Here is a 63,926-nt window from a genome sequence, read left to right on the forward strand (position 1 = left end):
GAAAACTAACATAGTCAGTGCTTTAGAAAGTTTGTTTTGTCAAGTTTCCAGCATGGAGCTGAAGCTCCCTCCTCACCTGGCTCCAGTGCCTCTGGATATGGAGCTGGGTGTGGGCTGGGGAAGGGTCAGGATGTCCTCATCACCCCCGTCCTCATAGAAACTGGCGAGTGCAATCTGGAAAGGAAAACCACCAAAGCTCCTCAGGAAAAACACACACAAACAACCCAACTGAAGCATCTGTCACGCTGGACCTCCTAAGGCACCTCACACTAAAGACACTTCATGTCATTCCCCCTGCTGCAGGTCCTGGCAAAGACAAGGCCTCAGGAGGTTGTGCTATTTGGCTGTGTCATGGCAGGACACTCACTGCTGCAGGGATGTCACCCTCCCTGTCAGGGAATGTCAGGGCCCTTCTTCTGCAGCACTTACGCAGGGGTTATGCCAAAATTACTGTTCTGAAACAGCAGCTTTTGTGCCATCCATGAGCAGACTCGGAGTTTAACACAGCCAGTTTGAGGAGAAGCAGGGACAGGAGCAGGTCAGAATGGCGGCTGACTCCCCCTCAGCTTGTTTGCTGACAGCGCCAACAGCAGAGCACTGACAACCTGACCAGCATTCCAGGAAAACCTACACAACCCCGGCAAACCCCAGACCCACCGTCCCTCAGCTCGCGCTAGAAAGTGAACGAGACAACCAGGAGGGGCCTCAGTCCCAACCAGCCCACGGCCCCGCCGCAAGGGCTGAGCCCGGCGACGGACGGGGGCGAGGCCTGAGCCTGCGGACACCGACCTCCGGCCCAGAGCTGCCCCCGCCAGCGCCACGGCCTCCTAAGCCGCGGCCCCGCCGATCCCCGCGCCGGGCCGCGGAAGGCGGAAGGCAGAAGGCAGCGGCGGAGGTACCTGGAGGTCCCAGCCGGCTGACTCGAGGAAGAATCGCGCTCGCTCCTCCTCGGCGCCGGTCACGGCCACGAACTCCCTCAGCGCCTCCTCCCTGTCCGCCATCTTGCCGCGGTGCAGCACCCAAACCCCGCCGGGCCGCCCCGCACCGCCCCGCGTGCGCCGCCAAACCCGCCCGGCCGGAAACACCCGGGGCGGCGCGCGGCGCCCGGCCCGCGCACAGCGGCCCCTGTCAGCCGGGAGGTGCCACTGCACCGGAGTGAGGGCCGGACACCGGGCACCGGGCACCGGGCACCGGACACCGGGCACCGGGCACCACCGGGCACCACCGGGCACCACCGGGCACCGGACACCGGGCACCGGACACCACCGGCAACCACCGGACACCGGGCACCGGACACCACCGGGCACCACCGGGCACCACCGGGCACCACCGGGCACCGGACACCGGGCACCACCGGCAACCACCGGACACCGGGCACCACCGGGCACCACCGGCACCGGGCATTGGGCACCGGACACCGGGCACCGGACACCGGGCACCGGACACCACCGGGCACCACCGGGCACCACCGGGCACCGGGCACCGGACACCACCGGACACCACCGGCAACCACCGGACACCGGGCACCGGACACCACCGGGCACCACCGGGCACCGGGCACTGGACACCGGGCACCGGACACCGGGCACCGGGATGGGCAGCACCGAGCCCCAGTGTGCGGCACTGAGTCCCGGGGATGGGCAGCGCCAAGCCCAGAGCAGGGCGGGTGTAAGGCCACAGGCAGGGGCTGTGTGACACGGAGCAGCGCACAGCAGCCTCTGCATTCGTTTATTTCCACGTTCACATGACAGTGCTGGCGGTGGCCAAGCCCTGGGACCCGGCTCGAGGAGGCAGGGACTGAGACGGAGCAGGATAGGGCAACAGCTCCTGTGCTCTTCTCTTCATGCGTTTGAAGAGGAAGAAGAGGAGACCACCGAGGAGCCCCTTCTCCAGGAGGATACAAACCCACAGGAGGCCAAGGCTGGACAGAAGGCTCGCACCTGCAATGGGACAGAGGACGTGAACGACCAGGGCTCAGGGACAGGCATCCCAACCCACAGCAGGGAGCCTTTCCTGGGACTTTGAGCTTCCTCAGAGGGTGACACCACACAGCTGCCCTGGCACCCCATCCCAGCAGCTCTGACGCACCCGTATCCATCTGGGACCCCTTGCTCAGTCCCCCCTGGGCCGGGTTGGAGATCCACAGGACGGCTGAGTAGTTGACAGGGGCCTGGGCATTGTGCACCACCATACAGGTGATCGTGGACCCGTTTTTCTCCTCTGTCGCTTGCACCTCCACCTGGCGTCTCAGCTCGAACAAGCCCCGGGGCAGCTCCGATGGCCGGGAGACCTTCTCCACCTTTATCTCAATCCCGTTCTCCAGCCAGGAAACAGACATGTTTGCTGGGTAAAACTCCTTCATGTGGCAGGTGAAGGTCACGGTCTTGTTCACCTCGACGGGGCTCGGCTCAGCACGCACTTCGACACTGGGGGGAACTGGGAAGAGAGGCAGAGCTTGGTGTTTGGCATCTCCAGCTCTGCTGCCCACAGGGAGCCCTGTCCCTGCCCCAGGATCCCCTGTCCTCCTCCCAGGGCCCCCAGCCCCACAGGAGAGGGACACCCCAGTGCGAGTCCCCCAGCCCTCACCTCGCAGGGTCCTGCTGAGCTGGTACGTCCCACGCAGCGGGGCCGGCAGCGTGGAGTGCTGCACCTCACAGATGAGCTGCGAGCGGACGTCATCCTTCTGCAGGGTCACCATCACTGTGCTGGACACGTTGTAGGATTTCACCGGCTCTTTGGTGACCTGAGGCGGCTGAGCCGTCATGGGGTCCTTGTTCTTGAACCATTTCACCCCAATTTCTTTGGGAAGGAACCCTCCAGTCGTGCAGGTGAAAGGCACCGACTGCCCCGGCATCGCTCTCTGCTCAGGCCCGGACACAAGCGGGGGGCTGGGTTTGGCTGTGGGGAGAAGCACGGGGCCATCAGACCAGGCTCTGCCCCCTGCCCAGCCCTGGCCCTGCCAGGAGCAGGGTCTCCTACAAGGGCACAGTGATGGCCCATGGGATCCTCTCCTGGAGCCACTCCCAAGCCCTTCCACATCCCTGCCCAGCCTGAGCAGACCCCGCTGGGCTGGTTCCCAGCAGGAGCTGCTCCGGGAGCCCCACTCACCTTGCACAGACACCTCTGTGCCACTTCCACGCTGAAGCACCTCCAGCACACCAGTGACTCTCCTGGCAAACTTCACGCAGTAGTAGGTGCCCATGTCCTCAGGCTGAATGTTCCTGATGTGGATGGTGAAGTCTGTGTCGGACCCAACCACTGCTCTCGTCACACTGGGGTAAGGAGTCCCCTGCCTGGTCATAGACGGTCTTGTTCCCACTGCCCAAGCCCTTCAGCCACCTCACAGGACCCGGTGGAGTGAGTCTGGACATGGTGCAGTTCAGGGTGAGCATCTCTCCCGCTGTCACCAGCACCTTGTCCTGGGGCTGCTGCAGCTTGAAGTTCTGATCCAGCTGGGCACCCACACCTAGGCACAGCAACAGGAAGATTTGCAATTGACAAGGGGCCCCAGGGCTGGGGCACAGCATGAGGCATCATTAGACCCTGGCTCTGAGCCTGGAGCAGGGGACAGAGAGATATTCCTGTCACTTGACCCCCAGGCTGCTGGGGACTGCAGGATGAGGAGGGCCCAGACTCTTGCTGGAGTAAACTGAACTCCTCATCTGGAGATAAAAGCAAGCTGGAAGGGAGGCATCGAGAGGAGATCCCTGGATAGCCACAGGCACAGGGAAGGACTGCCAGGCCAGCAGCGTGGGGAAGTGTGCATGGGGCTGCGTGATGGGGCTGTGCAGGCCCCACTTACCCGGGTCTCTGCAGAGCAGGAGCAGCATCAGGCACATGAGAGGCAGTTCCTGCATCACTGGAGCCATGGGTATTCCCACGTCTTGCTCCCTGATGGCTGGGCTTTGCTCTGCTGGATTCAGCTCCGTTGGACTCTGCTGGACTGGGCTCAGATGACTCAGCTGGACTGGGCCTAGCTTAGCGGGGTGCTTGGGCTCTCACCCAGCAAAGGGGAAGGAAAGGGGCCACTACCAGCCCAGTTCCCCCATGCAATCACATCCCATTTGCTTCTCAATGTCCACATCCTCTCCTGTCACAAGGCTGGTCCATAATGACGATGTCCACCCCACTTTCCCCTCAGATGTGTGCCCCGGCCACGGCCACGGCCACCGGCGCTGAGCAGTCAGCGAGAGGGGCCCCCAATCCGGCACACTCGCCCACACGTGGCCAGCCTGTGGCTCAGCACCCTGAGGTGCCAGGGGGACGCCCAGCCCTTGCCAGCAGGATCGGGGTGCAGGATGGTGTCTCTCCTGGGTCGGTGATGCAGAGCAGGGCTCGGGATACACCGAGCGTCCCACATCCCGAAGCCCCGGTGCTCCTGCCCCTCACCGAACCGGGGAGGACGCAGAGCCGCTCCCCCGTCCCGAGCCCAGAGCAGCCCCTCGGCGGCCCGGGAGCGATGCCAGCGGGGTCTCGGCAGGGTGATGCCCGCCGGGGGGTGACGCCCGGCGGCTCTGCCGCCCCCCGCCCGTCCCGGGCAGACACCAAAGCGTTAACCACCCGCTCGCCTCCATTTCCTGTCCCGCTTCCCCTTTTCCTTCCCGAAGTTTGGGCAGAACCGATGGCCGCGGCAGCAGCTCCGCGGCGAAGCCCCGTGCAGCGGCAGCTCTTGGGTGAGTCGGAAGTGGGGCCCCCCAGAGCCTCTCGGAGCTCCCCTGCCCCGTCTGCCACTGGTCATTAATGCGAGTGGACGGCAAAGATAAACACCGCTGGGGGGGGGCCCCAGGATGGTCCTTCCCCGACCACCTTTTGGTGCGGATGCAGAGCATCCCCGGCACCGGGATAGGCAGAGCCGAGTCGAGCTCCGCCGAGCCGCTGCCGAACGTATCGGGGGCTTTGGGCAGGAGAGGTTTGGAAACTGGAGGGGTTTTGGGAGGCAGGAGGGGTTTTGGGACACGGAGGGGTTGGGAAGCTGCGCTGGTCTACAGGGCTGCACATCCCTGCCCAGAACACTGACTCCTGGAAGGCTCCTGGCAGGCTCCTGGCTGTGAACCCCAATTCCTCGCAGAGCCCCAGTGATCCTGGCTGGTGTGGAACAGAGCCAGGGTGTTAATGTTTAACATCACTCAGGAGTTTTTCCTGCCAGGAGTTTCCCTTGGCTCCCTCTGCACCTCTCTGGCCTCCAGGCAGCTGCTGCACCTCCTGCAAATGACAGAACAGGATGTGGATTTATCAAATCATAGAATCACAGAACTGTTTCGGTTGCAAAAGCCCTCTGAGATCCTCGTGTCCAATCATTAACCCAGCACTGCCAAGGCCACCACTAAGCCAGGTCCCCAAGTGCCACATCTACATGTCATTTAAATCCCTCCAGGGGTGGTGATTCCACCACTGCTCTGGGCAGCCTGCTCATTTTTGAGATTTGCCTCTTGTTCATTTTGAATCGGGTTTCCTCCCTCCTGGTGCCTGCAGGTTGTCTCTGCCACATCCCAGGGTATCCCTCAGCTGCGACTTGGGGGATACTGGGGCTTCTCTGCCTGTGAGGCAGCCCTTGCCTCGCCCCATCGCTCATCCCTGAACCCTCCTGTCTCTGCCCAGGTGTGGATGCCCAGGCGGTCTTTGAGCTGCAGCAGCCCCAGAAGAAGGTGGCAGTGGCAGTGGGGGAGATGCTCACCCTGAACTGCACCACGTCTGGATTCGCTGCCCCTGGTCCTGTGAGGTGGCTGAAGGGCTTGGGCAGTGGGAACAAGACCGTCTATGACCAGAGAGGGGGCTCCTTACCCAATGTGACGAGAGCACTGGTTGGGTCCGACACAGACTTCACCATTCACATCAGGAACTTTGAGCCCAATGATGTTGGCACCTATTATTGCGTGAAGTTCACCAAGGAGAGCAATGGAAAAGAGGAGATGTTTCGGCATGGAAATGGCACAGAGGTATCTGTGCGTGGTGAGTGCAGCCCAGCGGGACACTGCTCCCAGGGACCCCATCCCACAGCTCCCACCCTGCCCACAGCAAGGTCCTGCTCTGCCCCACACCCACCACCCTCTGCTCTGCCTCTGTCTCCCACAGAGGACAGCCCTGGTTCCTGGCGTGGTGGCTGCAGCTGTGGTGCTCTGCTTCCTCCTCCTTGGCCTCTTTGTTGCCCTTTGCATGTACAGGAGGAAGCGCCAAGGCAGGGCGGGCAGCCCATGCCCAGCCGGGACAGTGGCCGTGGGCAGCTTCTCGTCTGTCCCTCTGCAGTGCTGTGCAGGGACCCCTGGCACCCCCAGGTTTGTACTCAACACCTCTTCCTTCTGCACCCTTAAATGAGTAAACTGTCTTATCCACCTGCTTTATCTTGGCTTCCTTTCCTGTCTGGAGCAGAAATTTGCCACAGAAAAAGTCCTTTACTCACAGGTTCACAGTTCTGTTCCTTCTCTCTGCATTTCATGGAAGCACATGGCAGGGAGCTCCCTGCAGCCCCTCACCATGGGTCTGAGCCCAGCCCAGACATGCAGACAGCACTTGGTCCCTACTCTCTGCCTTCAACAGGGGTATCCTGCTGAAATTCGGGAGGGGAATTGAGGGCTGTGCTGGGGGGGGGGGGACGACTTGGCTTCCTTTAGTTCTAATGGCCATCCTTATCCTTTCCCCCACAGTGAAGTCCTGGATAGAGAGAGCTCCCACCTGCCCAGCCAGGTAAGATTGAGCTGTGAGTTTGGGGGAACACATCCCATGCTGATGCCCCAGCTTGCAGGAGCTCTGCAAGACTCTGGGGCCAGGTGGGACATTGGGTGGGCAGCAGCTGCCTGCATGTGGTCTCTGCACCATAGCACAGGGCCACCTCTGCAGCTGTGGCATCACCAGCCTGGCTTGAACCTGGTTCTTAGGATTGTCCTGTGCAGGGCCAGGAGGTGTTCTCGGTGATCCTCATGGGTCACTTCCAACTCAGGACGTTCTATGGTTTAGGGTTGTTTTTGCAAGCTTTTCCTTGCGGCAGCATTCCCCATTTGTGTGCACTTTTGCAGCAGAGCAGCAAGGAGGAGAACGACATCCACTACGCCGACCTGCAGCCCCTGCCCCCGGCCCCGCGGCGCAGCAGGAGCTCGGGCACAGCCCCCACTGAGTATGCCAGCCTCAGGGTAGCTGCCAAGTGACGCGTGGCACTGCTGCCTGCGTGGCCAGGCCGTGTCGAGGAGGAAGCAGGGATGTTTCTGCAGGGCACAATAAAGAAGAAGTGGAGCTGTTTGCATGGCACACCCCGGTCTCAGCTCAGCTCGCCATGCCCCCAGCTCAGGAGAGCTCTCCCAGGATCTGGAAGCCCTCTCGACCACAGGATCAGACCACGAGGCCAAGCACCTCCGCCTTGTGCAAGCTGTTTGGTGCTGATGACACCAGGAGGACCTCTCACACACGTGTGTCCACCAGCATGGGCCTCCACTGGCCCTTTCCCGGCTAACAGGTCCATAATTTGTGTTACCTTGTCACCACCCTCATTAAAGCCAGCAAAGAGCCATGCTGTCCAGTCCTGCTGTGCTCAGAGCAAGAGCAATAGTGCCTGTCCCACAGGGTCCTGGGGGGATGTGTGCCCCCCACAGCCCCCCTGTGCTACTGCTGAGCCCCCTGGGCAGCTCCCACCTCCCACCTGCCCCAGGCAGCTGCCCCAGCCAGGGAATCTGCTCAGTCCCATGAAACCTGTATCTCCTGGCAAGGCAGGGGGAAGGTCTCAGGAACAGCCCCTGGTGCTGCTGCCCCAGGCTGAGGCCCAGCCCTCGCCCACCTTTCCCTGCCCTCCTCAAGGGGCTTGTGATGCTGTTAAGGCCAGGGCAGATGGTGCCAGCTGGCCCTTCTGCCCCTTCCCCTGGTCCGTGCACATCTCCAGCTCCAGTCCCAGCCAGTCTGTGCACATCTGCTTCATGCACATCTGCTCCTGCACATCTGCCCCACGCACATTCCCTGCTTTGTGCCCACGTGTTCGGTGCCCACCTCCAAGGGGAGCGGGCCAGTGGCAGGAAGCCAGAGGGCAGAGGTGGCGCTGGCAGGAAGCTGCGGATCACGCTCCACACTGGGCACTGCTGCAGCCCCCAGCAACACCCGGCCACCACATACAGCCCCCCAACCACCCACCTCCCCAGCTGTAGCAGCTGAGCTCCCACCACGTGTGGCCCCAGCAGCCCCCTTGGCAGGAGGAACTGAGGCCAAAACAGGCTTTCCAGGCAGAGGAACCTGCTGCCAGCACCGCTGCCTGTGACCTTGAAAGTTGATACAGTCGCCAGTTTTCAGCTTTATCTACTTTTTTTTCTGTGAGATAAGAAAAGAGAAGTGAAACAAGACAGTGTGACCCAGGGGAGTGGGGCTGGCAGGGAGATCCTTGAGGGGACAGAATTGTCACGGGGGGGAGAAATGCCACTACGGAAATTCATTTGCACAGCTGAGTAAGAGTCCCCTGCTCTGGGGATGTGAAGTGGGGACAGTTTGGGGTCAGTTCTTTCTCAGGGGCAGCTTGGGAACACTCAGCACCCTGTGGGCGTGGTGGTGGTTGTCAGTTTGCCAGGTCAGAGGTCTAGCACCTGGTCTCAGCCTGGCTCCCTCAGTGGGGGGCTGTGGGGTAGGGGTGCTGGGATGAAGTCCCTCCCAGCATCGCTTCCCAAGTGGAGCCATGGATCATTTCCCAGCTGAGGCAGTGGCTGCTCTGAGCAGGACTTGGGTTGCCCGGGCTCTGAGCAGGACAAAACCAAAACTGGCAGAAAATCTCACATCAAGGCTGTGAGCACGAGTATGTAAAATACGTGGGTGGGACCAAAACCGGGGATAGACCTCGAGGACCAGGGGAAATGAAATTCAAGGGGATTTAGGGCTTTTTAAGCACTGGGCTGAATCAGGAGGGGGGAAATCCAGTTTGATAGGAGCATATGCAAAGCAGGGAGTGAGCAGAGCCCCAGCAGAGTGCTCTGCACCTAGGAAAGGGCCCAGGTCTGCAGCTTACTGCCCAGGGGAGGGATTTGGTGGTTATTAAAGGAAAATCCTTTAAGCCACCAGCCCGGGGTGTGCCTGCAGCGAAAGCACAAACAAGCGCCTGGGCACGGACACAAGGTAGGAGCGTGCCGGGGGGCAGAGCCTTGCTCGGGGGGCAGCACCAGGCAGTGCTGGGGTCATGGATTCACTGCTCATCCGTGCTGTTTTCCTGGTGCTGCTGGCTGTCACATCCCATAAGTGACCCGCTCGGTGGGTGTGTGTGGGAGGTCAGGAGCTGCCATGGCTGGGGGAGCACAGGGCAGTGCTGGGGTTGGGACTGGCACCCACCAGGCTCCTCCTGCCACAGCTGGGGACTTTAGTGTGGAGCTGAGGTGGTGCCTGGATGGTGCTGGGAATGTTGGTGTCCCGGGGGGAGAGGACATGCAGGTTTTGGGCTGTGCATGGACACTCTGGGGCAGTGCTGTGCCAGGTTTATCTGGGCTGGTCCTCAGCATGGTGTGTGAGCCTGGTGCCAGGACCTCATGTAATGGCAAAGCCAAGGAAAAGGGCTGGGGAGGCTGATCTGGGCTGCACTGTGATGGGTTTCTGGGCAGCCAGGGGATGCTCAGGGGCTGCTCTGGCATCTGATCTGCTCCTGATGCTGAGAGGTGGGAAACATCTCCTGGAGGTGCCAAGGCGAGGGCCTGCCGGGCAGTGGTGTGTGCCGTGGTGTGTGCCGTGGTGTGTGCCATGGTGTGCCGGGGGGCCAGAGTGGGAAGCGTGGGCTGTTCCAGGAGCTGACAGGGAGCATGAGCCTCCAGCAGAAAACACAGAGTAACAGAGAGCAATTAGCCTGGAGAATGGCTGATGGAAGGGGCTGGTCCTGGCAGCAAGGGGAGGGGAGCAGTGATTTAATTAAGGCCGAGGAAGAGCATGGTCTCGGTTAGTGCATGGGCTGGCTGAAACAGGGGGATGCAGGTGTCTCCTTCATGTCCTGGGGGAGAGGAGAAGGCTGGCTGCACTTGTGGGGAGTGGGACAATGCTGAGCTGTGCTGGAGCCAGGGCTGGGCAAGGAGAAAAGTGGAGAGACAGGAATAAATGCCTTGTGCCCTGTCCTGGAGTGCTCCAGCTCAGTGATGAGAAGCAGAGACACTCCACAGTGGCAGTGTCTGTCACTGAGGTGGGTGCCCAGGGAATATTGTGTCTCCAGGAGCAGTCATCGCTCCAGCTGGTCTCCTCTGGTGTCTGACAGGGCAGCAGCTCCAGCCAAGGGCCTGGTTTGTGACTGTCTCTGTCCAAGACACCCTTTTCCCCTGCTCTGTCCTCATCTCTGTCCTAGCTACCGTGAGACTGTGGTGGCCACAAGCCCATCCCCAGGGAGAGACAGGCCAGTCCCTTTCCACATTAACATCACCCAAATAGCCACAGGTCTAAGAGCATCCAATGCCACAGGGCCCCCATGACACCACAGGCATCCAGTGATGGCATGGGGACCCTGTGATGCCATAGGGACCCCATGATGCCAAGGGGACCAGGCAATGCCATGGGGACATTGTGCCAGGATGCTGCAGCGAGCAGCAGAAGCTGGAGGAACAGCTGGGTGCTTTGAGGGGGTTGGAGGGAGTGAGAGGGTCTCGGAGATACTTTGATTGTCCCTCAGAAATGCTTCATGGGTCTTGCTTGTTCCTGCTGGCTGCCCTGAGCTGAGCTCCTGCCAGAAGAGAGAACCTGAGGGAGAAGTCCTGGGATGCTGCACAGTTGGATCCTGCTCCCTCCAATTCCAAACCTGTTAGCTCACCCCTTTGCAGCTCCCTGTTTCTCAGGCTTTTCCTTGGAAAGTGAACGAAGCCAGAGTAAAATGGTGACATGCTTTACACTGGTCCTGATTTATTTCACGTCTTACTATTGAATCTTATTCCCTGGTTTCACGGTTGTTGTGGATTTTCACCAAAGGGGATAAACAGGTCTGGGATTTGGGGTTGTCATAGGAACTGTTTCTGTGCCACAGCCTCACTGCCAGCCTCATCCCCTCCTGGGTTCCCGACAGAGTGAGGGCTCTCGCCAGCACAGTGGGGATATCTCCAGCCCCCAGGCACAGCCCCAGTGACAGTCAGGGTACGGGGCAGCCACCCCATGACACTGGAACACTGGGATGTTCAGGGAGGAGATGGACTCCCAGGCACTACCCAGCCATGCCCACAAAGCAAACTGGGACACCCAGGCTGCAGACCAGGACTTTAAGTTGGGAAGAGCTGGAGGTGTTTGGAGGATGCTGCTTGTCCCTGTGGATTCTCTGGTGTCTAATAGGAGGTTGTGCTATTGCAGTTATTGCTACTGGGGACCTCTCTGGCCAATCTGGAATAATTTGCATTAAATCCCTGGAGCTGAAGGGGTGTGGGGTGAATGGGGAGCTGCCCTATGACCATTCCTCATCTCTTCAATCGCAGGGGGAGGGGGCAGGCACTGAAATTGAAAAGTGTCATGCACATCGTTTGTGCCCAACACTCCTTTGGCCCATGAGGTCCTTCACTGCGGGACACCGTGAGGCCAAGGCTCTGGCAGTGATTAAAGAGGGGTTTCCAGGGCCGTGGGACAAGCAGGAACATCCAGTGCTTAAGAAAGAATCACTTTGTGCTTTCAGTGTTGGACGGGACATTGCTCAGGGACAATCACCCTCTGGAGCCGGCACGGGGAGGGCGGATCAAGCTGCAGTGCTGGGTCCTGCCGGTGCCTGAGTGAGGCTGCCAGGGTGGATGGGAGGGGGGTCCTGCACTGGGGTTCCCGGGGCTCTTCATGCTGGACCAGCTGTTGGAGTCGCTCTGGAGTGGTGCTGGTCCTCCCAACATCCACATGTACATTGTACCCGAAGTGAGCCGTGCATGCTCCTGGGGATGCTTCAGGTGGTTTTGTCCAGCGAGAAGAGCTTAAGGTAGGGAAACCCTTTGGGGAGCTCCCTGTCCCGAGGGCAGGATGTTGTGGGGTCCCTGGCGCTCCCTGCTCCTTCCGGCACTGAGCGACCTTAAAGTGCGGCTGTGCTTGGCCGTGGCCCCAGCGCTGGCTGCCCCGAGCCCGGCACAAGTGTCCCTCTGCAGAGAAGTGCAGGGAAAGGGAAAAATATTGAGAGAGGCAGGAGAAGGGGGAAAGCAGGCGCTGCGGGAGGGAGCACAGCGCGGGCTGAAAGCTCCCTCTCAGCGGGCTTTTGTTCACCCTGGACGTGCCCAGCGATGCTGCCAGCCCGGAGGGGCTGTGCTGGCGCCGGTGGCTCCAGGCGATCCCGGAGCTCCGCAGCCTGCCCGGCGCCTCGTTCCAGCGACGTGCCCGCGGGCAGGATGCAGCTGCCTCCAGCGGGGACCCCTATCACCCCTCTGGGCTCGGCCCCTCGCCGCCGGCCTTGGGGTGGGCAGTGCTCGGACCCACAGCGCGCTCCCGAAAATAATTCCTTCTGACAGATCCATTTCTTCCACATGGTTCAGGCTTAATTTTATAATGGTATCAGTAGCTATGGCAACGTGTAAAAATAACGGATCCCCGAGCCCGGCACATTCTCCGTAAACAGCTCCCGTCTCCCGGAGCCCGGCTGGGTGGGCATCACCCCTTGCCCACGGCTACCGCGGCCGCTGCGGTTTGTGGTTGAGCTGGGATTCACGCGATGACTAATTAGCGGCGTTAACTGCTTACGCTTTGGGATGATGATTCCATCCGCTAATCCTTGGGGCTAGGCTGGGCTAATTGGGTGGATATCATTAACGCTGGCGGTCAGGAGCTGCCCTTACAGAGCTGCAGCACAACGAAGGCTGGAGCACCCCTCTGGCACCCCAGACCCAGCACAGGGCTGGCAGCCACGGGGGGCCGGGCACGGCTCAGCCCCCGCGCTGTCAGGGGGCCACCAGCCCCATTCGCTCCTACAGCTCGCCCCAGAGCCGTCGCTGCTGCACATCCACGCGTGTGCACACGAGGGAACGTGCACACGAGTGCAAACAGGCACACGCAGATCAGGTTTCCCGCACGCAGGACCCCCCCCACCGCCAGCAGACATCAGCCGATGCCGGCGTCTGCCGCGGCTCAGAGGTCTCTGGTCACCACCGCGAGTGGATAATCCCAGGCAATATTTTCTAAACCTGTTAGACATCACACAGACCCTCTTAATCCCTGATGCCCCTCCAAGGCTCCAGCGGGATGGCAGCACTTGGCGGCTCGGATTTGCAGCTCCTTATCAGGGCCAGCCCCTTGGAGCGATGCATGGTGGATCCTGCCAAAATTAATCCGCCCGCTTTTTGCTGCCTTTCAACTTAAAAAAAAAAAAAAAAAAAAAAAAAAAGGACAAACCACACAACCCCCTTGGAGAAGCATTTTTCTCCATCCAGCCTCCAGCAGCAGGGCCAGAGTAACCCCAGCCCCACAGAGCTGGCAGCGCTGGGTCAGGCAGTGTGGGTGGATGTGTTTGGTCTCAACAGAGCCACAACAAAGAGACAACAGGTCTGGAGAGCCTTGGGGCTGCTGTGGGGACAACATGGGGACAGTGACCACAGGGACAGCCTGGCAGCAGGGCTGGGAATGGCCCTGAGGGCTGGTCAGCATCCTCTTCCAGGGGCTGCGTCTGGCTGTTTCAGGGGGTGCATCCCCCCCTGCATCCCAGCAGCTGTGCCATTCCCACCGTGAGGCATCGGATCTGGCACTGTCACACATGACCCCATGAAGCTCCCACTGCCAGACACACCATCTCCCTTTGCAGTAAAGGGTGACATGGGGTTGTACCGGGTCTCCTACACCTCATGTGCCCTCCATGGGGCATCTCCCCGGCTCCAGCAGGGTGAGTGCCGAGGTGCCAGGGTCTCACAGCACAAATCCCACCTCTAAGCCTGGATTTTAGCACTTCACAGCAAGGGCTCTGCCAAGCAGGAAGCAATGGGCTGAGCTGGCTGAACATGATCAATCCCTCACGTTAGCAGTTTTATTTCCATCCACAGCTGCCGCAGGACTCTCAGGCAGAGCAGCCTCGGTGAGCTCCAGCCGCCGGCCCGGCAGCACAGCGTTATCTGCTGCTGCAGCTTCGGATGCGCTTTCATGATAACGATTTGCAATCAACAAAGAACTTGGAGAGGATGCAGAAAAAAACCCCCAGCTGGCATTAGAAAACTGAGATGATATCGCTCTCCCCTCGGCCGAGCTCTGAGCTCCACCACAGTCCTGGTGGTACCGCCAAGGGGAGACCAAGGTCTTCTCCAGCATCGCTCTGTGGGGCTGGCTGTGTGCTGAAGGATCTGAGTGCTGGCTCCCCATGAGCCAGTACAGTGCAGAACTTCCCCCTCTAGAGGGGGGAGGGAGGCTTTAGTTCAAACAGCTCCCAGGAGCCCATCAATGATTAACACCCAGCTCTGAAATGTCCCTTCACGGCTGGAGCTCTCTGCCTGACCCTGCCTGCCCTCCCCCCACTCCCTGCCACTTCCTCCTCCTCAGCACTTCTGCTCCTGGGGCTGAGAAAGGGTCCCAGGATGGACACCAAGGCTCCGTGTGGCTCTGGAGCCCATCAGAGCTGGGGTGAGCCCAGTCGTGCCACAGACAGACAGCACAGATGTCTCCCACAGTTTTGCAACCACTGGCACAAAGGGTGCAGGATTGGGGCCACCCAGTGTCCCTGATGAGCGCCCTGCGTGGGGGCCTCTTCCCTGTCATCAGTTAAGGTTGGAACAGCCCTCTAAGATCATTGAGTCCAACCATTCCCACAGCACTGCCAAACCCACCACTAACCCGTGTCCCCAGGTGCCATATCCACACGTTTGTTGAACACTTCCAGGGGTGGTCACTGCACCACTTCCCGTGCAGCTTAGTCCTGGGGCTGTGCACGTGTTGCAGACCCACAGCAGAGAGCAAACCCTTCTCTGGGACAAGGGGCAGGCTCCTGCCTGCCAGCAAAGGTCAGCACAGCCCTGCCAGCACTCGAGGCACCTCAGTGGGCACAGGCGCCAGCACTGCCAGCCCTGTCCTTCCCAGCTGGCAGTGCCGTTGGGTTTTCCTGGCCTGTCAGCAGTTTTACCCTAAAACCCCTCACTTCAGGTCAGCCAGGGCCGTTTCCAGGCCAGGCACAGGATATAAACCACCTTTCCTGCTCTGACACAGCCTGTGAGGAATTCCCCCAGAGTGTGACTGTGCTGGGCTGCATTAAGGAAGCCCGGCCGAGTCACCCTGTTCGCAGCATCCCACAGGGCACCACTACGGGGTGGGAGCAGCCTGGGAGCACGGCCCGGCCCTGGATGGGAGAGCTGCACTGTGGGTATGGGCTCCGCCGTAGCCCGTGGGTTTTCCTTCCTGCTTGGCAGACAGTGGTGGACATTCTGGTAGTGGTGGGTGGTCTCACAGTGCCTGGGCTCTGCTGCCGCTGCTGGAGCCCAGGGTGACAGTGTGTGAATGCCATGAGGGCACTCAGAGCATCGCTCCAACCCAGCAAAGCCCAGCGTGGGCAGGCAGTGCTGCATCCCTCCCTCATCCTCCCTGGAAGTCATTTCAGGGGTTTGGAGGGAACCAGCTGATCCTGGCAGTGCTGGGGATTAATTCAGTGGCAGAGGGACTCTAAAATTAAGGGATTTGGACCCCTGCTCCCTAAGGAGGGGGCAGAAACAGGCAGTGGGTCTGGCCAGTGTGCACAGAGGGGCCTCCTCAAAAAATCCCCCATGCCGGGGAGCACCTCACCTTCACCCCACCCATTCCCCCACACCATCTGCACCAACTGTGCCTGAGAGCTCTAGCAAAGACCTGAGAGAGCTGAAATAACTCAGCTGTAACTCCTAAACCACCCAATAAAAGCTTGGCTTAAACAGTTACAGGCAATTCCCATGAGCCCCCTCAAAAGGTGAGGGGCAAAGCCCATGCACAGGCTGCTCAGAGCATCCCCCACAGCCCAGCCCCACCTTTCTCCTGGCAATCACAGCCTTAATGAGGCCCTTGCACCTCATCACCCTCTCCAGGGCCTCTCCCACATAAGGGGGTGATAGGGTGCACCTCTTCCCTAGCTGCAGGTGTTCATGGTGGTGGATGCTATCCCAGGAGTATGAGACAGGTAGGATACATCCCCCTGCTTCTTAAGAATCCCTGTTTGGAGGGCTGTGGGTGCCCCTTCCCTGGGTCACAGTCCATGAAAACCATCCCCACGTTAACATATTGCTTGTTATAAGTTAACATTGAGACAAACTAAATTAAGCTTCCCCTGTACTGGATGTCTCGGATTAAATTGGCAAGGTACCTAATGAAGCTGCAGCTCCATTTGTTGTGCTGGAAGCCCTAAATATCAGCAGTGTAATTGGTGCTCCCTTCTTCAGGAGACATTTGTGTGTTTCTCTCCCAGCTGAAAGCCCTCTTTGGGTACTGACTGAAGACTAAGGCATGGGGGGAGCAGGGGCTGTAGGATATGTCCACCTAGATCTTAAGGTAGAGGGGTTTTGAAATTTGCCTTTGAAGCTGGAGGATGGATGGGGTGAACGTGCCGCTCTCTGGCTGTGTGGAGGCTGCACTGTCTTGTGGGTACCAGAACAGACCTTGTGCGGGCCTGGTGCTCTGATGTGGTCATACTGGGTGTTTTGTTGTGGTGAGTTGTGAAAGTAACACCTCTCAGGGTGCTGGGGCTGGGCTGGGAGGTGTCTGGGGCTGGGACTGGGCCAGGCTGCCTCTGAGTTTCCTCAGGGTAGTGAGTCCCTGCAGCTCCATGTGCACGGTGCTGCGTTATTTGGGTTTATCAAGGAATCTTTGAGGTTGGAAAAGACCTCTAAGATCATTGAGTCATTATTGTGGAGGGCTCCTGCAAGTGCTGGCTGCTTGCTTGTGCTTGGGCATGGCTCTGTGCCCACAGCCCCAAAACAGCACATCTGGCTGCTGAATTTGGGGTATTTTCCAGGCTCATGTCCAAAGTATCGGTGGTTTTTTCTGTTTATGCCTAAGTTGGTTTGGGTTTTGAAGGGTGGACTGAGCCCTCTGGGACAACTGCTGGGTCTTGGTGTGATGTGGCCACTCAGGCTATTGGTACTGCTCCCACTGTGCCATCCCATGCTGGAGTGGGGATCACAAGGGACAAAGTCCCAGGTAGGGAGAGGCCGCAGTCACGTCCATTAGTGAAATGTGATTCATTAACAGACCCAGGTTTGGCCCTGCAGGGCAGAGACCAGAACCTCTCCCATCTCCATCCCCTTCGAATCCCCTCCAGCCAAGTGAGCCACCGCTGTTCCCGGGGGCCATCGGGGCTGGGAGAGGATCAGACAGGCAACTGATTAAGGGATGAAAGAACAGTCTGGGCAAAACCAGTGCTGCAAGACTTTCCACTGGGATCGCCCTGGCAAGGCTGTAATTGTTCCCGTTGGATGCTGCCAGGCTCTGACAAGAGATGGGGTGCTGTTGCCCTGGCTGGGGATCCCTGTGTGTGGAAGGATCCCCACCTCCTCCTGGGGAGGGAGCAGATCCTGCTGTCTGCGCAGAGCTGCCCAGCTGGGAACACGGGAATGCAAAAAGCACGTTGATCCCGTGGTCCTGGCTGGGAATAGGGAAGGGGAGAAGACCCCTGCCTGCCCAGCCCCCACACCTACAGGGGTGGCTGAGCCTGGCCCAGCCCTGCCACACGGAGCAAGTGCCTTCCCTAAACAGGTGCTAGCAGCACGATGTGAGTTCCTCACTGTTCCTCAAAGCTGTGAAAATCAACTTATTCTTGAAAAGCTCTCCTGAAATGCTGCCCTGTCCCCATGCTGGCTGCTGCCCAGGTCCTGGGGCCAGGGAGAGCCAAGCTCCGAAATCCCCCGGAGTCTCTGGAATCCTCCCTGCCAGAGCGGGGATTTTGATCTGAAGCTTGGAGATGCTGCCGAGTGAGCGCAGCCTGGGTGCCCGCTGGCAGCATGGAGAGCCTGGCAGCACTGCCCGCCCTGCCAAGGTGCCACAGCCTCCTGCTCACTGTGGGTGTTCTGTGCAGAAGGAGAATGATGATAATGGCAGAGTTGCACTCCCAAAATTTTGCATTGTCCCTCTGTCTCAGGCACACAAGGAGCCGAATCCTCCTCTCTCCCGGGATCCCTGCCTGATGCAGGGCAGGGGCTGCCCTCCCAGGGTGTATCCTCCAAACCTCTCACGTTGGAGCTGGGCCCCTGTGATGCCGAATGGAAGGGCCATGGGTAGGAGGGGAGGGAGGCAGCTGAGCCTGCCCATATGCTTCCTAATGGGGAGCAATAGCAGCTCTTCCCGGGAAGCTCGCGCTGCACCATCTGCTCTGCGCGGTACCTTCTCTTGCAGAGCTTTTTTTAAGCTCTAACTTCCCTTCCCAAGCGCTCTGCGGTGGCTGCTGCTTGTGTGCAGGCTGGCTGTGCTCTGTAATCGCCTCAGAACAGGTTGTCTGAACCTTCAGCACCGAGCAGAACAGCCCAGACAGGCTGAAGCCAACCAGGCCTCCAGGAACTGTGCTTCCATGTAAAAATAACCAGGGAAGGTGGCTGGGAACGGCTGCAGTGTGTCCCTGGCATTTTCCCTCCTGCTGGGCACTCGCTTGCCCTGAGGGTCCCTGCTTCTGGACTTGGGCTGGGTGGGATGCGCTGCCCACAATGGTGTAGCTGCAGGGTTTCCACAAACCACTGCTAATCCCATGGAATATCCTGAGCTCAGTGTGACCCCCAAGGATCACCAAGTCCAACTCCTGTCCTGGCACAGGACACCCCAAGAATCTCACCCTGTGCCTGAGAGCATTGTCCAGATGCTTTTTGAGCGCTGGCAGGCTTGGGCTTTGACCACTGCCCTGGGAAGCCTGTTCAGTGCCCAACCACCCTCTGGAGGAAGAACCTTTACCCAATATCCAACCTCAAACTTCCCTGGCAGAACTTTATGCAGTTCCCTCAGGTGTTATCACTGGTCACCAGAGAGCAGAGCTCAGCACCTGCCCCCTCTGCTTCCTCTTGTGAGGTGCCTGTGGACCATAGTGATGTGTCCCCGTGTCCCATCCCTGTGCAAAGAAATTATTGCCATGTGCAAAAGGCCAAATCCAAGGGCTCCTCTGGATCCCTGCTCCTTGCTGGCTACTCTGGCCAGCTCTGTGAAGGGAAAGGATGGCTGTGCTGGGCTTCCCAGGACCAGTACGGGCCACAAATGTTTTTCCAGTGGGAGCAGTAGTGGCCACAGCCCTTGAATGCAGCCTCCAGCTGCCAGGGGATCCCAGACAGAGGTGAGTGCTGAAGCCTGAGGAGTTGTTCTCAGCTCCCAGCAGCGCTAAATTAAGGCTGGATGTGCCCCATGGGCGTAGCTGGGGCTGAGGGGGAGGCTGGCGGGGCCGGGGATGTGCGGGCGGACGCCGTGCGCAGATTGATGGTGCCAAGTCACTTCAGATATCTTGGCTGTGTTTGTGCGAGGCTCTAAATAAAACCGACAGCCCCGGCGGCTGCCTTGGGAGGGAGGGGAGGAGGGGGGAGCTGGCAGCGGGTCCTCCAGTATGGCACCCAGTGCTGTCCTTGGGGACCCGGCCCAGTGTGGGAGAGCGGTCGGTGTTATCTGTGCTGCTGGGAATGCTGCAGGTGATGCTGGGCGGGCTGGGAGCTCCTGCTCTGCAGTGTCCACCCCATCCCTGGGTGGGCAGAGGGGGTGGTGCTGGGAGCTGCCAGCATTGCACCTGGCATCCCAGGTACCTGGCTTGGCCTGGCTGAAGTGCCCCTGGGCGGTGGGAGAAGCTGTGACAGGTGCAGGCAGGGGAGAATGTGTTCTTGCGACTCCCCTGGGAAGGACTTTGTGTCAGGGAGAAGCAGGGCAGTGCAGGGATATGAATCCCATGGATGCTGACACCTTGACACCGTCCTCCTCCTCCTCAGCCCTGTCTACCATTACAGCTGCCTTGTCCTCAGGCTCTTGCTTCTCCCTGCTGCAGGATCCCGCTGAGGGGACATCACGGGGATGTCCCCGTTCTCCCAGCGTGCTGTGCAGAAATTTCCTCTCCCTCCCCATCCACCCTCTGCCTGTCCTGCACCAGTGTTCCCTCCTGGCCCTGACCGTCGTGGGCCAAGCTGACCTGTCCCTGTGGCACTGGCAAAACACCACCCGTGCCTCTGCCACGGGCTGCCACAGCTCAGCTCTGCGTGGTCCCTTGGGAGGTCCCTGGGCATTTGGGACCCCCAAGGCTGGGTGCTGCTTGTGCCTCTGCCACGGGCTGTCCTGGCTCAGCCCCAGGTGGCCCTTGGGTGTTCAGGACCCCCAAAGCTGTGTGCTCCTGCACCCCAGGGATGCTGGGCTGTGTACTGTGGCCGTGCCGAAGCGGTGGCTACACTGGCAGCCTGTGGCGAGTAAGGACACCCCCACCCCCGCAGCCCTGGGGCCACGGAGCCGCCCCCCCTCTGCCCCGACCGAGAGGGACCGGGCACCCCGGCGCTCCCGGCGGCCGGTGCCGGGGGTCCCCCCCCAGCCCACCTTAAGGCAGCCGCACACCGGGTTGACCGGAGGACTCTGCCCCGGGGCGGGCGGGGCTGGCTTCGCCCCCGCCACGGGGGGAAGCGGCGCTAACCCGGGGCTGCTGCGAGCCGGAGGGGGTCTCGAAGCTGGGGCCAACTCCGTCCCTCCCCGGTACCACGGCAACGGAGGCGGCGCGGCGGCGGGGGGGAGGCGGCTCCGCGCGGCACCGGGGCACGCGCCCGCCCGGGGCCCCGCCGTGGCGGCCCCGTCAGCGGCCCAGAGCCCGGCCCGGTGCCCGCGGGCGGCGGCGGGGCCGCGGGTCCGTGTCGGTGCGTGCGTGTGCGCTGCCCGCCCGCCGCGGGGGGGAAAGGGGGGAGCCCGGCCTCCTTCCTCATTTTGGGGCTGAGAAGAGCGATTTCTTTCGCCAGCTGCAGTTCTGCGCTTTTTTTTTTTTTTGCCCTTTTTTTCTTTCTGCCTTTTTTTTTTTAATTTGTCTTATTTATCAAACCCAGCCGCCGAGCCGGGCGCGGGGCCGCGCTGTGAAGCCGCGGGCTCCGCTCCCCGCACCGATGGAGCCGCATCCCCGGGATCCCGGCCGCACCGCCTGGGCACTGCCCTGCCTGCTGCTGCTCGCCCTGCCCGGTAAGCCATGACTCCTGCCTGCTTCCCTGCTCTTCTCCTTGCCCTATTCCCCCCTTTCCCTCCCACCTTGCTGCCCTGCTCTGCCCTGTTCTCCCCTTTCTCACGCTGCTCCTCTCCTGTGCTTTGCCCTGTTTTCCCCCTTTTTTCCATCCTGTTCCTGTCTCTTCTGCCCTGTTTTTCCACCTTTCCCTCCCTCCCCGCTCCTCTCCCTGCTCTGCCCTGTTTTCCCCCCTTTTCCCGCCCTGCTCCTCTCCTCTGCCCTGTTCGCCCCATTTCCTTCCCTGCCCTGTCCTCCGTTTTCCCCCCGTCCTCTCTTCTCCCCGCTCCCGCACACCTCCGGTACCGACATGACGCCGCCTCTCCGCGCACGGTTGCTTTGACCTTTCCTGCGGTGACCTAGAGAGCGGCGATGGCCGAGGGGCTCCCACGGAGCCCTCGCCCGGCGGTTCTTCTCAAACCAAACTTCAAGACAGGCAGACATTCCCCTTCCCAGCGAGGCAGGGAATTCGGCAGGGGCATGAAGAGGCATGTTGTTCCCACCCATTCACCAGCACCCCCTGCCAGCTATGGGTGAGGCAAATCTCAGCGAGCAGCCCGAATTCCCACTCGGAGATGGTAGTGGAGAAGGCATGGGGAGGCTCTGGTGAGGCTCTGCCAGGAACTTGTTTTTCTTGCCTACCCCACTGTGGACTCTTTCTCTGCTCAACTGTTGGGCACTGAAGCGGTGGGATTGCAACACCTCTGGGCGCCCTGTGCCACGGAGCCTTGTGTCACCTCAGGCTCAGGGTGCCCCAGGCCTCCCCACAGCTTGTGGCTCCACCAGTCCCTTAGAAAAGCTGGGGGACACAGCAAAGGACAGTCAAAGTGTGCCGCTCTTGGCTGTTTCTGTTCCTTTACCAGCAGCGGGAAGTCTCTCATCCCACCAGGAACGAAGCCCTGTGGTGACTGCTGCTTTCAAGGATGTTTCCTTTCTAGGGTGTTTCGTTTGGGTGATTTCGAAGGAATCGCTCTCCTCCCTGCCAAGGGAGGGATGGGGTTTTTGAGGCAAACCTGCAGCGGTGGTGATGCATCTACAGGAGCATCTCGCTGCTGAGCTTCTTGCTCTATTCCAATCCCACCGCTTCCAGCCAGATCTCATTACAAACGGCCCAGCCCAGGTTCCATGGGGGAAACCCACATTCTCCCAAGCCCATTGAAATATTTACCATCAAAGCTTTACTTGGGCAAGGAGTTGGATGCAAACTTGGGCAGAAAGCAAATGCTTTCAGCACAGCACTCCTTGCTTTGAGTCGCCTGATCACAACTGAGAAGTGTTGGCCCCAAACTGAAAACTCCGGCTGCTGAGAGCCAAGAAGGCTTTGGCGGTGAGCGCAGCTTCCCAGTGAGCCACTGTGATTTCCTGCGTGAAAGAATAGCTCCAGCAAAGCTCCTGAACTTAATTAAATGTGGTCTTGGAGTAAGAACCCCATTTCTTTGAGCCGACCATGGGAAAAAAACCCACCCCAGGGTGAAAAGCCCTGGCTTGTGAAGTGGTTTGCATCCCTGATTTTAGGTGCAAACGTGCACGTCTTTTTTTTCCATACGGTGAATCCCTCCTGGGCCATGGCTCAAACTAAGCTGAACTCCAGCAGAGTTGGCCCAGGCTCCTACTGCTGGCTGTTCAGACAGCTCCTGCAGAAGTGAAGGGGAAAAGGAAAGGTCCTGGAGGAGACCTTCCTGTGGGGCAAAGGCAGCGACATGTGGGAAACCAAACGGCAAAGCCCCATTGAGAAACTGTGCCCTGCAGAGCCCTTCCATGCCTGTGTGTCTCCACAGAGGGTTTCAGCTGTGCTTCCCAGAGCCTCTTCTAAAGGGGAATTCGGTTTGCTTCTGGGGCTTTGGCTCTTGGGATGAATTTCTGCTGATGCTGGAGGAGGGGAGCTTGGAAATGGTGGCTGCATGTGAGCCGAGGCTTCCTCTGATGTCACAGATGTAAAACACAGCCTTTACTACAGCCCTCCCTGAGCGCCTTGGGGTCTGCTCAGGGCTCGACAGCTATCCCCGGGGCTCTCCTTGCCTTCCCTAAACAGCAGATTCCAGGCCTTTTATAGGCAGCACCTGTTAGTTTCCGCCCCTGGCAGCCCTGCTGCAGGTGAAATTCCAGCAGGATTATTTTGGGGTTCCCTTGCCCATTGGCCTGTTTCTTCAGTGAGTGACCGTGGGGCTTCGGATGCCGGTGACCAGCTGCACGTTGTTTCTGGAACACACAGCCATCCCAGAGCTCTTTCAGAGGAAAAAAAAATCTATTTTTACCAGGAAGCATCCAAGCAGCCTCTCCTGAATTAAACCCCGGCCTCTTGCAATCTGTTCAATATCAAATACTTCAAAAGGTGGAATATAGAAAAAAATGTGTCACCAACATGGAAAACTTGCACTGCAGCAAGAGCTGGGATTATTTTGCTCCCAAATTAAACTGAATAACGGGAAGGAGGCAGGCTCTGCCAGATCGTGCTCCTGCCTCTGCTCCGGGCTGGAAGTGCTCCGGGTCTGCACTGCGAGGGTGCTCCCACCTACGTGGGAACTGTCAGGTGATGCTTTTCAGGGCTTTAAAACCCTTGGCTAATTCTGGAGTGTAGGATAGAACAGATTACAGGGTCAGAGCACCTAAATTCCCCGTGATCTTGGGGGCAAGAGGATCGTGTTCCAATTCCTGGTGGTTTGAAATCCAAGTCTAAGAAAAAAGTGTCATCAGGCAGCAGGAGAGAAGCAGGGAAACAGAGAGAAATTGTGGTGTCCTATGTGTTTGTGGCATGAAGACCTCCAGCATCCCACTTCTGATGCACAAGCATGTTGTGAGCTGCTGGGAGGGAGCTTGGCTGAGCTCCCAATCCCACTGGGTGAGCACCTCAAAAGGGGAAGGAGAGGGGGAGGTCGGCTGCATGTGAGGAGAAGCTGTGTTCAGGAGAAAGAGGAAAAGAGCTTTGGTGGAAACTTTGCATTTTCTAACTTGTGTGTTCTGGGGTTTTCTGCCAACTTCCCCTTTGTGTTTTTCCCATCAGGGTGGGGGCTTGCTGTGAGCTGCTGTGGGGGATTGGGGTCTTTCTGAGCAGTGAGGGGTCAGGTTGGTCCTTGTGTGGGGTGTTGGATGCAGGCAGGAGGTGGAGAAGCCAGGTCTGACCAGGACTCCTGCTTCTTGGCCAGGAGGTGCGAGCTAATCTTTGTTGGGGTGTTCCTGTGGTGGATCATGGCTGGAGCTTGTGTGTCATAGATCAGAAATCGCTGAACAGGGTGATCTGAGCAGAGCTGGGTGAGGGTCTCTGAAGCAGCAGAGCAGAAAACATGTAAAAATACCTCAAAGCCCCATTTTAATCCTATCCAAGGGGCTGCCTGGAGCCTCATGGTGTTTTCTGCCGTGACCAAGGGCTGCTAGTGAAGCCCCTGGCCAGGCAGTGCTGCCGGCAGTGTGAAGCCCTTTTTCTCCTCTTTAGTCTGGGAGCAGTAGAAGTCAGGAAAGCACCTTGCATCCTATGCCTGGACAACAGCATGCTCCGTGCCTGCTAATCCCTGGGCACGGGAGGCAGGCAGGGTGCTTGCACACTGCTGCCCTGGTGAGGAGGGAATGCAGGCTCGGTGATGTGGAATGCATACAGACCATCCACGTTTGGCTGCAAATCTGGCCCCTGGGAGAGATCCCTGCTGCTTGCAGGGATAAATCCCTGTGGTCCCAGGAAGGCAGGACCCTTGTGCTGAGGCAGTGGGGAGCCCTTGCTGCACACCAGGCGTGGCAGCCACAGGCAGGGCACCGAGCCACGTTCAGCTCAGTGTCCCAGTGCTTCTGTGGACGTTTCTCTGGGACCCATCACTGCAACCAAGAAATGAGCTTTGGGGTTGACCCCTGACACTCTTTGGTGTTGGGGTTAGCTCTGGGGCCCCAAAGCAGGTACTTCCCCAGCTCTCCCCCTCAGCACACCACGTGCCTCGTGGGGAGATGGGCAGATGGAGAGAGGGAGGATGAAGAGGAGGTGCTCGGCTTGCTCGGGTTGGGCTGTGCAGGGCAGTGCAGGCAGTTCTACCCAGTGCAGGGCACCCTCAAGGGGACATGGGGGTTACCACTCCATAGAAGTTGCTTTTGCAGAGGGTTGCAGAGGGGAGCAGTGAGTAACACGCTCTTCACAGGGCATAGAGCGTGCGCTGGGGAGCGGGCCTGGCCCTCGGCTCCTGCTCTGTGGCCACGCATGGGACGTGTCCTTTGCTGTACTGAGTGCCGCCCACTAATGAGCTTTGTTTGCCCAATTTGGTGGAGCCAGTACTTGGCATTGTGGCCCCCCAGGTATGTGGAAGGGCTGGGGGTTTGTGTGGTTGCTGCCTGTGTCAGCCCAGTCTCTCTGCCTGTGTCACCCCAGTGCCTGCCTGTGTCACATCCCCGTGCAGTGGTTTGGCGAGAGACGGATGATGTGATGATGCTTCTGTGCTTGTGAACTTCCTCTGTGCTTCTCAACCATTTCTTGCAAAAGACTGTCAGCAGCAGGAGATGGAGAAGTTCAGGAGATGCCACAGAAGCAGATCCCAGTGGTGTTTGCCCTGCGTCAGCACCGTGTTCAGCACATGGAGTGCACGGGACCTCTGCTCCAGGGCTGCTCCCTGCAGTTTGGGTGTCACCTGAGAAGCATAGGGTTGTCTCTCAGGTGCCCAGAGCACCACAGCTCAGGTGCAGGACCAAGGCTTAGAGTGAATGACTCATCTGGACGTGACACAAACCAACTCTGTCCCTCTGTGCTTGTTTTGTGGGAAAAACTTGTTCTGGTGTCGAATGCTGCTGCCGTGTTAATCCTGACATGCCTTCAAAGGGAAACACCAAGGCCTGAAGGTTTTGGCTGAGGATGGTGTGGAATGATGCCCTGGGCAAAAAGCCTTTAACTGGGGCAGTCTGGAGAAACTGATCCTGGTAATTCTGGCCGTAGAGATTGAGTAATTCCACACACAGTAGAACAGAGAACATCTATGGGTACAGCACATACCACTGTGAGTCAGGAGGGATTAGCAGCTGCCAAAGATCAGTTTCTGTGAGAGCCAGCCGTGGCCAGAGGGGTCAGAGCAGCTTGTCCTACAGCAGGCTCTCCTGGGACCATCCAGCCAGAGGTTATCCTGCTGTGTCCCAAGGGAAGCCTCAGTAGGAGTTGCTGTCCTGGGTTTCCCTGAAAGGAGGCTGTAGCCAGGTGGAGGTCATTCTCCTCTCCCAAGTAACAAGCAACAGGACAGGAGAAAATGGCTCCAGGTTGTACCAGGGGAGGTTTAGGTTGGATATTGGGGAAAAGTTCTTCACTGAAAGGGTAAGAGAGCTGACCAGGGCGGTGGTGGGGTCACCATCCCTGGAAGGATTTAAAAGATGTGTGCATGTGGCACTTGGAGTCTTAGTTTGGCTGGGGGCTTGGCAGTGCTGGCTTAATGGTTGGACTTGGTGATCTTAGGGCTTTTCCAGCCTAAAAGATTCTGTGATTCCATGATTCTGGTGTGAGAGATGTGGGTGCTGGTCCATGTGCTCCCCATGCTGCTCAGCATTACCTGCTCAAACACAATGATCTGTGTGACCATGACACTGGTTCTGGGTGCCACAGCCTGTTACCAGCAGGTGGATCTAAGTGGTTCCCCCACTTCTCTCCCCATGTGGCTTAAAAAAAAGTTCCTTTAAGCAGTGACCAGTATTGAAATCTTTCATGAATTTCGTTGCAATACCTATGTTGGCATGGGAAGCACTCACAAAATTAACCCCTGGGTAACCCATGGATGTGTAGGGGGGGTTATCTGGGACATCACTGAGCAGGGAGGTGAGGCACAGGTGACTTGATTAGGGACCAGTGGTGTGGAGATGTTCCGAAGGGGATGGCTCCCTGTGGTTGCTGCTGAGCAGGAACAGTGCCAGCTTGGCTGGCTTTGGTGGGGGGATTGGCTGTGTTCTGCTGGGATCACCGGGGCTGGGATTCCGTATGGAAATGGGACAGAATTCAGGACAGAAAATGCAATATCATGTTGGTAATGGGAGCCAGCTCTTTGGAGCACATCGTTTTGTGCTGTTCTTTCTCCTGGCTGATAAAGCCAGGTGGCTGTGGGAGACAGCCCAGTGTGTCAGAGGCATGGGCAGCTGGGATGTGCTCCATGATCTAGCCATACAGAGCCCAGGACAGTCACCAAGCAAAGCTCCATCCAGCTCCACTGCTGAGCCCTGTGGGCAGAGCACTGTGCCTGTGGGCACAGCTGTGTCACCTGTGGTGTCTTCTAACCGCGTGGGGTGCTCAGCCTGTCCCAACTGGGAGAAGAATAGGGAGTTTGGATGTGTGGTGCCAGGCGAGACTTGGTCTCTTTTTTTCTCCAGGTGTGGGTGCCCAGCTGGATCAGAACTTCAAGCTGCAGCAGCCCCAGGACAAGGTGCTGGTGACAGCGGGAGAGATGCTCACCCTGAACTGCACCATGTCCAGACTCGCTCCACCGGGTCCTGTGAGGTGGCTGAAGGGCTTGGGCAGTGGGAACAAGACTGTCTATGGCCCGGCAGGGGACTCCTTACCCCGTGTGACGAGAGCAGTGGTTGGGTCCGACACAGACTTCACCATCCACATCAGGAACATTCAGCCTGAGGACATGGGCACCTACTACTGCGTGAAGTTTGCCAGGGGAGTCACTGGTGTGGAGGAGGTGCTTCAGCGTGGAAGTGGCACAGAGGTGTCTGTGCAAGGTGAGTGGGGCTCCCGGAGCAGCTCCTGCTGGGAACCAGCCCAGCGGGGTCTGCTCAGGCTGGGCAGGGATGTGGAAGGGCTTGGGAGTGGCTCCAGGAGAGGATCCCATGGGCCATCACTGTGCCCTTGTAGGAGACCCTGCTCCTGGCAGGGCCAGGGCTGGGCAGGGGGCAGAGCCTGGTCTGATGGCCCCGTGCTTCTCCCCACAGCCAAACCCAGCCCCCCGCTTGTGTCCGGGCCTGAGCAGAGAGCGATGCCGGGGCAGTCGGTGCCTTTCACCTGCACGACTGGAGGGTTCCTTCCCAAAGAAATTGGGGTGAAATGGTTCAAGAACAAGGACCCCATGACGGCTCAGCCGCCTCAGGTCACCGAAGAGCCGGTGAAATCCTACAACGTGTCCAGCACAGTGATGGTGACCCTGCAGAAGGATGACGTCCGCTCGCAGCTCATCTGTGAGGTGCAGCACTCCACGCTGCCGGCCCCGCTGCGTGGGACGTACCAGCTCAGCAGGACCCTGCGAGGTGAGGGCTGGGGGACTCGCACTGGGGTGTCCCTCTCCTGTGGGGCTGGGGGCCCTGGGAGGAGGACAGGGGATCCTGGGGCAGGGACAGGGCTCCCTGTGGGCAGCAGAGCTGGAGATGCCAAACACCAAGCTCTGCCTCTCTTCCCAGTTCCCCCCAGTGTCGAAGTGCGTGCTGAGCCGAGCCCCGTCGAGGTGAACAAGACCGTGACCTTCACCTGCCACATGAAGGAGTTTTACCCAGCAAACATGTCTGTTTCCTGGCTGGAGAACGGGATTGAGATAAAGGTGGAGAACATCTCCCGGCCATCGGAGCTGCCCCGGGGCTTGTTCGAGCTGAGACACCAGGTGGAGGTGCAAGCGACAGAGGAGAAAAATGGGTCCACGATCACCTGCATGGTGGTGCACGATGCCCAGGCCCCTGTCAACTACTCAGCCGTCCTGTGGATCTCCAACCCGGCCCAGGGGGGACTGAGCAAGGGGTCCCAGATGGATACGGGTGCGTCAGAGCTGCTGGGATGGGGTGCCAGGGCAGCTGTGTGGTGTCACCCTCTGAGGAAGCTCAAAGCCCCATCAAAATGTGTTTGAAGGACCAAATCCCCATATCAGGGGGCTGGGGGATGTGATGGTGGCAGGCACCAAGCTGTCCTCCTTGGTGCTTCATGCATCACTGTGCCAATCCCATCTGTGAGGCTGCAGGGACTGGGAGGTACCACGTTCCTGGGCCATGGTGACCTTTTCATTGATGTTTCAGACGATATGCTCATCTACATCGTGGTGGGCGTGGTCTGCATTGTGCTGGTCCTGCTGGTGGCAGCTATTCTGTACCTCATCCGGACGAAGCAGATCAAGGGTAAGGGAGCCGAGTGTGTGGCAGGGAGGCACCTGCTCCCAGCCCCATTTTTCTTCTCTTTCCCATGGGTTTCACATTGCCCCATTGGACAATAACTTCTGGCAGTGCAGCTGCAGGTCCTGCCCCATGGGGTGATGGATAGACCTGCCCAGGTTGTTTGCAGGCTGCAGGAAAAGCTCTGCCTGGTCTGACCCCTGTCCTGCACCTCCTGTGCTCCCCTAGGAGCAGTCCTGAAAGAAATTGATTGAAACTCCAGGGAATTGCAGGCACTTGCCTCTGGGAAAAGATGTGTCCATGTCCTTGAAGCAGTCTCTGCATGTGTTCTCTGTGCCCAGGGAAATGGGGCGTTTGTCTTATTTTCTGAATTACTTCTTTCCTAAACTACTTCTCTTCCAGCAGGTAAAAGCTCGCCGTCTGCCAGGTTAGTGCAGATCTCTTCTACTCACTGGGTAACCTGTGGGAACTCTGAGCTGGACACCTCCATCCCACAGAGTCCCTCAGGACTGGGATAGAGCTGTATCCCCAAAACTTGTGAAAGGGACGGCAGAGGCACAGGCTCTGCCCATCTGGGGGCTCTGTGCCTAGGGGGATTTTTGGCTTGTGGTGGGGCTGAGCAGGCTGGTGGGAGGTGGTCTCTGGCTAGCAGACAGGCAGCTGGACCAGCACATGAGCCAATGCTCAGGACCTGTCTTGCTGGGTGCAGCTGCAAGGACCTTGGCTTGCATCTGACCTCCCCAGCTGCTCCGTAACTAAGGAAGAGACAACAGGATGCTCCGTCTGACTGTTTTTGTCCCTCCTTCCAGGTTACATGAGCCAGAGAAGAGCAGCGAGGCCACGACCCAGGTGGGTCATCCTGGGACTGGGGAGGGAGAGTGGCTGGGAGCCACTGGAGATGGGAGTGGAGGGTGGTGGTTCTCCAGTGAAACATCTCAGTGTCTCCAGTGGAGGGTGGTGATTCTCCAGTGAACATCTCAGTGTCTCCACTCTGTGGCTGGAGGTGGAAGAGAAGCTGCCCCAGGAAGAGGGTAGCTACTTCGCAGCATCTTTTATGCCTTCACCCTCCTTCCTCCTCCTCCTCCTCCTCCCAGTAAAGTCTGGGTTGGTGCTGCCGGGAGAACCAGCTGTGCGATAGCCAGCCAGGCTATTTGTGGAGTTATTTTGCATTTGGTGACGCAGCTACGAGCAAAGTCGTGATCAGCAGCAATCTGTCCGTCCCACCCAGGCTCTGCCAGCTCCCACGTGGGCATCACTGGGCAGACTGGCCCTGCTGGGATGGAGTGTCTTCAGCGATGGCTCTGGCATTGTGTCAGTGGCTCTGAAGCCAGAACAGGGTGACAGGGTGGCTTGTGATTTGAAGCTGTAGTATGGGGTAGAGCATGGCTGCAGGGTGGTGGCTGCTGGCATGGTTCCCCCATACAGGCAGGGACTGTGGCATCCTGGGCTGAGCTGCAGTGGGATTGACTCCAGAGCAGGGCTGTGGGTACAGGGGGATCTTCCCAGAGGAGGAACTCTTTGTGCCTCACACAGGAATCTGACCCCAACAACCTGACCTACGCGGACCTGAACTTCGACAAGGAGAGGAAGACCATCCGCCGGATGGTGGAGATGAGCCAGCAGTCGGAGTATGCCTGCATCCAGACCAACCAGGCACCCAATGGCGACGACAACCTCACCTATGCCGACCTGGACATGGTGCACCTCAGCAAGGCACCCAAGCGGTCGGCCCCGCGCCCCGAGGAGGCCGGCTCTGAGTATGCCAGTGTCCAGATCACCAGGAAGTGAGCAGTGGCTGCTGGGACCCCGTGTCCTGCAGGGACCTGCTCTGCTCCTCCTGTGACTGTTCTCTTGGAAGCACTGGGAGCAATGTGAAGATGCGCTGCGGTACCTGTGTTTTAGGATGGAAATGGAGCCCGCAATACTTGTGGGGGTCTTCTCCCATCCAGAGAGACATGATTTTTGGGGCCAGTTTGGTCTTGGGGCTGCCAGCTCCATCCCTTCAGGACCCCCATATCAGGGGTTGCTCAACCTCAGTGTGCCGGCTTTGCCTGCATGCAGATTCAGCCAGCGGAGCAGCAGCTCCTTGGGAAGCTCCGGCTGGGCTGAGGGGACAGGTATACAGTGCCTCCACACCAGCTCTCATGGGGATGCCACTGCCTGGCCCACGGCTCCCCAGGACCAGCAGGGTCCCCACACTGCCTTCTGGGGCTCTGCCACCACGCCTGGACACCAAACTCTGGCTTTAAAGGAAGGACCGAAGTGTCTGCCTCTCTTCCCAAGTGTCCCTTCTGCGGGACCTCCGTCTCGCCCCAAGGCCAAGAGGCTGAAAGGCCATTTGTACTAGTTTGATGAGAGACTCAAAATCAGAGCTACAATTTAATAGGAAAAATCAAAAATAAATGCAGTAGTACAGAAACACTGACAGAGTCAGGATACAACCTGACAGCCTGTTGGTCGGGGTGGTGGTAGCAGTCTGATTTAGTGGTGGCTGCGGTCCTCCTGATGTGATAAATGTGGTTCTGTTGAAGCAGTGATCCTGTGGAAGGGTCTGGTCTTCCTCTGAAGATCCAGTGGTGGCTATGTAGCTCTTGTCCTCTGGGAATCCTGTAGGTCAGGGCTGCCTGTGGTGTTCCAAGCCCCAGATTTATATCCAGCTAGGAATACTCGGTTCCTCCCCCTGGGCGGAGCATCCCACGATGGGATGATGTAATTTTATGAGTCGTGCAGTGAGGCTTGATGGCTCATTAACAGAAGATATCGAACCGGAGGGAGTTACCAGGGATGTGTCATGGAAGAGATAAAGAACCCTGCCCCACCTGGTTTTAACAGATGGTGATAGAATACATACTTTTGGTTACATCTTACACTGTAAGACACCATTGAGCCGAGGCCCCCACCCCGCCGTCCAGGGGAGCTCCAGGTCTGGCTCCCCAGCACCGAGCATCCTCCTCATCATCATCATCATGTTCCTGTGCACAGCCTTGCCCTGCACTGGGACCCACCAGCGCTGCCCCAGGCTTGTACAAAGCGTGCGAGGGCCCCCCCAGCCTGGCTCCCCCCGGGAGCTCCCTGCAGGTACCGTGTAACATGTTTTGACTGTTTGACATGTAACTGTTAATTTTTAGAGCTGAAACCCCCAATGTTTTGTGTTGTACGTGGGTGTACTGCTGTGTACTTAACACTAGACTAAGATGTGCAAAATTAAGACCGAGGCCTCAGTAAAGAACCCCCCAAACCCTACAGAGTTTATAAGAGGCTTATATGTCCCCCCACCTCCCAGCTCTGTCTTGGGGGCCAGGCAGGCTCCCCCCAGCCCACCCATGGGGACAAATGTCTTCCATCTGTCCCCTTCCTGGGCCACCGTGTGGAGTCTCACCCTGTGTTGGCTCCTGCAGCAGTGGAAATGTGGGGGGCTGGGGGCACCTGGGGTCCTTGGGAGTGCTTTGGGAGCAATGTGACTGCTTGTACAGACTTTTTTGGGGTTGGTTTTTGTTTTTTTTTCTTTTTGCTTGCAAGATATTTTTATAATAAAAGTGAAAAGTCCTGTGCTGCTCCTGCACATCAGCGTCTCCCTGTGCTCAGGGAGGTCACCTTGTCACCCGTACTGGGGCTGCAGGGTGAGGTTGGGGGTCTGTGTGTCCTGCAGGGAGGAGGAGAGGGGGGATTCATCCTGCACAGCCCTGTAGTGTGCTCTGGAGGGAGGGAAGAGGAAGGTAGGAGGTCGAGGCTGGGGTGAGGGCTGTGGTGCTGGTTCCCTTGGGCACCATGAGATAAGGGGGCAGTGCACCCCACGGGCAAGGACTGACCAGGGGCTGGCCTGGCTGCATCTTTAGGTGCAGGGAGTTGAACTGGAGCTGAGGTGCCCAAACTGGAGTGCAGGCTCTGTGCTGGCTCCAGCCTGTGCTGTGGGTGAGCTGAGTGTTCCAGTGCTCTGCAGTGACCTCCCCCCCTTTTCAACCTGGAGCTGGTGCCTGGGCTGTGTCTGGGACATGAACTGTCTCACCAGAGCCAGGAACTGTTGTGTGGGGCTACATTGACACTCAAAAGGGAAGCTGTTGCCCAGGCTGGGCTTCCTCAGCACTGAGCGGCTGCTGGTGGGGTCACACATGAGCAGAAAAGGGACGGTTTGCCCACTGCCCTCAGCACAACTGCCCCTTCCCAGCTGGGGCAGCAGCTGTGATTCCCAAGGGAGCCTCCCCTGGCTGCTGCTGCAGGAGGTATTTTGCCAGCACCTTACGTGCCCCTGCACCAGGCTGAGCGTCCCTGCCCTGCACTTCATCAGCTGCGATGGCCATGTCACCCCCAGGATATGGCTCCAGAGGTGCATGGGGTCCCACATTCCTTTTGGCACCCATGGCACAGGAAGGATATCACCACGTCCTGCCTGCAGGTCTCACAGCCAGCACCCCTGGCCTGCTTGGGCACCCCAGTTTGGGGTGCTTGCTCTGCCCTGCAGAGGACGCTCAGCACCCAGCATGGCTTCAGCTTTGTTGGCATCTGCCTTTTATTGACTGCGGGGGGGGAGGGAGGGGTTGGGTGTTGGGGCATGGGGTTGACCCTGCCTCTGAGGTCGTTCTTGGAGGGGGAGTCCAGGGGCACCAGGTGGGTGCTGGGATTATTTGGACACTGTGAGAGGCTCGGGGAGGGGAGTAGGGGCTGGGCTCAGCACTGCTTGAGCACCCGGTGATGGTGCTGTGGTTCTGCCAGCCACCTCTGCCCATGGCCACGGCAGCTGCTTCCCTGATCCTGCCCTGGCTCATCCTGCTGCTCAGAGGCCACTGCCTTGGCCATCATCAGTCTGTGATGGTTTCCAGACCGTGCTGTGCTCCAGCAGCCACGGGAGGATGGAGGATACGTGTGCCCAGCAAGATGCCCCCGGGAGCCCTGGGCTGGGCCACAGCCACACCGCCAGCAGCTGGAGGAGTGGCACTGTCCCTTCCATGCACAGGATGGGCAAGTGAACCAGAGAGGGACAACTGGGGATGGGACCCTTGGTCCCCTGGGGGAATGAGGCAGGGGTGACACCAGCCACACCAGGCTGGGCAGGGGACGGGGCTGGGGTGGGTGGCACAGTCAGGGTGGCAATGTGGGGACCGTGGTCCTGCCATCCCATGCCTGGCTCTATAGGTCCGAGACCTCCTCTGAGTAGACGCTGGGGTCCTCGTCCGACCGCGTGATCACCTTGAACTGACGCCGCAGGAAGCCCCCGTAGCGCTTCTGATTGTCCCACTTGAGTTTGGGCCGGATGCGGCGCAGGAAGCCCCCGTAGCGCTTGTGCAGCTGCGCCAGCTCCTGCCCCTCGGCCCCAGCACCCGTGGGCTCTTCATCCCCATCACCTGCCGGCCCCGGGTAGTCCTCAGGGGCCGCTCGCTCCCCCGGCTTGCGGCTGAAGCCCCCGAACTTCTTGCTGAGGCCTCCCTTGCTGTGAGCATTCTCGCGGAGCAGGGACAGCAGCTTCCCCTTGGACATCATCTTCATGAAGCCCCCATAGCGCTTGACCGGTGCCAGCGGCAGCTCCGCAGGGCCCAGATCCTGCTCCGGCTCCGCCTCATTCTCCTCTGCCTCTTGTGGGGACGGGTCTGTCCCTTCAGCCAGGGCTACCAGTGGGGCCAGGAGCTCCAGCGCCTTCCTGCACATCTCCCACTGAGGGCCGGGTGACAAGAAGCCCTGGCATTCCCACAGGCACATCTGCAAGACAGCGGCCACAGCGGCCCCAGGTGCTCGGGGTGACCCCCTGCCTTCCTCCCACCCCACCCTGGGCGTGTTTCCACCCCAAGCCCAGGGGTCCGCGCCCTCTCGGCTCAGTGTGGAGCCGAAGTTTGCACCCTGGGGTGCCCATGACCACCACACCAGGTGCCACCCAGCTCTGCCACCCTGCACCCTGCACTCCACTGCTGTGGCTCCCTGGCTCATATCCGTGTGGTGCTGGCACTCACCAGGGGCCGAACGCTGCTCTCGGTGCCGCGGGTCTGGGCTGTGCAGAGGGAACACTGGGTGACACAGTCGGCAGATGCCACCGCACACAGGGACAGGCAGAGTGCCAGCGTTAGTGCCTGCCGTGCCATCTCACTCCACAGACACTGCCTGGAGAGGGGAAGACAGCACAGAGCCTGTCACCATCCCTGTGCCAGCTCTGAGGGCCCATCACCACTCCACAGGCACTGGGCACCTACCACGTCCACCTGTGAGCTGCTCCTGGGGACATACACGAGGACCTGTGCCTGTGTCCATTCCCATGTGACTCACCTCCGGCTGCTGCTCCCGGCAAGGACACCACAAGATGTGACCCCTTACCCTGGCTGCAGCCTGGTCCTTGGCACAAGCCCTGAGCCATAGCCAGTCCCTGGGGGCCACCAAGTCACTGTGGGCAGGACCACCATAGCATCCATCTCACCTCATCCCGATTCCATCCCATCTATCCTCTCCATCTCTCTTAAAAAGTCCCTTTTTTCCCCAGCATTGGGTTTCTCTGTGATTGCCACGTCTGCGTGGCACAGGTGGATGAATGACCAGCTCTTCCCCATGGCCTTGGGGAAAGGAACCACAGCAAACAGAGCTGTGGTGGGAAGTGGATGGGGTGGTGCCATGGACCAGTGTGGACTCACCCCAGGCTGCTGTACCCCACACCAGTGCAGCCTTCTCTCCCCTCCCTCCCACCCACCAAGTCTGCATCAGGAGAAAGGGGAAAAAAGAAGGATTTCGGGTTCAAGCCTACCTGCAAACCACGTTCGCTGTCCTCCAGCCGTTTGGGAGCCGTGACAGAGCCTCTGGCCTCTGTGGACGAGGACACCGTGCTCAGCTGGGAGAGGGGCTCTGTGGGTGGCAATGCTAAACCTGACCCTGGGTGAGGCTGGAGGGGCCAGTGCCAACCCCAGCTGCAGTGCCACAGGATGACGGTGCCACTGGGACCATGACAGTCCCGGAGTAAGAGCCAGCCCCAAAGGGGTGTACAGGCTGCAAGCCCCTGCCTGCCTCCCTTGCTGCTTTTATCTAGGGTGGAAGGCATGACCCAGAGGGATCTGTTACACATTAATGACGCATATTAGAGACTATTGTGTTCTCCAGCAGTAGCTGCTAATGTACTGTAATTGGTACTGATGAAGAAATGTTAATGCCACAGTATTAATTCATGCTAGATTAAAATTTAATTTGAATTATCTGCACCATCATGTGTCGAGCTGTCTGCATTCCTCGGCTGCACGGCCACCAGCTCTGTGCATCACCGCAGTGCCCTCGTAGCACAGCAGGGAACAGGGTGGCAACTACCCAGGATGGCAGGGGCATGGTGGGACCTCAGCCAGCCCTCACCACTGAGACACGGGGACAGACTCTTATTGCCTCAGGGCCACCGAGACAGCATGGAGCAGTGAGGACACGCCAGCTGCACAGGTAGGTGCCAGCTGCAGCACTAGGGGGAATGAAGATCTCCAAAAGAGCTGATGACTGCTTCCCAGGAGCATTTTCCTCCCTTTCCCCACCCGCTTCCCCTCCCTTGCTCCTCTGCTGCCGGAATCCCCGTGGGTGCCGCCAGAGCAGCGTGCAGGGATGGCACCGGGAATGTTCCCATGGTGGGAACAAGCTGCCGGTTTGTCTGACACTGCACAGTTCAGACCTCTGGCATTCTGGACACAGTGTGTCCCATCCCTGTCACCCTACTGCAGACGGAGGATTTCATGGCACTCGGGGGAGCTGCAGTTCTCCAGGCACAGCCTGGCCAAGGACACCCTGGGACACCCCACTGCAAACGGACCGTGTCCAGGTGGTGCCACAAATGTCCCGGCAGTGCTCTGCCTGCTCCTGAGGCTGGGATAAAGAGGACTGGCAATAAACGGGAGCAGGGAAAGGGGAAGAAAACAAAGGGCTTTGGACAAAAAAGGAAAGAAGCAGCAGGGAGGAAAAAGCAGAAAGAACACAAAGGGAGGAAGAAGAAAAGCAGAGTTCGAGCTCAATCCTGTGTTACCTGGAGGAGCCCAAGGCTCCGGAGCCATCCCTACTGCAGGAGCACCTTGGAAGGATCGTGGCAGGGTCTGGAATGCCAGCATTGAGTTCCAGCCTCTGTGGCTACTCCCAGCACATTCCACCTGTGCCAGGTACATGCCGGTGTCCCCTCCTCCCCTGTCCCACTTCCACTTGAGTCTTCAAAGACCAGGCTTTGCTTTGGAAAACCCCCAAGCCACATTCATGCACCCCAGGGGCCAATTACAGACCTGGTGACCCAAGGAGGGATGAGGAATCAGGACTGTGTGTCTCTGCCGGAGAGCAGAGACTGACCCCATCTTTATTAACCTGCAATTATACTTAACGAAGGACAGGAACAGCTCTCCCAGACTGTGCAGATCTCTCCTCCCTCAGAGGTCCAACTCTGCAGGTTCGGATCCTGCATGTATTTCTGGTGGAGAAGAACAATCAACCTTCCAGCAGCGCCTTTCCTCACCTCTAAAAATTTCCTGGAAACACCATCAGGATAAGGCTTCTCCAAAACTCAGTAACTTTCGGAATAGAATCACTCAAAACTCAGCACTGCAGCCACCACTGCTGCTTGTGCCAAGAAGGGGGAGAGAGAACCCCCCCATCCTCTCTGCCCCTCCAAGCCCTGGGTGATCCTGCTGCCAGGATGGCAGGCATGGCATCAGCACGGAAATGAACCCCAGAAGAGCTCTGGACAGCTGTTCATGGGCTCTGAAACTGCTCAAGGGATGAGAGGGACCTGCAGCCAGGTGGAAGCCCCCCAAAATAACACAAGTCCAACCACGAGCCACTCTCAGCACTGCGGCTCAGACGGTGTTTTTAAACTGTCACTTTTTGGGGAGCAAGAGAGATCCCCTGACTGTTCCCACGCAATGGAAGGGGGATGACAACCCCGGCAGCCCTACCTGCCGCTGCTCCCTGTCCCGCCGAGCACCCGCTTCGCCAAGTCAGGACGGGTCGTGGCTGATGGGTGTCCCTCCACGGGCGTCAGGCTGCGCCAATCATCGGTGGCAAGGCCACACTGGCAGGTGGTCCCACGGTGATGCCCGGGTTGTCCACCGGACTCGCCGCCGGCTGCCTTCCACCCCGCTTTTATGGCCACGGAGTCTCCTCCTGCGGCGGGGCCCGGCTGTTCGCGGCGGCAGAGCCAATCGGGGCGAGGGAAGCTGTGAATAATCAGCCCCGCAGCATCCCCGCCACCTCCTGAGCAGGCTCGCCCGCACCGCCGAGGCCTCCCCTCAGCCCCCCGGCTGCCCCGGGGACCGGGATGCACATCCCACCGCTGCGGCTGCATCACTCGGAGACTTCCGTCGTGCTCAGCCTCGGTCCTCGGGGCCGAAACGCGTGCCCCAAACAAGGAAGGTGGCAGGGGACTGGGATGGGGTCCGTCTGCATTCCCACATAGCCGCGTCCCAGAGGGGTTTGGCTGCTGGGGATGTGCGTCCCCTGGACACCAAATTCAAATCCTGCCCAAGGAGGATGGGGGGTGGGGGGGGCGAAAGGTGAAGCCCTGACCTCCTCCCACCCTGCTCCCCAGGTTGGAGAGAAGCTCCGTCCTCGTGGACATGCTGGGGAGAGACGTGAGCCCATCCAAAGCTGCTGGGAAGGGAGAGAGGGTCTTCATGCCCCGGGAAAGGGATGTCCCAACCCACCCAGCCTGGCTGCTGTCAGGTGAACAAGCCTTTGAATAGAAACCCCCCAACCTCTGCAATGCCAGGGCTCAGACCCACGGGGCTTCCCCCCAGCCCCATGTCCCCCTGAACCCCCTCCTCAGGAGGATAAACACAGAGATGAGCCAAAGGGGCAGGGGGAGCTGGGTGGGGGGAAAAGACATCCCCACTTTCCCAACTCAGCCCTGATTCCTGTTCTCACACATTCCCAAGTCTGATTTGGGGGTAAAGGAGAACAGCACTGGGGCAATGACAGGCAATCCCCGAGCCCCTGCACCACTGTCCCAGTGCACCATGTCACAACAGACGTGTGGAATGGGGGTCTGAGGCGCAGACCCCACAGGATAGCCTGCCCTGGTCCCCACACCCCCGTGGGTGCAGACACATTCCCTGCATCGCTGGCAGCGCAGCCAGTCCTCTTGCCTTGAAGATGGAGCTATTTTTATCGGAGCTCAAGAGGGATGTTTCCCAGCAACCTGCCGTTCTCCCAGCTCGAACACCAGCTGCTGGACCTGGTGCCCCCTTGCTCAGCCCTCCCCAGCACTGGCGAGGGAAGTGGGGGCCATCAACACGGCTGGAACCCTCTGCTGGGCACCCAGCAGCCACGGCAGCCTGTGGCTGTGGTCCTCCATCAGGACTAGCTCCATTGGCATCCACCTGCTCCCTGAAAAGCAGGCAGGACCCCACGGGTTTTGTTCGGAGGTGCATTTTAACTCATCCAGGCTGGGACTGCGCCACCATGGAGGGACCAAGGGAGCAGGGCATGGGGTGGGGGGCAAGGCAGGCAGGCTGTGCAGGCACAGAACAAAGCTGAGAAGAACAAAGTGCAGCTGCAAACGACCACAACACCCTGGGCAAGGGGCTGTGGGCAGCCCTCAGGCAGTTTAACCCTTGCTGCTGGGATTGATGGCCGTGAGGGCACCACAGACACGGTGGGGTGGAGCGTTTCTACACCAAACGCATCATTTTTATAAGAATATGTATATATGTGTATATGTATATATGCATATATATATATATGTATATTTGCACCCAGCAGCCTGGGGTGCAGCCGCCTCCCTGCACAGGGTAATTGCACACGAGGGAGATGTGTTAGAGATGGAGCAAACCCCAAGGACACAGAAGGAAATGTCGTTTGGAATAAGGTTCCTTCCCTTTGCTCCGGCTGGGAGGTCGAGTTACTCCTGTCCCCAGAGCAAAGTGACACAGATCTACTGAGCTGGGTAAGAGGGTCCTCCATGGGTTCAGGGCGTGGAAGGTGACAGGGTCCCCCGGGAGAGGAGCTGGGAGCCAACCCACCCACCAGAAACTCAACTTAATATTCATCTGTCTCTTCCTAATGGGAAAGTGTCTCTGAGTCATACTGACATTTCCCTGGGACAATGGTAATTAAGTACCTGGGTAAGTGAAATCTGCGGTAATAGAAAAGTTAACTTTTCCTAACTACATGAGTGAAAGGCGCGTTCGGCGAGGAGGGGGCCGAGCGTGCCAGGCACCCGCGGAAAGCAGGTGGGAGTTAATGTCAGCTCACGTCACACGGCGCTGCCACTCTGCCCCTGCGCCCCCAGGCCCCCCCACCGAAGGACTCTTCCCCCAGACCAGACAGGGCTCCCCATCCCGGGATGGGGTAAATTGTCCCTGCAGGTGGGACAAGCTCTGCCAGCCGCCGGGGCTGTCCCCAGGCAGAGGGACCGCGACCCAGAGCTGCCGGCGGGAGCATCCCCGGGAAGGCAGTCGCTGTGCTGTGGATCCTCCAGCACCGTCAGCTTCATCCCATTCAGGGACAGGGCTTTTCCAGAAACTCCCAGAACGTTTGCACTCCTGCCTGGCCATGCCGTAGGCAGGAGAGGGAGGTCTTCAGACGCATTTTGTGGGACGTGGGGAGAAACGCCGGGTGGGCGATGCCCGGGGTTTTGCTCCAAACCGCCCGCGGGAGCTGTGCAGCCTCCGATGGAGCGTGACCGCACCGGAGCGAACCGCCGGCGATCGCATCGGCAAAGGGAGCACCGGAGCAGGGGACGATCAGCGCTGCCCAGGCGGGCGCACGGTGACCTCCCTGCATGGGCAGGAAGCACAAGTGCCACTCGACGGCAGTACAAGAAGCGGCGCTCTCGTAAACACACGAGTCACGCCGCTTCCACCGTCCCCGCCGCTCCAGCCTGCCGAGCGGCACCGGGGGCACGGGGCCGTGGCACGGCCCCCGCAGCACCCCCGGGAGGCGAAGTGGCTCCATTTAAAAACAAATTGAGGTCAAACCACTTGCAGGAGCTGCAGCCGGCGCGGTGACACCACGGGGCAACCTCGCATTGGAGCCGCCCCCGGTGGCTCCGGGGGTCGCCGTCCCTTCCCCGGGGGCACCAGCGTGACGCAGCCGGGAGCTGCTGGGGCTGCATGATAGCAGCGGCACATGGCTCAGCAGTGGGTCAAGAAATCAGGGAATTTTGAGAGCTCCTCCGTGAACCGGCTCCGCAGACGCTGTCTCTGACCGGCCGCAGCGTCCACTGTCAACGGCACCGCGCGGGGGGCAGGAAAACGAGGGAGAGGCGGCTGGAAAAGTACATTTTGCGCGGTTGGGTCCCCATTCCCTCCCCAAATCCACGGGGAGCGAGACGGCGACGTGCAAAGCCCCGAGCCCGGGGGGCTGTCAGCCACCAGCAGCGCCAGGAGCAGGGTGAGACCCCCGCGCAGCCTGGAGTGGACGGATACTCGTGAAGCCCCCGGCCGGGAAAGTGAAGAGCAATTCGCGGACACTGCGTGGGACAGGGACCTCTGTGGTCCACCCCACCTGCTCGCAGGAGAAATCCCACCAAACCAGCTCCACGGGGAACCAAAACCCAATCCCGCCGGGCCATCCCGGGGGGAAGCACTGCAGCCCCGCCTTCTTCCCCCGGCCCTCGCCGCCCCTCGGGGTCCCGGCGTAGGGCGGTCGCCGCGTTCCGCTCTTGGTGACCAGTGCACGTCCCACCACACGGACACCCGGTGGGCGCCGTGCCGCTCCACACCAGCCTGGGGTGCCCCGAAAACTCTCGGTGCCTGCCCGCAGGGCAGTGGGGCGATGCCTCTCGGGATCGCGGCCAATTTCCCGGGGAACTTCCAGCTGCTGATCCCCGGGAGCGGGGTCGGACCGTCACTGTCGGGGTGAGCGCGGCGCCCGGGAGGGACCCCCGAACGCTGCCGAAGCTGTAAAACCGCCCCCGAACCGCGCGTCCGCCCTTTCCCGGTGCGGCTGCACAGCACCGGTGCGCCGAACATTCGGCACCGCGAGGCTACCGCTGGCGCAACGGGTCCCGGGGATTTACCGGGTCCCGAGGATTTATTGAGTCCCGGGGCACCACCCCCTCCCCGGGGAATCACGTCCCTGACAGCACAACCTCCCCGCCGGGTCATCACCTCCACCCTGTGCACCGCCCCCCTCCCCGGTGCACCGAGCTACTGCCGGCGCACCGTGTCCCGGAGCATCGCTCCCCCGGCGGCATCACACGCAGCCCTCCCCGGTGCACCGGATCCCTTGCACCGCACGGCTACCGCTGGTGCCCCGCTCCCCCGAACCCCCCCCGGGGCATCCCGCCCTCCCGGTGCGCCGCCCGTCCCGGGGCGGTGGGTGGGTGGGGGCGGGTCACCCCCCGCCGTTACATAAGGGGCTACGTCAGGGCGCGCGGCCACGCTCTTATCCCACCGCCGCTGCCACCGCCGCTCCCCCACCCCGCCCATTCACACGCCACCGCCGCGCCCGGCCCGGAGCCCCCGCCGGCGCTCCCCAGGTGAGCCCCGCGGGCCAGGCCCGAGCCCGCACCACCTCCCCCGGGCCGCAGCCGGGGGGAAAGGACGGAGGGACGCGGGGGGGAACCCGCGGTGGACGCCAGGGCCCCCATGACCGGCCTGTTTACACCGGCGCGGCGCGTACCACCGTGGCGGGGGAGCGGGAGGGGCCTGCCGCCGCGCTGAGCCCTGGCCGCGCTGAGCCGCGCTGGCGGCGCCGCGACCCGGTTATCGCGCCCGGGGCGGAAAACCCGGACCTCCCTTTCCGAGTAGGGGGCCGGCACCGGGGAGAGGCCGAGCCCCGTTGCGGCGGCCGCCGCCCCCCCCCGGCGCCGCGGTGGTTCGCCCCGCGCGGCCGCGATTGGCCGAGCGCTTAAAGGGGCCGGCAGCGCGCGCTTTTCCGCCCCGCGGCGCGGCGGCGGCATCGGCGCGTGCCCCCTCGCCCGCGCGGCGCTGCCCGGCACGCGGGGCGGGGGGGGCCATGGACGGCGGCCGCCGCGGGACACAAAGAACGGCGCGGCGGCGGCGGGCGACGCGGCGCGGGGCCATGGCGGCGGCGGTGGCGGGGCCGGGCATCGGCGGCGGCGGTGGCCCGCGGTACAGCCTGCTGGCCGAGATCGGCCGCGGCGCCTACGGCGTGGTGTACGAGGCGGTTTCGGGCCGCAGCGGCGCCCGGCTGGCGGTGAAGCGGATCCGCTGCGACGCTCCCGAGAATGTGGAGCTGGCTCTGGCCGAGTTCTGGGCCCTGACGAGCCTCCGGCGGCAGCACCCCAACGTGGTGCGGTTCGAGGAGTGCGTCCTGCAGCGGCACGGCCTGGGGCAGCGCATGAGCCACGGCAACAAGCGCAGCCAGCTCTACCTGCGCCTCGTCGAGACCTCCCTCAAAGGTACCGGCACCCCTGGGGCACCCCCGGCACGGCCCCAGCGCCCTCTTAGGGCACCTCCCGGGCTGCCCTGCCACGCCCAGGGCCTGTCCCTGACACCCGTGTCACCCATTCCTACCCCTGCGCACCTGGATTTGTCACCTCCCCGCTGCCTCAATGACCCCCACACCCATCCTCCTGCCCCACTCCCACGTTACACCCCTCTGACCAGGTGACCGCCGGGATGCCCCATGCAGGACGTCTTGGTGTTGTCTCCCTTCCCCACGGACACCCTTCCACAGTACCCGCACCTCAAGCACTGCTGCTGCCCTTGCTTGCTCCCCATCGCCCTATTGCTCAAATCCCTCGTGGGCATTGTCTGTGCTCAAGAGCACCCAAAGCTCCCCCCAGCTCTCATAATGCCCTTCTCCCCACCTTGACTCACTGCTTTTCCAGAGTAACCACCCCTGGGGTCTCCCCACTGTGCAGGCATCACCCCTGCAGTCTTAGGGTCCCCTCTGGGGTATCTGCTCTAGGCTTGCTCCCATCACCCATCTTTGTCCTGTCCTGCAGGGCTCCCCACAGGGTCCCTCTGCTGCCCTTCTTTGCTGCCACCCACCCTGAACACACCTGGGGAATCCTTGTCCTGGACCCTGTGCCACCCCCTGTACTCTCCCTTTCCTGTATGCTGCTCCCAGGAAACCATTCCCTAAACCCCACCCGTGTCTTGCAGCAATGCCATGGGCTCCCTCCGTGTGCCCTGCAGTCCTGCCCCCAGTCCTGACGGGCCCTGTTGTTATCTCCAGGCTCAGACCCAGCCCCTGGGGGACATCCCTGTGTGCTGGACCCCTGGCCAGCACTGACCTCCTCCTCCCTTACACCTCAAATACTGAGGCTCTGTCTGCTATCCTGACCTGTGCCATAGCTCTCACACATCCCTCGGGAACCTTCACAGCCTGTGTCCCAGTTACACCAAGGGGACATCTCCCCCTCTCTGCCCGATGCGCTGTCCCATCTCTGAGCACCCCAAGGCTGCCCCCTGTTATGGCTCAGGCTCTCACAGCTTTAGGACTGTCCCCATGTTCCCCCATTGCTGTCTCTGTGGGAGCAGCCCTGGAAGCACTAATGCCTGTAGCCTGGGCTGATACCCCCATTTTCCCCTGGGGTCCCTCAGCATCATGGGGCTGTCAGGGGTCACCTTCTCCTGTCACAGCCAATGACTGTGATGGTGACATCTCCAAAATGCTCCCTCCCTCCCTTTGCTCCCTTTGCTGCTTGTCAGATGCAGCTTTGCCAATGTGCCGTGAAGATGTGGAAAAATACTGGAGCCCTGTGCCCCCTGTGCTCATCCCAATCCTTCCTTCCCCAAACTTGTGTGTTGGGATTCCTGTCAGCTCCTTGGGGAGCTCAGTCTCCCTGTGCCCCCCAGTGTAGGCAGCCCCCAGGCCCCCTGCCAGGCACAGAGCTCGTGCAAAGCTCCTGAGATCCGTCCTCTGAGCAAACCTGTGGCTCTGACTGTCCCTGCCTTGCCTGTCCCCTCTGTATCCCTGGTGGGAGGATATGTCCAGACCTGCCTGGCTCTCCCCATGCATCCCAGCTCCTGCTCTTCCTTCACACAACCACCCAAGGGAGGCTCCCTGAGAAGGGCAGTGTCCAAATTCCTGTACAGCCAGGGCACATAGCTCCCTGGGAGAGGAGCCAACTCTTCCCTTTGGGTGTGTGTCCAGCTGTAGCATGTGTGGGGGGTTCTGCCCCCCTCTGTCATGTTGCACACCCCGAGGAGAGGTGGCTTGGCTTGGGGAAGCTCTTGGGTAGCTGGAGGTGCCCCATCTCCAGGTGGAGAAGGAGACCCATAGATGCCCCATCTCTAGGTGGGGGTTGAGCCTCCTGAATTCCCAGCAATGGGAAGGGCTTTGCCTGCCCTGGTCCTGCTGCAGCCCCTTAGAGGGGAGCCGAGCTGGACTCTGCATCCCCAGCCTGGAGCAGTTTGACTCCCCAAACCAAGCTGGAGCACATTCTCCCTTCCATCTGCCTGGCTGCCCTCGGGGCTGTGTTGTGCCGGGCAGCCTGTGCTTGCTGCTTTCCCAAGCCTTGGGTCTGATAGACATAGATAAATATTTTCAAAGCAAAAGCTGGAGCTGGATGAGCCCCGCAGGTCTCCTGCTCTCCTTCCCTGGCGGCAGCAGCGCTGGAGCTGTGGCGGTGGCCGTGGAGCTGTGCTGCCGTGCCATTCTGCACGACTGCAGCTGGGCTATTTACAGGCCAGCACAGATGCTGTGCCAACGTGCTGGGGCTCAGGGCACAGTGAGGATTAATCCGAGACTTTCTGAATCAGGAGCACAACTGTCGGGATACCAGGCGGGGTTTGGTCTCAGCTATGGCGCGGAGCCTGAACGTTTATCATTTTAACGAGGTGTGGAGTAATTAAATTTAAGGGCAGGATGTGTAAAGGAAGGTGAAAGCTCGGCACTGAGCTGGAGGAGAGGCACATACCCGTGCAATGTGCTTGGAGCCCTGACACAGGAGCACCTCCAGGGCTTGTGCACATCACGTGCCCCTCTTGCTCCTAACCCACAGCAGTGACAGCTGCCTTAAGTGAACAGGTATAAAGTGTGGCTTCCTGCTCCTCCCATGCCATCTGTGGCCACCAGCCTGCTACCAGCACTCAGCCTCACTCGTGGGCTGCCCTGGTGTCACCCATATGTGTTGCCATCATTCCAACCACCCAGAATTCCATGCTGCTAGCTCCCATCTCTCTGCTGCTGCCTCCTTGCACAGAGGGAGTCAGAGGTTATGTGTGGTGGTGGGCACTGGGATGCTGCTTCTGCTCTCATTAGATTTTTATTTTCCCTGTGAAGCTAAGCAAATTAGCATGCTGCTAATGAGCTCCCAGGATGGGGTGGGGGAGGTGTGTGTGTGCTGCTGGAAGGATGGAGTGTGAGTGTGTTCCATCCTGTGTTTGGGCAGGGAGCACATGGGGATGCTGGCTTGGTGATAGAGAACAGGTCCAGCCTGTCATTGGCATCTCCTCAGCTCTTGACTGCTTGTCTTCAGTTTGCTAACAAACATCTCATCTTTAGGGAGCATATTGCCAGCTCTTTATGTTTAAAGCTGTTTGTTTTGAAGGCAGGAAGATGATTTAACAACTAAAACAGTTTCAGATTATAGAAAGAAAATGAGGAAATATTACTTTTGGCTTAAGCCTCTACTTGCAACACTCCACCCAAAGTGAAGTGCCTGGTGCTCACAGCTACTGCTGGATCCCCATCATCTTTCCTGCTCTTGCTGAGGTTCAGGGGCTAGGTTTTAAATCAGAGCCTTCCTTATGCTGAAAACAAACCTTGACTTGTCGGAGCTAACAGTTCCTGGCTGCTGCTGAGCCAGTGTTTGAGCCACTTCCTCTGGGAAGGGGCTGCCAGCAGTGCTGTGTGGATGCTCCCACCTGGCTGTGTGTGAGGGATGTGGGGCTCTGCTGTGCTCCCTGTCATGGTTTGATTCCTGGCAGAGAATAGCCAGACCCTTCAGCTCCCTGTGTTGGGGCTGTATGGCTGCAGAGGGGAGCAGGAAGGCTGAACCCTGTGTCCTGCTGTGATGTCACTGGGGTTTAACAAATCAGAGTGGTGGCAGCTGTGTGAGCTGGGGCTGTCCTGGCTCTGCCAAGGTCTCTGCTCCCAGGACAAGCAGCCTCTCCTTAAGTTTCCATGCTGTCATGCCGAAGGTGGCTTGCACCAGAGAAGCTGCTTTTCCTGGTCAGCATTTTGGTCTCCAGAGCCAAGCTGTCCTGTGCTGCTCCCAGCTGGCCCTTGGGCTTTCATGCTGAGCCCCCTTCCAGCCAGATGAGACCTCCGAAGTGCACCCTGTACCCTGTGTATCTCCACCCTGTTCTTTCATCCCCCAGATCTAACCTTCAGACCTAACCTCAGCAAAAGATTGCCGAGGATAGGGAGGTGCAGCCAAATCCTTCTGTTGTGCAGATTTCCATTTCCATAACAGTAGCCATGGATACAGACTGTTTGTGCAAATAACCAATATTCCCACCCACACTGATTGCTGACCAGTGCTGGGTGTCCCTGGTAGTCCTTGGCTTTACCTGCTGCTGGAAGTTTTTTTGCTTTCCCAGATGCTCTCTAGGGCTTTGCTCGAACAAAACCCAACTTTGTCAAATGGGTGGAGTTATTTCACTGCTTTCAAAAACACTTGAGTTTGGCTGTGGGAGTTTTTAACTATGGCAGAGGTGAGTGGTGTCCTCCAGCTTCTCTCTTATGGTGCTTGAGGATTAAAAAAATCAGTTTCTAGAGCAAAATGATGCTCTGGTGGTGTGTGCAGGCTCTGCCAATCACCTGGGTGCTCTCTGGAGGAGACTTGGGGTCTGACAGTGGGGTTTGCATTCCTGGCATCAGCTAACAGGATGGGTCTGTTGCCAATGCCCCCTGGGGCATCCTGGCAGCCCTGGGGAGCACCAGTGGCAGACATGGCTCCATTAGCTGATATGATGCTGTTGTGTTCTTCACATGTTTAATTGATGTGCAGGAGAGTCCTTCCCTAGGTAGGAGTTTTATGGAGTAAAGCCTAGATTTAATGGACCAGCCCTGACATGCTCTGAGTTTGAAGAGCTCAGTTTGATGTCTGGTGAAGGAAGAAGCTGTTTGGGGTGTAATACTGGGTAGTATGAGCAGTTATAAGTGTGGCTGAGATTACACTCAGCAAACATTGTTTGTGGCTTGGACCTCTAGTTTCCTCTCATTAAAGACTTGTTGGCACTTAATGAAAGCTGGATGAAGTGGCAGAGTTTTCCCAGCACAAATGCAATCCTTAAATGCACAAATTCCGTCTGGGAAGACCCAGTGGGCCATAGGGCTTGGACACTGGTGTGACCACTCTTGGCAAGACTGTGCTGGCACAGTTTTAAGGGCTGTGATTTACTCCCTGTGTGCAGTTCCAGTAAAGTGTATGGAATGAGCCAGCCTTTGCCTCTTACAGCAGAGCTCAGATGGGAGAGGAGGCATTCACAGAACTGATTTTTCTCCTGTAGACTCACTGCTAATTGTGCTTTTAGCCTCTGCTGCTTTGGCTGTCAGAGCCTGGGGAGAATGGCCTGGTGGTAGGACTGAAGAAAATATGTTCTCTGCACTTTGCTGGGAGGAGGTCCCTGAGCCGGTTCCCAGCAGTGATTTGGATAAACATGGTGCTGGTGTGTTGTGCTCAACAGGATCCCAAAGCACGTGAAGGCACAGCAGTGCCAGCATCACTGGTGCCTTGCAGTGCAATAGGTCCCAGTCACATTCCCAAAGCCTTTGCTATCCACATAAACCAGACCTGTTGTTCCTCACCCATCCTGGGTCAGTATGGACTTTGTAATGTGTCTGAAAAACCCACTCTTTTATCCCTTTTGGTCAGGTGAGAGGATCCTGGGCTATGCAGAGGAGCCTTGCTACCTGTGGTTCGTCATGGAGTTCTGCGAAGGGGGAGACCTCAACCAGTACGTGCTGTCCCGAAGGCCCGACCCAGCCACCAACAAGAGCTTCATGCTGCAGCTGACCAGTGCCATTGCCTTCCTGCACAAGAACCACATTGTCCACCGGGACCTGAAGCCTGACAACATCCTGATAACTGAGAAATCTGGCACCCCTGTGCTCAAGGTGGCCGACTTCGGGCTGAGCAAGGTCTGCGCTGGCCTGACTGCTCGGGGCAAGGAGGGTGGGCACGAAAACAAAAACGTGAATGTGAACAAGTACTGGCTGTCCTCAGCCTGTGGCTCTGATTTCTACATGGCACCCGAGGTCTGGGAGGGACACTACACTGCCAAGGCTGACATCTTTGCCCTCGGCATCATCATCTGGGCCATGATTGAGAGGATCACTTTCATTGATGCCGAGACCAAGAAGGAGCTGCTGGGGACTTACATCAAGCAGGGGACTGAGATCGTGCCCGTTGGGGAAGCGCTGCTAGAAAACCCAAAGATGGAGCTGCACATCCCTCAGAAACGCAGGACTTCCATGTCTGAGGGGATCAAGCAGCTCTTGAAAGACATGTTGGCTGCTAACCCGCAGGATCGACCTGATGCCTTTGAGCTTGAAACCAGAATGGACCAGGTTACATGTGCTGCTTAAATTCAGGGCAGGGCACTGCTGTGCTTTGCAGCTGGGTAAGTGATTCGCACTTTTTGTCTTATTTCTGTTGGCTGTACTGGCCCAATAGTGCACTTTGTAGTGACACAAAGGAGACTTTTATGTTTCTAGAGCTATTTCTATAGTGACTCATCAGAGCACTGCTTCTGAGATTGTTTTCATCTATTCTACTGCAAAAATAAAGCAGAGGTGAGAAATAGAATTAGCAGCTGCACATCCTGTCACCGCCCGAGGGCCCAGTGGAGCTGGAAGGGCTGGGTAGGAGCCCTGCTCCTCAGAGGTCCTGGCTAGTGGCTGAGACAGGCTGGGGCACAGCAGAGAGAGACCTGCAAGCACTTGCTATAAGCTTTAGGGACATCTGTCTCTCTCAGGGGCAGGGAGGGATCTGCCAGTTCTGCCTCTCCTGCTGTGTGATATAATTTCCACGGTCTGTGCTGGGAGCAGCTCCCTGTCTAGCACCATCCCCCTCCCCTGTGACACTTGGAAAGGACACCTCAGGGCTCAGCTGGCTTAGTGAGCAGGCACCAAGTGGCACATCTGTCTTGGCACAAAACTCTTTGCTTTCACCTACAAGGCACGTGGGTCCATCTTGTGGCTCTGTTTCATTTCCCTATTAAAGGCAGGACTTCCCTTTGGTGTGAATGTCAGTGGCCCAAATCCAGGAGATGCTTTGGTCTCCAGCATCTGTGTTTGTAGACCTGTGTCTACTCAGGAAGGAAGCTTAAAAACAGCTCTGCTCAGACTGAGCTCAGCTCTGTCCAAGCAGAGTCCCCTCTCTTCTCCCCCCCTGCTAAACAGTCTCAAGCTCTGAGGTCCTGATCCTGAGGCCTGGGTGGTCACACATGGTCTGGAAGGACCCCCAGGGTGTGGGGTAGCTGGTGGTGTCACTAACCAGTGACACGGAAGGACTGGGAGGTGTTGCCTACACAGCAAAGCTGTCTGTAAACAGGAGCTGTTACTAGGGATTCTCCCAGCCAAGCATTTCAATGAAACTGAAGATTACCAGGGGTGAGGCTGACGTCTTTCCAGCCCACATCCTTTCTCAGCCTCCTGCAGAGCTGCCTGCCCATCACTGGTCCCAGGAGATCTCTGACAGCCTGCCTGTGTCAGGTGGTGGCATCACAGCTTGGGCCCCAGCCCTCACCTCGCCCTGAAACCACACAGAGCCAGCTGGACTGGAGCTGACCATGGATGTAAGAGGGCAGAGAGGGAGGAAACCATTTCCCTGGCCACCTGATGGCTGTGTGCCTGGCCAACTCTGAGAGCAAGCCCCCAGCAGCAGGTGGTGGGGAAGGTGGTGGCATTTCGGCTGGTTTTGCTAAAACCCCTCATTGCTGCCACCTGAGGGTTCCTGAGCTTATGGAAAAGGATGTGGTGCCTGACTCCCCCTCTCTCTGTGTGCCCAGGTACACTCTGTGCTGTATGTAGAAAAATAGGGATATGGAAATGAAAAGAGCTATTGGGTTGGTCTTGTTCTTCTCTGTTGGTTTGTCCAAACTGGTCCACAGACCATCCCCTCTGCACTCTTCCAGGCACAAAATATTTAACACCCATCTCAAGTGTGAATAGCTGATTTGAGCACTGCTGCCTGGGGCTGGATACTGGTCCCAGTGCAAGTGCGGGCTGGGATTAGGGTGGGGGTGTGAATCTGCGGAAATATGAGCCCTTAAGATGGGTGTGCTCCAGCCCCGGGGAAGAGCAGACACCCGGCCTTGTGCCCCGGGGCGAGGTGCAGGGCTGGTGGGGATGTTGGAGCAGCTCTGCCGCAGGTGGAGGGTCAGGCCGGGCTCTGCCATCTGCGCTGGCTCTGTGCTGACACGATGCTGCTGCGTTATGCAACCAGCCCCTGCCCTCGGGGGAAAATTCATCCTGCGCAGATCTGCGGAATAGTACATGAAGGGATAACAAACACCGAGGGGACAGTCCTACCCCACGGCTGTTTGCTCAAACCCAGCTGCCTCCTGCAGCCCCCCCCACCCCACTCCATCCGTGAGTCTGCACCGATCGCTCCATCGTGACACAGCTGCAGTAGCCAGGGATGCTCTTACATAACCCAACCTGCCACATGGAGCGTGATCGCTTGGCCCAGATAGAGCCCAGCACCAGCCATATGTTCCCTGCAAACCCAGAGTATTCCTCTGCCTCACTCGTGGGACAGCCAGAATATTTGGTGGGTTTTGCGGTGTAGTTGTGCATTCACATCAGCCTTCTTCTGGGTGCTATTAAATGCAAATCTTAAATTGGAAACCTGCTTGAGAAGCTTAAAATGGGATTTAGAGCAAGGCCTGAATTCTGCTCTCAGGTAATTTTAGTTGACCGAGAAACTCATGTAACCTCTTCCAACTTATTTGTGGCACTGGTGTGTAGCTTTGCTATGCTGGGTCATGCAGCGGGTTCTTCCCCAGGACAGTTCAGACCTGCTCAGCCTTGGGTTCATGTCATAACCTGGAAAACTGTAACCCTCCCTGACCCAGGGAATCGGATTTTTGCTTATTCTTTGCTATGCCACTGACCTCTTCAGATTTCGCTTCATGTCTCAGCAGCTTCGCCTTTAGTTCTGCCACGGATGCTGCACGCACCTGACAGCTTCATGCTCTGTTACTCTCCCAAAATGCAGATAGGAAATGTCAGTTCTCAGACAGGAAAGTGTTTTTGGCTTGGTTTATGCTGGACACTGAGGTGGAGATGACTCATTATCTCCTTGTGCTTCCCACTGTTGGTGGCCCTGGGGCAATAGTTCTAGCAGAGGTAGGCAGCATTTCCCTGGGAAAAACGAAGGTATTCTCTTTTTAATTTGAACGCTGCTTCCCTACCTTCTCCAAATGTTTACATAAAGCCAAGTTTATCTACAACTCCCTAGAGTTGTTGGCAAAAACTGCCTTTTGGGCAAAGAGGACAAAAGCCTTTCTAGTACAATTAGGGAGTGGCTGGGTTGTGCGGGGTATTTGCTGATGGGTCTCTTTGACTGTGTGATAGCCCAGCACTAACTGCACTGCACACTGGGGAGTATTTCACCCCTCCTTCCCAGTACTGGAAAGCTAGGACAACTCTCCTTTCCTGCAGTGTGAACATCTTTCTTTCTATGTCACCTTTGTAGTTGCCTTCCAGATTCCCTGGGGCTTGTGAGGGGCCTCCCTGAGATGCTGCTCCAGTGGGATCCTCTGATGGGGTGGGTTTGTGCAACCCCTTAGACAAGTTGCAGAGGCACAAGGGTACAGTGGCAGTTTCAGCTTTTGCTGCTTACTGCAGTGACACAGGGGCCTTGGCCACAGAAACACAAGGGGGGTGAGTACAGCATCACCCACCACTGACAATTATGTGTTTAAGAAACTTTGTCGTTTTGATTCACACAGGACATCAAACCACAATGGTTGTGATCAGTGTAGAAGGCAGCTTGTTCTGGTAGATTGTATTCAATGATATTTTCACTGTGCATAAAACAGTTGGTCTGATTTTGGGTGGATGCTAAGATGAATGGCAACAATCTGTGCAGGCTGCAGCATCTCAGGGGCTGTCATGAGCAGGAAGGTGTTCAATAGCTGTGGCCAGCCTGGTTCTCTCCAGCACTCCTCTGTCACTGGGTTTGATTATTCCAGTTTCAGCTGAAAGTGGCTGTTTGCATTTGCATTGTTCTGCTCTTTGCATTTCCAACGTGCACCAGGAGCTGATGCTGAACAAGCTCATCTGCTCACCCTGCATGATGGTGTCTGTCCTGGCCAGAGCTCTCTGGTGCTGTGCCCAGCCACTCCCAGCACTGCTGATAAACTGCTGCCCTGTGGAATTTTGGAGCTGGAGGACAGACAGGGATCAGGGACACAGCAGCAGCTCTGAGAGCTGTCAGTGAACATGGGCTGCTGCATCATGTTAGATCTTGTCTGTTAGTATCACTCAGCTCAAGTTTTACTCACTGGCCAGTTAAAGGACAGCAATTTCATTCCTAAAACAATGTTGGTTTTGACTTTGGACTGTTTTTTATGTGGTTTGTGGATCTTGGCATGGACAAAAGCCACAGGACAGTAAAAGCAGTGTCAGTTCCTCTTCTCAGCCGTAACAGTGAATGCAGCATCACAGGGGCCACCCCACAGAGTGGTGATACCCTTCTGGGCAGTGTTGATTCTACCTGGGGTGAAATGAGGCCCTGAGGGTGACCTGGACCATGTCACTTCTGGCCAATTGTGTTAGTGTTTGCTCACTGTCACCCCTGCTTTGCCTTCTGGGGGAGGTCACTGCGGTTGGATTTAAGGATTCACCCAAGGAATGCATCACAAGTATAGGTACAGAGCACGAGGAAAGGCTCAAGAGATAAATCAGGCACTCAGCCCCCTTCCCTCGCACTCTGTGTTCCCACACAGGGGCAGATGACATGGTTAACACGAGGAGGTGATGGGTTATCTCTCCCTCCTCTGCACTGAGTCCTCTCTGCCCTGCAGACCCCTCTGTGTGACCCCCACATTGGTGTCATCTTGCGTGCTGGGTGAGGGCTCCACGGGCTGCTGGTTCACATCCTGCTGATGCCGAATGAACGTTCGAGCTGATTAAAACTATAAGTGGCATCAGTGGAGGGATTAAAAGCTCCTGAACAAGCCCCTGCAACAATGTGCGTCAGTGGGGTGAGCTCTCCTGTCTCAGAGCAGTGAGCTCAGGGCTGCTCAAGCAAGCGCCTTCCCTGAAAATGCTCCTGCTCCAGGGAAGCACAAACAGAAACACTGCCCTACTTGCTAATGAAGCTGCACAATAGGAGAAATCTTCCAGGAGAATCCCTCTGTGTTTGCCCTGACCCAATGTCTGTGTGCCTCTTGCCTCCTCAAACAGAAAGGCTTTATTCCAATGGCAGCCTGCAAAAGTGGCATCCCTTGGTTAACCTCTCCTGAAAAGGAGTGTGCCCAGGACCCTGCCTTCTGCTCTGAGCAGCCTCGTCCTTTAGAAATGTGTTCCTCAGGCAGGGATTTCTTTAATGAGATTTCCTAGGACTAAGGGATTGGAGTAATTTGCTGGGCAGATGCATTTTTTCTGCAGCAGGTCTTTCCCACTGCTCCCTTGGTGTCTCTACAGAGCCCCTCACCCATCCCTGGTGGGGTGGGACCTGCCCCTGCTGAATGGGGGAACTAAATCCACCCCCCACATTTTTTTTTCCATGTCACTGTCTGAGTTTAGAGCTCATAGACCACCCCTGCTGCTTCCCACCACAGCTGCTGCCCTTGGCTCTGCTGGTGCCTCCTTGAGTTTGGGACATCCTGAAGGATGTATTTTCAGTACAGAAGTGACATCACGTGTACATGTGCTGTTCTTCTGCTGTCCACAGGGAATCTTCTGGGTTGCACACAAATTGTGTGGAAAGCACTGGTAGCTTATGTGCAGAGTTGAGCATTCCCATGTCCCTGAGCTTGGAGGATGGGCGGGTGTCAGGGCTGTGGATGAATGGGTGCAGCACCCTTGCTGCTACAGGGACCATGGAGGTTGTTGTGTGTTGAGACTTTGGCCTAAGCAGGGATTGATGCAGCAAATACCTGCCTGTTCTAAAATCCCTGGCACTGAGCATCCTTGTGGGCTGAGCTGTGAACCTATCCTGCTCTGCTTCCAGTTGCACCAACCTGGATTTTACCCACCTTTTGCAGAGCTGCTCGCAGTGTCTGAGCTGCTGCTGATGTAGGGGATGAGCAGTGCAGGGCAGCTCCAGGGTTGCAGCTTGTTCCACCTTTCCTGATAGAGAACAGGGAGCCGTCACTCACAGACACATCACATGGACTCTCAAGGCCAGGCTCTGCCGTGGGAACACTTGTCCTTGTTCCAGCAGGACTGTCACTGCGGGGAGCTGTGTGGGATGGGGCTGTGTTGTGGGGAGGTGCTCAGCCCCAGCCAGCCTGTCCCAGCTCAGCTCCCGCCTGGGGCAGCTGCATACATGCTGTCCTTGGCAATGTGCTCTATGCACTGCTGTCTGAGTCCCTCTGGGGAAAAAACTGACTCTAAACTGAGCCCAGTTCCTATCTGGATCGATAGCAAAAGCACTGGGCAGTAGAGAGATGTGGCAGCACTCGTTTTGGACTAACTGGGATCAGTGGGCAGGTGGCAGGAGTGGTGTCCTACACCCCTTCCATCCAGCAGCCAATGCCTGGAGTCATAATGTAGTAACTGGGGCAAACCACTGACAAACCTGACCTCTTTCTCCTCTCTTGTTTTCTCTTGCAGATTTATTTACCAGGGACCCATAATCTCCATTATTTACGTGCAACAAGGAAGTCAAAGATAAGGGAAGATGATGATACAGAAGATCCCTGGTCTGCAGGATCTCTGGCAATGTGAAATCTTTGGGTGTTACTTTTTTGTGTTGGGAAGGGGTGTTGTGGGGGTGTGGGAGGGGGCTGGAGGGGCCTGTGGAAGAACACAAGCTGGCAGCTGTCACATTCATGAGACTTTGAAACAAGATCCAGAGAGCAGAGCTGCCCGTGCCCAGCCCTCCCCATGTCTCCTGTGCTGCCGTTTGATTTAGTAGATGTTTCTAGGGATGTGGTTCCATAAGGAAGTGGGTATCAGCAGCCTGATGGTGAGGTGTGCTGCCAGGCACCAGCTCCGAGTCCAGCTGGGCACAGTTTTGGGTTCAAAGCTTCTGATTTTGCCTAGGGAAAATGGGAGCTGAGTGCTGGCTAGGTTTGCCTCGGGAGTGCAGTGCTTTAGGAAAAATGAGTCTCTTGGACCACATGTTGCAAGCAGCTAAATAACCTCATAGCCAGGCAGCCCCTGAGTAGGTGGTGCTGCCCAGGCTATGAGCAGCTGACATTAGGATAGAGTAGGATAAACAAGCTGGAAAGCCATTTGGCAAAGCAGGTCTTCCCAAGCTGGATTTCACTATCATCTTTGTTACTGTTTTTCTATACAGAGGGAACTGGGGAGCTGCTGAGTACAATTTTCAGGTTGACATCATCTGAGTACAAGAGAAACAGAAAGCAGTCCACTTCTCTGATCCATTTAATGCCAAACTTCAGTCGATAGGAACAATGCTGGGGAGAGAAGGAGGTTTGGCCTTAATGGCTCATGGGCTGGATTCTATCCTCCCACAGGACACTTTTCCCTGCTAGCTAATGATCTCCAGGAAGCAAAAGGCAATGCTGCTGTTCAGGGTGGGTTACAGTACAGCACAGCTCAGGTCAGGAGATTGGAACCTCAGGCTGAGCAGTTTATACTCTATTTCCTTGCCTGTATTTGAAGCAAAACTCCTATTCTGGGGCTGCCCTGTGTTGATGATCTTTAGACTTTGCTCACTGTAAATGCAATGTAAAGCACCACCTCTTCTCCACCCTGCAGCTTCTGAACCACCTAAGATGTTTCTTAGCAGGTGAAATCACCCAGCAGTGGTTTGGGAAGTGGGCTGGTCTGACCCAGCATCACTCCTGAGCTGCTGGGGTGCTCAGTCTGGAGCTGGCCATGGCCATGGGCAGGAGAGGGTCCCCCTGGCCCCCTCATCCCTGGCTGTGGGAACTGGTCCTTGCCTGCACTTTCCTCTGCCATCACTGGAAGGTTCCTAACTGGCAGCACCTCCATGTATCTCCTCAGTGTACTTTGCTGACCTCACAGGAAGGAACGGAAATCGAGGAAATTCAGGTGGGCTAAGGCAGAGCAGGGAAAGGATGGAGGGGCTTCTTTCTTCTCTTCCGTCTTTTCCAGGACATAAAGCTAAAGCTGTGGCTGCAGGAAGGCCTGGTCCCTCTTAGGAGGACTAGAAGTCTCCAGACTGGCTGTCTGTGACTTTTGAAGGTTTGGACAGCACAAATGCAGCACCAAGCCCTTGTTCTCACACTGCTCTTGTGTTTGTCCCTAGGGATGCTTCTGTGTACTGCAGCTGGGTGGGATTCCTGCAGCTTTCTGTGCTGCATCCCACGGGAAGGGGAGAGTGAACCCTTTATCTCACAAGTGCAGTGTTAGTGCCCTGATCACTGGACCATCCTTCCTCCACCTGGCAGAGCCTTTGCTCCTGACTGTTACAGCTGTTCTAACTGAACCCTGGCCTGAACAGGTGCAGTAAGAGGGCTTTGTCCTCCAAGCCTTGGCTTTCCCTGCTGGAATGGCATCTCAGCAGGCATAACTTTGCAGCTGAAGGGAGCTTCCTAGCAGGAGAAATACCAAGTCTGAAAGGCAGGAGGTGAAGCTGGAAGGCAGTGAGTGGGTTGCCTTGTTCCTCTCAGGACAGGAGTGAGTCCAGCAGGCCCTGGGAGGGCCAGCCCTCTTGGTCCACTGCTGTTTCAGGCCATCTTCAAACCACACGTCTCCACCTCAGCTTTTGCATTGCAGATGTGTTTTTCAACAGCTTGATGTTAGTGAGCTAGACCGTAGTGCCTTACTTAGGATTTAGCGAACACTTCCAAGGAGGAGTCCTAGGGCTGCTAGCCTTTGGCCAATGTGGATGTTTCCCTGATTAGTTTGTCCTTTTAAGAGCATTTCTCTCTGATATTGCTGCTGTGTTCAACTCCCCAGACTATACAGGAACCTGCTTTGTGTTTACAGCTCCCCACATCTCCCCTCCAGTTACTTTGGCCCAGACCAGCACTCCCTCTAGAACAATGTGGGAACGGGGAACAGCTCAAACCTGCATATGCTGTGGGATGGAGAATGTTCAGCCTTCTCTCCCCAGGTGGGTCTATCCAGCCTCACCTGCCCAGCTCCTGCAGGCCACTCTGCTGTGGATGTTTGGCACTAGGATGTGTCACTGGGAAAATCCAAACTTAAGAAAGCAACACAGAGTCTGTGGCCCTTTTCCCAGCCCAGGGCCAGGCTGTCTCTGTCTCTTCCTGGCTGCAGTGAAGCTGAGCATGCAGGTGCTGGGGGTAGCTGGTTGGTGTGGGGGGAGCCAAGCCCCCCTTGCAGAACTCTCCAGGCTCGTGCGGCCCCAGATGGTGCCCACGCCAGGGGAGTGATTGTATGAAACTGTTTACTTCTGATTTTGCTGTTTACAAAAGGGATGTGGGGTGGGTGGGGGGAACAAGCCAAGCCTCAGGAGGATTGAGAAATGTGTTATCTGCACCAGCCTGCAGCAAGGCTGACACCACTGGCATCATGCAGGTGTCATGGGGATCTCCCAGCCAGCTTTTGGTCCATGGGGAGGAAAGCAGAGGTGGCTCTAGTCTAGAGGGGTTAGATTAGCTCCCCTGTATCCCCTTACTGCTGTGTTTGAGGTTCAGCAGTGCTAGTGACAGATAAGAGTTACCCCTGTGGTCTTCCTTTACTCCTCAGGACCCAGCTCCTTCACATATCACGGGCTCCCAGAGCCTTTCTGGAGCAATAAGATGTAAAACAAGCATTACCATCGTTGTGGAAATCCTCCGTTGTGTGCGGTGTCTGTCTCCTCCGTATGCAGTACGAGTCTGGGTTTAAGCCTGCCAAGTGTCACGGGGCAGCTGCTTCAACGGCACAAGCTGGGATTCGTTTCCCTGGGCTTTCTGCAGGTCAGGAGAACAGGGAAACACGCTGCTGCTTTCCTTCCTTACCCAGGCCTGTGCTGCTCAAGCCTCACACTACAGCTGCCCAGGGCAAGGGTGCTCCTGGTCCCTTTTTTGGCAGTGCTGGCATGGGATGGGTGTGCGGAGCTCAGCGCTGTGCTCTGCTCCTCACAGCCCCCAGCCCATCAGCCAGGGCAGCACTGGGAAAGCAGAGTCCCCATTTCCTTGGCACCAAGATTCAGCCAATGCTTGTGCCACTGGTGTGGGAAGAGTTGTGCCAGTGGCTCCTGTGCTCCTCAGCTGGTTACAGGCACATCCCAGCGGGTGGGCCCTTCATGTCCAGAAGCATTTCACACTTCAGGGCAGGGTGTCTGGGGTGGTGGGTGTAGCTAGAAGGGAAGTGCAGGGAGCTGCTCTCTTCCAGCTGTGATCTGCCAGATCATCTCTCTGCAGCCTGCCCAAATGCTTTTAGTCCTGAGGGTGTGTCTAGGCTGCTGAAAGAGCTCACGGGGGCCACACAGGAGTGCCTGGTGTCCCCATCCTGGCGCCTGCTCCCTTCACAGCAGCTGCCCAACCCAGCATGAGCCTTCAGCTCACTCACCCAGCAGGAAACAGCAGCTTTGCAGGGTGAGCTGCTTCACTACCACACCACCGGGGGTGCTGGGTGAGCCCCAGGACAGGGGCACTCTGCCCCAGCCCTGCTGAGGGCTCCCCCCACTCCTCACAGCTCCTGTGCTGAGCTAGCAAGAGCAGAAGGCTTAAACCCAGACTCTATAAACTAAAGATAATATTAGTAAATTAATCTGTATTTTTCTTTTTTTTTTTCTTTTTTGCACAGAAGCTGGTAATCTAGGACCTATGTGTGAACAACTTTATATAAATATTTTTTGTACTTGATTTACTTGGGTTGGTATGAAACATTCTATTTAAGTTCTTTGAACACTGTGGATCCCCTGATGTGTATGAATGGCAGAGGCTTTGTAAATTAAGGGACGTTTGTGTGAATAAAGCTATTTGATGGGGTTGAAAAGCCACACACAACTTGAAACGTGAGCTCTGTGTGTGTTTGTCCTTGGCTATGCTGGCAGCAGTGGGCAGACCAAGGCCCTAAAGCAGCTCTGTCTCCATCCTGGAGGGCAGGTCCAGCTAAGCCTGAGCTAGAACTGAGCTAGCTGGACTGACCTCGGGGCTTAGGGCACTAAACAAAGGCACCGTGGCCAGTGCCAACCAGAACGTGGCTCCTGGCATGTGGCACTTGTGGCCTTTTATCCTTGCCCTGGATTAGGATTAGCCCCGTTCTTGATGCAGACACCAAGTAGGACACTGTCATTAGCAGGACAGGCAAGCTCGGCCTCTGCCTGCACAGAAGCACCTCCCCATCCTGCCTCTTCCCCCGGTCCTGCCCCTTCCTCCCCATCTGGCCACATCCCTGGCAAGCCCACGGTTTGGGAGAAAGGACGAAAGTCCCACACCCAGCTGGCTGCGCACTCGTGGTGGCTGCAAACCCCACAAGGAAAAGCCCAGCAGAACTGCTACTTTAGTAGCCACACTTTCTCCCTTTGCACAGATCCTCTGCCCCAAATCCCAGATGCCCAAGCTGGTCACAGCAGCTGGCACTCTCCAGTGCCACAACTGCCATCCACGATAGGAAAAGCACTACGAGGCTGAGCCGCATCCTGCAGCCACGAGAAGTTTTCCTGTGGGTGACGTCCACAGGTCTCCAGCAGCCTGGGGCCAGCCCGGGCCGGCGTGGGCCACAGGCTGTCCCGGCAGCCGGGGCCGCGCTCCGCCGCTCGCCAGCCCTTGCGTAACGGCCCCGCAGCCTCGCACGACCCGCGGCAGCCGCCGCGCCCGCGCTGGGACGTGCTGGGCAGCCGGCCCTCCCCTCCCGCTCCCCCTGCGGCAGCCCCAGCGCCGCCGGCCCCGTGGCCGTGGGCTCCCCCCGCACGGCCGTCAGCATTGTGCTCCGTAATCGCTGCCGACAGGCACCTATAATGGATGTTTTCAGCCCAGTGGGGCCGCAGGGAGGCTGGTCGACCACAGCCGGAGCGATGCCGAGGGGCCAGAGCAGCCCCGCTCACCGGCTGGCAAGGGGGGGACCCAAGCTGTGTTTCCTCCCCCTTCCTGATGGGTTATCTCGGTATTGACTGCACAGCACCCACTGTGAGGGGCAGTCCGGGGTGCTCAAACATCCCCCCCAGTCCTGCCCGGAGCATCCTGCCTGCAGGCAGGGAAGGGGCTGCACTGGCTCCAGTCACACTGGCCCCCGTGCAGGACAAGCCCCGAGGCTGTCCCTGTCCTGGTGACAAACGCAGCTGCAGAGACCTGCTGTGCTACACTGCTGTCCCCCACCAAATGCAGTCACCGCAACATCTCTGTCACAAATGCTGCGGCACCTCCAAGAACGCTTCTGCTCTTGTGACTTGCCCCTGGTTTAAGCTACACCAGTGACAAGGATCATGTGGCCTCCAGGCTCATGGCATCTCGCTCTCCTCTGTGAGCTGGCCCCCAGCTCAGCCCTTGCAAATGGGGTGAAATAGAACCCCAGCAGAAGCTTGGGTTTGGAGCCCAGCTCACCTCTCACGTGTGCTGCAGGTGAGGAGCCGGTAAGGGCAGGTGACCGTACGGCACAGCCGAAAAGCACCATTAATGAGAGACGTTGATGTCAATCACCAGGAGAGATGTTTCACTCTGGATTTGCTCTCTGGAGACCTGCTATTTCGCATGCAAAGAGGTTTGCTGAACTCCACAAAGGCGCTTCAAGCACTTGACAGCTGACAGAATACCCTAGCAGCCACCGCCTGCCCTGAGCTCCTTGGGGACCAGGAGTGGGGCACGTGCTGGGGCAGAACTGCACGTGGTGAAGGCGATGTGCTCGCAGCAGGGCCAGGGTGGGAAAGGCAAGGACAGCCCTCGCAGCCACCATGGCCATGAGGCCAGTCACAGTCCTGAGTGCCGGCACCAATCTCACCTGGAGGGATTAAACCTCAGAGCAGGGCTGAGGTGCTGCAGCCATGGCTTTGCTCTCCCTCTCTCTGCTTGCAAACAGAAACATTTTCAAGGCCCTCCTCTCCACAGAGGCTGCATTTTACAGCTAAAGCACTAAGTCATTCATCACAAAACATAAGTCCGTATTTCTTTTAAGATCTCTTGAGCTCCTCAAGCAGCAGCCACTTCAGCAGCCCTCGCTGGGCCAGAGAGACACCAGCTGCTGCTTGAGCTGGTGGGAGGAGGGCAAGGTCCATTTCATCGGCACAGGACATTCATTTGCCTCATCCCCACATTGATGAATTGCTCCACTTGCCTGTGTCAGGCTCCAGCACAGCAGAGGATGAACAGCTAAAGCTGCACTAAGCCCACACACTCCATTGAGCAGGGAGATGACTCAGACAAGGCTCTCAGTGCGGGTGGAGGTGACAATGAACACAAGGGACAAAAGCCAAGCGAGCAGGGACTCTGCTCTCCCCACTGACCCACTGTGAGGTAGAAGCCTGGACACTCCTCACCTTCTGTTCCCCTGTTCAATGGCAGGACAGTCATGGGGGTCCTCAGACAGCCCGGCCCCAGTGCTCTACCATGCGGCACACAAGGCCCTGGATGGCACCAAGCTTAAATACCTTTCATCCCATTGCACACAGTATCCCAGCACCTCACACAGGAGCAGTGCAACCCCCAGTGTGTGTGGAATGGCCATGGCCCCTCACTCCCCCTTCTGCAGAACCCAGGCAGCCCTGCCCAGGGGACCCAGCGGATGAAGCAGGGGGAGCAGCATCGCCCAAACCACCTCCTGATTCCACACAAGGCTTCAGAAAATGTAATTTTTGCCTGCAATCTGTCTCAAATGCATTGTGCAGTCTGCTCGCCCCACGCACACCCCACCTGCCTCTCCCTGTAAGTAGGGACTGCACGTGGCAGCAGCAGCAGCTTCACCCAGAGCCACTTCGGGTCAGTCTCAGTTCCGTGAACAAAAGCTGCTTCCCCAGCTCGTTTCCTGACAGAGGTGATGGCCTGTGCCCCTCTGGGGACCCAGCACTTGCTGGGAGGCAGCAAGGGAGGGAATTAAGAACTATTTCCTCTGCCAGAGACAAGATCTCTAAACAAGCTTCTCAGCCAAGAACTTTAATTTTTTTATTTTATTTTACAGGTTTTGCAAGGGAATCTTCTCCAGAATTGCATCCGCCTCCAACCCCACTTAGAGCTGCCAAAGCCTGCACTTCCCCCAGGACCAGCCTGCAAGCGGCAGAGATGGATGGGATGACACTGACATGACTTCACTCTTCTGTCCTGCTGCCGGAGCTGGGGGCTGTCAGGACCCCCCGAGGACCCCCCCTGCTCTGGCCCTGTGCTGCAGCCCCACCAGCCCCCCTGGATCAACCCCCTAGACCACAGCCATGGGGTGCCACAGCCCCTGCCCCAGCATCGGGGCTGGATGAAGCTGTGAGGAGAGCACCCTGTGAGCAGCAGCAAAGCCCAGCACGACTCCAAGCACTGACTCCACTCCCTCCATACAGATCCAGCCTCACAGTCACTCCTGTTTAACCCAGGAAGGGCCAGTGCTGTGGTAGCATCAAAGATGCTCGTGCCCCTCCAAAAAGCTTTCTAGGAATCAGTGAGGACACTAAACTGGCTGTGCAGGGTTCACCACCCCTTCTCCACAAACCCAAGCAGGTCATTATCTCTCCGTGAGCCTCAATCCCTCCTTGTGGCACAGACACAGTCCTGGCCCTGTGTCTGGGAAACACAGACAAATGTTCCCCAAACCACTGTAGCCTGCAAGAAATAAAAGCCCCTGCCTTGCTCCTACCCTGGAGGTTTGCAGCCCCCCTTGCTTGTAGGCTGTTGTGGGATCAAACGCTTCGGGCTGATTTATCCATGGGAGATGGAAGCCCAGACAGATGGAAGGGAGTGCAAGCCCAGCCGGGCGATAAATCACAGCAGGGCAACTCTGCCGGCTCTGCTCTGTGGCTGTGCCGGTCAACACATTTCCCAGGGGGATCGATGCTCGAGCCTTGAGCTGTGTCCATGTCCCATTCCCTGGAGAGGGCAGACATCCCGCTCCCCAG

The 63,926-nt window shown here is 58.1% G+C and overlaps 6 protein-coding genes across 16 annotated transcripts in view; 3 read left to right on the forward strand and 3 right to left on the reverse strand.

Moving 5' to 3' along the window:
• Positions 1 to 1,033, reverse strand: part of NSFL1C (NSFL1 cofactor) — an 8,003-nt gene extending 6,970 nt beyond the window's left edge. Inside the window, 2 exon segments of the mRNA XM_039563207.1 lie at positions 77 to 174; positions 900 to 1,033. Of these exon segments, the coding sequence (XP_039419141.1) occupies positions 77 to 174; positions 900 to 1,001 (200 nt within the window). The 5' untranslated portion in view covers positions 1,002 to 1,033.
• Positions 1,034 to 1,709: 676 nt separating this feature from the next.
• On the reverse strand, positions 1,710 to 3,972 carry LOC104687696 (signal-regulatory protein beta-1-like). The gene is given in 6 exon segments (XM_039563204.1): positions 1,710 to 1,940; positions 2,089 to 2,436; positions 2,587 to 2,898; positions 3,109 to 3,280; positions 3,282 to 3,466; positions 3,803 to 3,972. Coding segments are annotated over 6 exon segments (1,284 nt in total). The 5' UTR covers positions 3,870 to 3,972; the 3' UTR covers positions 1,710 to 1,740.
• A 39-nt stretch (positions 3,973 to 4,011) lies between these two features.
• LOC104687695 lies at positions 4,012 to 7,496 on the forward strand. 6 transcript variants are annotated; one of them, XM_019284368.3, is made up of 5 exons: positions 4,012 to 4,673; positions 5,599 to 5,936; positions 6,073 to 6,272; positions 6,642 to 6,681; positions 7,011 to 7,496. In XM_019284368.3, exons 1-5 carry the CDS (start codon positions 4,112 to 4,114, stop codon positions 7,137 to 7,139), a joined length of 1,269 nt encoding a protein of 422 aa, XP_019139913.2. In that variant the 5' UTR covers positions 4,012 to 4,111; the 3' UTR covers positions 7,140 to 7,496. The 6 variants fall into 6 exon arrangements, with proteins under 6 accessions (XP_019139913.2, XP_019139914.2, XP_019139912.2 ...); XM_019284369.3 differs by having other exon boundaries at positions 7,014 to 7,496; XM_019284367.3 differs by having other exon boundaries at positions 5,599 to 5,949; positions 7,014 to 7,062.
• Positions 7,497 to 20,422: 12,926 nt separating this feature from the next.
• Positions 20,423 to 32,591, forward strand: LOC104687829 (tyrosine-protein phosphatase non-receptor type substrate 1). Of its 3 annotated transcripts, XM_039563202.1 has the most exons (9): positions 20,423 to 20,499; positions 20,841 to 20,970; positions 27,320 to 27,676; positions 27,887 to 28,198; positions 28,349 to 28,696; positions 28,952 to 29,050; positions 29,447 to 29,471; positions 29,854 to 29,893; positions 30,578 to 32,591. In XM_039563202.1, exons 2-9 carry the CDS (start codon positions 20,898 to 20,900, stop codon positions 30,830 to 30,832), a joined length of 1,509 nt encoding a protein of 502 aa, XP_039419136.1. In that variant the 5' UTR covers positions 20,423 to 20,499; positions 20,841 to 20,897; the 3' UTR covers positions 30,833 to 32,591. The 3 variants fall into 3 exon arrangements, with proteins under 3 accessions (XP_039419136.1, XP_039419137.1, XP_039419135.1); XM_039563203.1 differs by lacking the exon at positions 20,423 to 20,499 and having other exon boundaries at positions 20,631 to 20,970; positions 29,450 to 29,471; XM_039563201.1 differs by lacking the exon at positions 20,423 to 20,499 and having other exon boundaries at positions 20,632 to 20,970.
• Positions 32,592 to 33,527: 936 nt separating this feature from the next.
• On the reverse strand, positions 33,528 to 38,445 carry PDYN (prodynorphin). Of its 4 annotated transcripts, XM_010396927.3 has the most exons (5): positions 37,921 to 38,009; positions 37,008 to 37,436; positions 35,763 to 35,821; positions 34,984 to 35,131; positions 33,528 to 34,735 (listed from the first exon to the last, which is right to left on the reverse strand). In XM_010396927.3, exons 4-5 carry the CDS (start codon positions 35,110 to 35,112, stop codon positions 34,169 to 34,171), a joined length of 696 nt encoding a protein of 231 aa, XP_010395229.1. In that variant the 5' UTR covers positions 35,113 to 35,131; positions 35,763 to 35,821; positions 37,008 to 37,436; positions 37,921 to 38,009; the 3' UTR covers positions 33,528 to 34,168. The 4 variants fall into 4 exon arrangements, with proteins under 4 accessions (XP_010395229.1, XP_010395230.1, XP_010395228.2 ...); XM_010396928.3 differs by lacking the exon at positions 37,008 to 37,436 and having other exon boundaries at positions 37,921 to 37,954; XM_010396926.3 differs by lacking the exons at positions 35,763 to 35,821; positions 37,008 to 37,436 and having other exon boundaries at positions 37,921 to 38,445.
• Positions 38,446 to 41,740: 3,295 nt separating this feature from the next.
• STK35 (serine/threonine kinase 35) lies at positions 41,741 to 59,911 on the forward strand. Its single transcript, XM_039563644.1, has 4 exons — positions 41,741 to 41,823; positions 42,718 to 43,331; positions 48,705 to 49,452; positions 55,622 to 59,911. The coding sequence occupies exons 1-3, from the start codon at positions 41,741 to 41,743 to the stop codon at positions 49,415 to 49,417; spliced, it is 1,410 nt and encodes a 469-aa protein (XP_039419578.1). The 3' UTR covers positions 49,418 to 49,452; positions 55,622 to 59,911.
• Positions 59,912 to 63,926: the final 4,015 nt, after the last annotated feature.

The sequence above is a fragment of the Corvus cornix genome, chromosome 20, assembly GCF_000738735.6.
Source record: "Corvus cornix cornix isolate S_Up_H32 chromosome 20, ASM73873v5, whole genome shotgun sequence".
In the NCBI taxonomy this organism is placed as follows: Eukaryota; Metazoa; Chordata; class Aves; order Passeriformes; family Corvidae; genus Corvus; species Corvus cornix.

Coding starts and splice junctions, on each gene's coding strand:
- LOC104687695 (XM_019284368.3), top strand. CDS start 4,112: ATGACGATGTCCACCCCACTTTCCCCTCAGATGTGTGCCCCGGCCACG. Junction 4,674..5,598: donor CGTGCAGCGGCAGCTCTTGG/GTGAGTCGGAAG, acceptor GTCTCTGCCCAG/GTGTGGATGCCCAGGCGGTC. Junction 6,273..6,641: donor GGGACCCCTGGCACCCCCAG/GTTTGTACTCAA, acceptor TTTCCCCCACAG/TGAAGTCCTGGATAGAGAGA.
- LOC104687829 (XM_039563202.1), top strand. CDS start 20,898: ATGGAGCCGCATCCCCGGGATCCCGGCCGCACCGCCTGGGCACTGCCC. Junction 20,971..27,319: donor GCTGCTGCTCGCCCTGCCCG/GTAAGCCATGAC, acceptor TTTTTTCTCCAG/GTGTGGGTGCCCAGCTGGAT. Junction 29,051..29,446: donor CCGGACGAAGCAGATCAAGG/GTAAGGGAGCCG, acceptor CTTCTCTTCCAG/CAGGTAAAAGCTCGCCGTCT.
- PDYN (XM_010396926.3), bottom strand. CDS start 38,309: ATGCAGCCGCAGCGGTGGGATGTGCATCCCGGTCCCCGGGGCAGCCGG. Junction 35,132..37,920: donor GGGACAGGGAGCAGCGGCAG/GTAGGGCTGCCG, acceptor TCCCCTCTCCAG/GCAGTGTCTGTGGAGTGAGA. Junction 34,736..34,983: donor AGAGCAGCGTTCGGCCCCTG/GTGAGTGCCAGC, acceptor GCTGTCTTGCAG/ATGTGCCTGTGGGAATGCCA.
- STK35 (XM_039563644.1), top strand. CDS start 41,741: ATGCCTCTCGGGATCGCGGCCAATTTCCCGGGGAACTTCCAGCTGCTG. Junction 41,824..42,717: donor GTCGGACCGTCACTGTCGGG/GTGAGCGCGGCG, acceptor CTTTCCGAGTAG/GGGGCCGGCACCGGGGAGAG. Junction 43,332..48,704: donor CGTCGAGACCTCCCTCAAAG/GTACCGGCACCC, acceptor CCTTTTGGTCAG/GTGAGAGGATCCTGGGCTAT.